This window comes from Schistocerca gregaria, chromosome 5 (genome assembly GCF_023897955.1).
Source record: "Schistocerca gregaria isolate iqSchGreg1 chromosome 5, iqSchGreg1.2, whole genome shotgun sequence".
NCBI lineage: Eukaryota > Metazoa > Arthropoda > Insecta > Orthoptera > Acrididae > Schistocerca > Schistocerca gregaria.
The window spans coordinates 200,840,077-200,912,165 of NC_064924.1; the positions used below are offsets into that span (position 1 = coordinate 200,840,077).

General features: G+C 41.7%; 1 protein-coding gene across 1 annotated transcript; it reads right to left on the reverse strand.

Moving 5' to 3' along the window:
- Nucleotides 1-28,798: 28,798 nt before the first annotated feature.
- On the reverse strand, nt 28,799-48,139 carry LOC126272725 (ejaculatory bulb-specific protein 3-like). Its single transcript, XM_049975781.1, has 2 exons — nt 47,875-48,139; nt 28,799-29,160 (listed from the first exon to the last, which is right to left on the reverse strand). The coding sequence occupies exons 1-2, from the start codon at nt 48,062-48,064 to the stop codon at nt 28,964-28,966; spliced, it is 387 nt and encodes a 128-aa protein (XP_049831738.1). The 5' UTR covers nt 48,065-48,139; the 3' UTR covers nt 28,799-28,963.
- Between the last annotated feature and the right edge of the window lie 23,950 nt (nt 48,140-72,089).

A 72,089-nucleotide genomic window follows, 5' to 3' on the forward strand; every position in this document is an offset into this window, starting at 1 on the left:
ATGTCTCCTTGTAGGCACTCCACGCTACTGTTTCTGGTCAAGTTCCACGCAAGAAAGGTTGTAGAAAATCCAGAGATATACGATCTTAAGCAGGGGTGAGCCGTGGCGGGGCGGCTGGTGTCGCCTTTCGAATTCCTGGCGCCACTAGCTCGCTCTGTCGTCTGATGACCCTCTGGTGGGCCACTAAGATCTTTGCTCGACGTTATTGATATGGACAGGGTGTGTTGTGGTGTCGCGAGTTTGAAGTGACTGTTGCCTTTTCATTAAAATAACAGCTGCTTCGTAACTTGCGACAGCTAAAACTTTAATTGGAAAAGGCCTGCCTGTTTTCTGTTTTAGTAATTTTACTTAACAGAAGCATAGAAGGAACGCGTTATCACTCCAGCTCAGTAAACACCATCGGCTCACACCGTTTAAGATATCCTGTTAACAGACAAACAAGAGCAATATTGACTCAGATAAAGCAAGCAACAGCCATAATTCAAGGAACCAACTGACGGTGAAACAGATCAGCTAGGAAATCGCAATGACGCAAAGGACCTGTAGGTATTAATAAGAACATAACAGTTAAGGCTTCAAAATCCAAAACTTATGGCCGAGTAGTTCTAGGCGCTATAGTGTGGAACCGCGCGACCGCTACGGTCGCAGGTTCGAATCTTGCCTTGGGAATGGATGTGTGTGATGTTCTTAGGTTAGTTCGGTTTAAGTAGTTCTACGTTCTAGGGGACTGGTGACCTCAGAAGTTAAGTCCCACAGTGCTCAGAGCCATCTGAACCATCATCCAAAACTTAATCGAAGTTCACATATCGACGCTGAAGCTTGCAGTATACAAAGGGGGCCCAGAATGCAGCACAGCGAAACAGTCTTTAACTGTCTCTTCGGTGTGCCACGTCACAGAGCTGGCTGGCCAAACTACACACAAATACAGCACTCTAAGTCGGCCACGGAATCAAATCGGCCCACCAATACGCCCAGCACCACTCACTTGACTCCTTGGCTAAGAGGCTTGCGCAAGTGCTCGCCTCACTCGCCGAGTGACCTCTCACACCCTTCCTCCTCGCTCCGTTACCGCTCCCCAACTCTCCACGTCACAGCATGCCCCGTGCCCATCAACAACCTGGACCAAAGATCTTAGTGGCCTCAAACCAGAGCGACATCACACGACAGACCGACTAGTGGCGCCAGGAATTTGGAAACCGACGCGAGCAACCTCACCACCGCTCAAGGAGCATCTTAGAAATACTTGAATGTGAGACGATGTTGGGATGAGCCGATATCACACAGGGATGTTTTACGAATACCAAAGGAACTCTTACCAATCTCGACTAGAGAGAAATTAGTTCAAGTGCCCCATACAGATTTGGAAAACTATCTTTCTATAATCGATTCTTTAGACCTCATATAGGAAGACACAAAGAATTCGAGTGAAAATAATAGGAAACCACAGTAATGGACAGAGTGGCTGAAACTAATAACCACAACAGCTGTCGAGGTGATGGTAATCAAAGGAAAGTGGTTTCAGACCGAGTAACAATACTAGTTCAAATAACGTCTACCGTAACCAGGATTCAAATATCAGTACAAAAAGTATCACGGCAGGCTACAGTTTGGCAGTCCCAACAACGGCAGATCCGAGAATAGCTACAACAATTCTAATCGCAAAAGGCGAAATCACAACTGGTTTAATCTGAACAGAAATAAAAATTTGAGAACTTCTAGAGGGTAATGGCAGAACAGCGGACCCAGAGGCTGGAACCCTAATTCAGGGCAACAATCACAACAGTCTCAGAATGTACCAACATGTCATGTTACTCCGATTCGTAAGCCTGATTCAGGACATCAGTCGCACTGGAAGCCTACGCAGCAAAATACTCAAAATAAAACAACGCAACATAGTGTGCACATTGTGTAGGTGACTGATAGAGTGAACCTTGAAAACTTCAAAGTATGCGTGACCCATGAAAGCCCTCGGCAGGCGATTACAGTACAAAGTGAAGGCACGCAGTACGCTGTTCTAAGCATGCTAATGTATAATGACGGACAAGACCTCATACGGGAACTGTACCAGGAAACCTGTAATGGCAGAAAGAAAATATCGAGGAAATCCAAGCTGCAGTAAACAACAGCTCCAGTGACATTCAAATATAAGTGGCAATCGATGACGGATCATCGGTCTAGGTTATGGATAGGAATTTCATTACACGCGTGAATCAGAGTAAAAGGCTACCCATGTTTCCAGTGAAAAACCGTAAAGTAATTCGATACATCGGTGGAAAAGGTCAAATAATTATCGAAAAAGCCTACAGTTTTCGCATTTGTAGGATGTAGTTATCAATTTGAAGTGCTACTTTTTGTTCTCAGAGTTAAGTGTAGGTGTATTTATTGCTGCGTTTGACACCGTGTTGGAGCTGGAACTTTAGATCAGGACACTGTTTTGTAGATGACTGGTTTATTGCCACATCTACTTGGCAAGAACATGCGGAACTTGTTGAGAGAGCACTAATTCAGTTTGCGAATGCCGGCGTCATAGTTGACTTGAACTAGCCCAAACTTGGACGTGCATAGATAAAGTTCCTCGAGTATACAATCTCACCGAATGGAACTATACCTGAGCCAGGAAAGATGGATGCAGTTAAAAATTTTCTGTACCCCAAGACTTAGAAAAACAAGTATTTTTACCACTCACCTAATTTTTTAGTCGCTTCGTTCCAGCGCAGCTACTAAATAACCATGCACTATTATTCCGATTGAGGAAAAATGCTCATTAGCATTGAAACGATAAATCAAGACAGCATTAGATTGTATTAAGCAGGCCCTAGTTAATTCAGAGATGCTGCAACACGCAGACAAGAGTAAGAATCTCGGTCTGACAACAGATGCTTCAAACTGTGGCTTGGGGGCATGCCTCTTCCAGACAGATGAAAGATATAGGAAAACTGAAGTCAGAATCAATGGTTTCGCCAATAGAGTCCTGTAAGGATGCGTACGAGCATATTCAGAGACGGAACTCGAAGCCCTCGCTATAGTGTGGGCGTTTAAATAAAATATCATTCTTATGTTTATGGAAAACAAGGTATTCTGCGACCTTCAGGTCGCGATGGATATTGTCCTTCGATATATGACATGTAAGTGGACAGTATAACATAGCGGACCTAGATTACCCCGAGGTCTATTGGAATTCACCGACATGGTAGAAAAATATTCCGAGTGCACGGTACCTCTGATCAAAGATGCTTCATACAAACCACGGTACCTGAATATAAGCAGGAACACAGCACAACTGCAGGACGGAGATCATATGTGGAGAAACATAAAATAAACATTAAGAACCGGTTCTGTACATGAACTTAGTCAACATTATCATTTGCATGAAGAGGTATTATACCACAGGCACAACACTAAGCCCAGTAAATGGTGTCGGTGTGCCTATCAGTTGTTATCTAGGGGATATTGTCTGGTGTATGCGCCTATCAGTTATGTAGAGGATATTGTCTGGTGTACTTATAATACCTGGGGCCATTTGGGCATAAAGAAATGCACAGGCAAGGTAACCGCGTACTGTCATTACCTCAACCTGAAGAAGCAGGTACACAGGTTACTAAGAACTTGTGCCATTTGCCAAAAGGAACCCATAAATGTGTGTAAGAAAACCGAATTGCATCCAATATTGGCGGTAAAATCCTTTCAAATCAGTTCTCTGGATATAATAAGACTCCTTACAACTGCCAGTGGAAGTGTTAAGTACTTAGCTGCTATGTACGACATCTTTAACAAATATGTAAAGATGTAACCAATAAAATCTAATGTTATAAACAGGAAGCCAATGAATGGTTAAATTATCTTCCTAAGATAGAAACAAAAGAAACAATCCAGCAAGATAAAATAAAGTAAGCTCTAGTCATTCCTGCAGAGAAGATCAGGCTCCAGAAAAAATTGTTTAATGAAAGGTTAACAAAACCAGAGTCATATAATGTTGGAAATTTAGTGTAGCTTAGGCATCACTAGTTAAAAAGAGAAATAAGAATTTCATACGGCTAATAATGCAATAAATGTTATTTCTTATTTTTCTTTTTAACTAGTGATGCCTAAGCTACACTAAATTTCCAACATTGTATGACTCTGGTTTTGTTAACCTTTCATTAAACAATTTCTTCTGGAGCCTGATCTTCTCTGCAGGAGTGACTAGAGCTTACTTTATTTTATCTTGCTGGGTTGTTTCATTTGTTTCTATCTTAGGAAGATAATTTAACTCGCGACACCACAACACACCCTGTCCATATCAATAACGTCGAGCAAAGATCTTAGTGGCCCACCAGAGGGTCATCAGACGACAGAGCGAGCTAGTGGCGCCAGGAATTCGAAAGGCGACACCAGCCGCCCCGCCACGGCTCACCCCTGCTTAAGATCGTATATCTCTGGATTTTCTACAACCTTTCTTGCGTGGAACTTGACCAGAAACAGTAGCGTGGAGTGCCTACAAGGAGACATCTCCCATTATGTACGAAATTGCAAATTGTATCTTTTGCTGCTCGATCTACGATCGAGGCGAAACACTACAAAAGTTCTTAAATATTAATAAATAATAAAAACGGAACGAATTGTTTTTTATCCTCGATAAATTTCTGAAACTGTAGGTGCTTTATTAAGATTTCTTCCTGCATTAGGCTGGTCAATGTTGACATTGCTGATTCTACGCCAGTCATACTCCTGTTCCCTTCTGGCAAGTGTGTGCTAACTTGATCCACATCTCCGTGAAACATGGATTCATATCCCGATTGTGGCAAAGGTGTGTTCCCATACTGTAATACAGGATGCGATAAGTTCCTTTGCTAAAAACTTTTTATTACTTCTTACACCCTCTTCAGGTTCTAAATCGTGACTTCCAGCCTGTTTGGCCACGTTGAAAACGTTGGCTGAGCTACACTCGTCATACTCTCTAATTCTTTTTGCAACGCATAGTAGGTCTTCTCCTTGCCACCGGGTGCTTCGACAGCTGCATTCTGCACTTCTATTTTAACCTCCTTCTTAATAATATCTCTGATATCCTTATTAATCTCTTCCACAGATGTAGCTAACTACTTAACATTTTCCTCTCAATCGTTCTGAGTTAAATGCATGTTTGCCACATCCGCGCGCAGCTGATCCACAGTCTGTGGTAAATATTTGCAACTAGTTTGCACAGCGCTAATCTCGCTACGAATTACAGCTAAATTATCCTTAATAATTTCAGCACGAATTTTGTTGCTAGTAACAAGTACATGATTTATCCTTGTGACTATTTCTTCGTCACGACTAGCTAAAGATTCACGGTAACGTCACACGACCTCTTTCTCCCTAAGAATTTGTTTTTGCTCTCGTACCTCCTCTAAAACTCATTGTGCTATCTTCTCGCTGATTTTAAAAATCAGCGGAAAGGTACCTTTCAGTAACTGCCTCTCTTCTCTCTTCTTCCTTGTCTAAAACTGATTCATCTCGTTCCTCGTCTCGCAATTCCAACTTTTGTAACGGCATGGCGATTAAATCATTTCCTGCTTTTATTATTGGCAAGGCATCAGTTGCTGCTGCTCCCTGACCCATAAAATTGCTGCAACCTATCAGATTAATAAATACCGACTTCGATCAGAAATCGGTATCTAAGGTAGAATATTCAAAAATTCTAGGTATATGCACTGATGACGGTTTGAACTGGAAAAAACACACTGAAGATCTGCTGAAACGTTTTAATTCAACTACTTATGCAATTAGGGTCACTCTAAATTTTGGTGATATACAGCTCAGTAAATTAGCTTACGACGCCTGTCTTCATTCTCTGCTTTCCTATGGCATCATATTCTTGGTTAACTCTTCACTGAGTAAAAGAGTGTTCGTTGCACAAAAGCGTATAATCAGAATAATTGCTATGCCGGTAGTCTTCGGCCGCCAATGCTGATTATTTATCAAAATTTAGGCAGTGGCGTGGATGGAACCCGGACCCGAAGAAGTTTCGATTATGAATCAAAGACGCTACCCCTCTTTTTCTACTCATTAAATGAATTTTTGGATATAGTAAGTGGGTAATTTCCACCCCCCTCCCACCCCTCAAAAAAAAATTAAGGATCATGTAATATTTTGAGTAATGTAATATCTTGGATAGACACCTTTTATGAACCTCACACGTTCCACATCATTACGAAGTGTCGTATGCATGATGTATGGAACAAGTACTAATCTAATCTAATATATTACGATCCGCGCAGCGATAAGAAGATCACAAAGCAGATCACAGTCTCTAAATTGCAAAAGAAACAATTTCCTTTGAGTAGTCTTTTGTTTGGTTGCACCAGAGATGCGACTTGTGTATCCATTTGTAAACTCATATGAAATTCGTATGCCCTATGTTCCGTTTTTTACGTCATTTTGACGCAATTCACTTATATTTGGCCCTAAATTTTTCCAGGAGGTGTTACAACGGTCATAGAAGCAGCATGGCTCATTATTTCTGCGTGGGACTTCCAACGACTTGTTGTGTCCATGCTACATCTGCGCCAGGCAGAAAGCACTCCGACGCGATGTTAGGAAGTACTCCATGACTGTGGTGCCCCCCAGTGCAAGACTATACAAATGCAGCCGCTTCTGTGGAGCTTGTCGTACCTTCAGACGATACTCTTCTAAGCATCAGTACCTTTCGTACGCTTGCTTTAGTAAGAATAACAGCATTCTGGGTCTTCAACAGCAGTAAGGTTTACTAAATGTGGTGGCAGGTGGATCTCATTAAATATGACGATAAGCTTCACAGATTTCATCTGAAGAACTTTATTTTGTGCAGTTAGGCAGGCCTAGACACCCAAGACATTGCGTGCTATAAAATTTATTTACAAAACGTCATTTCATTGCAGTCTTGATCCTCAGTAAAGCGACGGGAATTACTAAGGAAGATGAACTATTTACAGTTGTCTTGTCGTAGATAACCAAGTATCGTAGCAACCATACAATGATAGTAGTTACGGGATAGGCCCTTTTACACGATGACGACACCCTTTCACATGTTTTAGCAACACAGTCAGAATCACTGCAGTATTGTTCAGTGAGATGTGAGCGCAGTTTACGGTGTAAGCTTAGCCATAATGAGGAAAATGTTGGAGTAGGTGTTCGGTTGTTCCGTATGGTTCAAATGGTTCAAATGGCTGTGAGCACTATTGGACTTAACATCTATGGTCATCAGTCCCCTAGAACTTAGAACTACTTAAACCTAACTAACCTAAGGACAACACACAACACCCAGCCATCACGAGGAAGAGAAAATCCCTGATCACGCAGAGAATCGAACCCGGGAACCCGGGCGTCGGAAGCGAGAACGCTACCGCGCGACCACGAGATACACGCGATCTAGTGTTACCTCCAGCCTGTTACTAGATGTCAAATGTGTACCTGTTGCATGTAAATTATTATTGTTAGGTGCTTGTGCAGTGCAAAGTTGTCCCTGTGGATCATTATAGTCTGGAAGAAAGGGAAAGGTGAAACTCGATACAAGCAGGTAGCCTGTTATTCCGTAACAGCATCAAAATTTGCCCTGAGTTTGACATCTAGTAACGAGAACAGAGTGATCAAGTTACTAAATTCTCCATGGTGCTACGAGAAACGAAGCGGGCTCTAGCAAGGTTACACTTATCCCACCAAATGGTAGTTCATGATTCCTCCCTCGAGGAACTGCTGCTGAACATGTTCACTTAATGTTCGAGAAAGAACGGTAGGCAAAAAGTCCTTCTTCGGCTTATCTACAAATACCTACAGAAACCGAATCAATACAGTTACATGAGTGGGCTAAGCGTGGTGGTATAGTGGTTAAGAAAATCTTCTTCTGTTTGCATTAATTGAGCTGGTCACGTGATTTAGGTTTTCTGTCGTTGGTTAAATCACTTCGGATGGCTTGTTGTATTAAATCGTATGTCATGACTGCTTTAAGACTACATATTAATTGTGTAGTTCTCCTGCTTCAACGTGCTGTACAGTGCAGAGGTGTTATGCAACTGCATTATGTTAAAAAAAGACCACTAAGCCCCGATCGGAGAAGCTTGAAGCAGCCCGACGTCCCTATAGCCGCCACAGCCAGCTACACAAAGTAGGGCCAGGAAGCGCGAGAAACTCGAGACGTAGCACCAGCCGACGGTCAGCGGAGCGAGCTGTCAGCAGTCGGAGGCCGTCAGCTCTGGGGAGATGTCGTCATATTCTCCGTGCCACCCAACAAAGAAGTCATGGCAACCTTCATCAGGCCTTCTCCAGTTGCCCAACATCCTCCTTCAGCACAGAATCTCAGACCACACTAAACTAACAGAAACGTCGGGTTATACTTGGTGTCAGAACGACTGCTGAGGATGAATATAATTAAAATGGCAGCCAAAATAAAGCAGCCAAAACCATGGATCTTCTGCTGCAGAGACGTCCTACGCAATAATATGAGTAAATGTGGGATTCACAGTTTTGTTTCAGACTGTATGGTTCTTCTGCTACCCTTTCTTCATCCTTTAATTTTTTTGGTATAAACTTGGTAATATACTTGGAGAACCAAGGACGCTATTCAGCAGTTAATAAATCGAGTAAATCAGTTACAGGCAGAAATTGGACAATTAAGGGGGGAGCGGAGCCAATGGCCGCTTCCTAGCACACCTGTCCTGGATGCAGACACCGCTGCAGTTGTTACCCTATTTTCTGGTATATCCAGACAGGATTTCTTTCATTTTTTAATATAATTTGGACCCAGCAACTGCGTTGGAAACTGGAAGTAATGATATACTTTTGAGTGTAGCGACGCTAAAACTAGCAGGGGACGCCAGGACGTATCTGACATGCCATGAAACGTTAAGGGAAGCACAGTCTTTTCGATGTCTACAGTTGAGGGTTGGTAGAGAGACGTAGGATGAAGAATATACTATCGAGAGTAATTTAACAATATGTTTAAAAAACAGAGGGAATCAGTAGAGAGTTCTGTAGACTGTATTCGCAAAATTAATGTCGGTACATATAATAATGGAGCCATCTTACAGGAAACTGAGCTGATCATTTGGACAGGGGTTAGAACCAGAAACGTTGAGAGAATTTCGGATGAAATTCACAAAGAAGCTAAATAAAGCAGTGATAAATCGTTAGTGATAGCCGAAATAGACGTGGTCACCAAGCTACGGGTAAAGAATGTCGCAATTGATACAGATGATAAATATTTTAGATGTGGACTTACGGTGCATATGAAGCGGCAGAGAAAGGTGGTGCCGGATATGAGAACAGTTTGGACATTCTGAAATTCGCAGAGCCATTCAACATTGTCACAGAGCGGCTCTCGCAGTTAACTGGGCTGGGCTGATGTTTCCACTGCATGTACAGCGCTTCCAGATGGGCCCATGTGAGAATCCAGTAGCAGGCTATTTTCTGAAGTAGTTTTGACATATAGATCCTTTGCTAAGTTGGAAGAGAGAACCATAGCCGATAGGAATATTTCAATTTTCAAAAATAACTTTCTCTGGAATTTCATTATCAGTATTATGCAGACGGTTTCGACGATACACTTCATCATCGTCATACCCTCTACAAATGTAGTGGCTGAACTTTCACGAAAGCCATCAATCAGGAAGTCCCATGTGAAAATAACCGGTGTCTGCATGAGCTCATGTAGTAAGCAACGACACACAGTGAGACTGTAGTCACTGTTTTGGGACAAATTCCATGCAGAATCAGGAAAACATTTGGCGAGGATCGGCAGCAAGCCGACTAAGCAAAAGACCAGTTGAAGAACCAGAGCTTTAATCCGACACTTGAATCTTTCTTCAATGTTTGGACTGACAAGAGGACTACATTCCTGATTACTCATTTTTAATTCGAGCACTTCTTTCTTGGTCTTGCATTCTTGTGTTTACCTCTTGCTTCTGCACATCGAACACTTTTCCATGCCGCCAAATTCGGTCTTGACTTCCTTAACTGCTCCTTCCATTATGAAGAGCATCGTCAGAACTGTCCCTGTGGTACATTGACCTATCGGAACGACAAACCGATAATCATCTAATAGCTCATCGATATCGATTATGTGTGTATGTGTGTGTGTGTGTGTGTGTGTGTGTGTGTGTGTGTGTGTGCGTGTGTGTGTGTGTCAGCAACTCGGATGCGTGAGACCATAAGCTCATCGTTCGATAATTCTCTCACTTACTTGACCTTGCCTCAGGATTGATTATTCAGGAGGTTTGACGGTATCTGTCCAATATCATACATTCTAAACACCAGTATGAATAGTAACTTAGTTCTACTTTCCCAATGATTAAAAATCGCGAAGGTATGTTATCTATCCTTTCTACCTTATTTCATCGCAAGTGTTCCACACTCTTGACTGTAGTAGGAAATTTCCTATATCTTCCATCTCGATTACCATTTCTCCTTCTATCACTTCATCAAATCATCCCCCCTCCCCCCAGGCACAGATCTTTAGTATAATCATTCCATCTATTGGCCCTCTTCTCCTCTGCAAGCTGCATATGTCGCTGGGTGCGATGTGATCTTTTGTGATAAATAAGAATTTTTGGCAGCCAAGATAGCGTGTTGCAATATTTTTATTTCCTATCTGCCTGGTTTCGATAGGTTTAGTTGTCGTCTTCTTATCTCCCGGAAATATTACCGTGCATGAGGCGTACAACCATAACGAAAGTAAATTCCACTTAAGAAACACAGGCGCCACATTCGCTTGTCAGATACATAGAACGGAGAAGTTAAAAGCAACATAATATCCGTTGTAGCTTTCGCCGGGCCTTCGTGGCATACTGTTGGTGCTACGTACTTTTTTGTGTATTTTATAATCCACTGGGGCGCTTGTGCTTTGTAATTGGAGTGTGCTCTCATTGTGGTTGTAAGACTCAAGCGAAGTAAAATTAGTTCCGTAATAAAGATCCAAAGATAATAGGTAGACCTGCTGAAGCTGGTCATTGAGGAAATAAAAATATCTCGGCACTTGATATTGGCTGCAAAAATTCTTATTTTTCTCTGCGCTGGAGCTACAGTAGAATTCCCATTCACTCTCATTTTTGGCACTCCTAATTTCAGCGTACTGAATCATGTCTCCCGGTGACCATTTCTTTTTTCTAGTCCTTGACATTTTTCTTGAGGTCATTTCTCCTTTACTTCCCTACAGTTCTCATTTATTTTATTCCTCACTGTCTTATATATAATACTTCTAAGTTTTCACGTTAAGACCCGCAGAAGTTTGCCATCACCTTGGTTGTTCAATGTTTTTCTTAGTGACCTGCGCATAACCGTCCTCTCCCAGAGATCCGAATGGGGTCTAATCTGGAACTGGCGGGCCCACATGTTGTCAAGGTTGTGCCGACTACGCTGCAGAAGCGTCGCTGAGAAGCCCTTACACATCCTTCGTACTGTCCAAATTCCTCCCCAAGCGATTTCTATATTTTAGTGGTCGTTAACGAAAAGGTACAAGCCTGGAGAGAATCATGGCTCTATAGGCAACTGTAAACATTTTTCCGTGAAGGTTGAAATGGCTCTGAGCACTATGGGACTTAAGTGCTCAGGTCATCAGTCCCCTAGAACTACTTAAACCTAACTAATCTAAGGACAACATACACATCCATGCCCGAGGCAGGGTTCGAAACTGCGACCGTAGCGGTCGCGCGGTTCCAGACTGTAGCGCCTAGAACAGCTCGGCTTTTTCCGTGAAGGCATTGACCGTCTTGTCTCACAGTGTGATAAAGGTTTTAACAGTTAGGGCGATTACTTTTGAAGTACTAGTTTTTCCATATGATGCGTTCTCGTTTGGTTGTCCCTTATAATTATAAAATTTTAGCGCCGTCCTTGAAACTGTGCCATTACACATCGCTGAAGACTATGACGCAAGAAAATATTTAGGTGACGCATTCTTCCGTCAATATCTAGCAAATAAAATAATTTCCTCGTGCTCCTAGCCTCGGCAGGTGAGTAAATCCTACGAGCCTTCGACCGTGCTCTCCAAGGATATTGTCAAGTGGCACATGCGCATGACTGCCGTGTAGCCACGGCCTCGACGTTATATCTCTGCGCTGCTAGCTGTGACGTCGTTATTGCTTTCTGCCTCGCCAAATATGGTGATGATCTCGTTCCGCGTCCATCGCGCCGGCTTCAGCCTCACCGGATCCCAGGCTGTGCTGAGCTGAAAACCGCCGTCGTTATTGATGGTGTTTTCAGATATTTTACTTGTACAGCTTTTTTTTATAACGCCATCATAATGTCGATTAGTTCTCATAAAAACTGATGTTACGTCGAACAAAATCCGGTATCGATTTTGTAAGGTGCGTTCCGTCACGGCTGATTTTCCAGGGTAGCGTAGGCGTCAGCACTTCAGGTGTTCCGTCCGGCGTTGCTCCACTGGCGCGCTATCTCGCACTTTCCATGTGTTCTGGGCCGTAGATCGTCCTTCACAGGCTTCATTAACTGTCATATTTTTGTTGGACACCTGACAATTTATGAAATGTTGTCTCTCTTCAAGAGGCGGCAACAGAAAGATAAAAGTGCCCGTTGTTTTTTCGGCGAACGAGGACGTCAAGGAAGGGCAATGCTCCATCTATCCTACCTCAACCGTGAACCTGGCGTGGTTGTGAATGCCGTTGAGGTGATCTAAGAAATTTCCCACTGCCATGTCCGTAAGGCCAGTGTCGTCGCTGTAGCAATAAAAGTTACTTGGCTTAGCTGGGGCCCTGTCCAAAGCGATGTCTTCAAACTTCTCCATAAAGAGGGTTGGCTTAAGATGGAGCTAGCAGGCTTCCCATCACTACGCCGACCAACTGATTGAAATATTCTTCTTAATCTAGAAAATGCGAGGATGCCATTCTGTGTTTAAACAAAACCACAATTGTACTATCAAATAACTGGGAGAGGACATCTGTACAGGCACACGGGAAAATGTTTTTTATTAATTTACTGGCTTCCAGAACGCACTCGTAAATAGGGAAACGACATCAAAATTTACCATTAAATCACCTTGTACAAGACCCAGATGCTTAATTCGGTTGATAAAATCATTGGAGTCCTTAATGTGCTGCATAAAGTGACACACAGGCTGTGGAAAGTGGTTGGCCAGATGTTCTGCCAGTTGGTGACTCAATGGTGTTCATAGTGGAGTGAAGAGGAGACTCGGTTCTGCTATCTCAAACGCCTAAGTGGTCTCGGCGCCTGATAGAGACTTAATGAGCGCTCCCAATATTTTATAATGATGATGAAGTTGAACAAGAAGAATAACAAGACAGTGGCTGAATCACTGAAATCAGTATCAATACTTTGTTTCCATTCTCAGCAGATGCTACTAAATAAAGCTGTTTACTTGAATGTCTGCGTGATGTATTCTGTGCTAGACGTTAATTATTTACTGCATACAAAGTGTCCTGGTTCATGTAAAGACAGTTTTCGCGTGCCTCGATTCTGAGACACCTAGAAAAACACGTTCTCTTCTCTTTCGTCATCAGTCTTCTTCCATCGTCAGTAACTACACTTACGTAATGTAACTGAAATCTACAGTATTTTATTACAGGCTAGTTTTTCAGTTTCCACGTAGTTTCTGCTAGATACCTACCTGAATAATTGCTTATGGAGGTCGTAAACAGCAGGATTTCATTTATCACATGAAGTGATATATTTACCTCTCATAAGAGCAATGTATCACTTTTCAGAAACAGTCACTAAATATACAAATCGTAAGGAGCTGCCATCTACTACCTTGTGGAGACCTTCCTGAGTCGGACCTGTTGCTAACAACAGATGACAACCGAGAAATTTTGTCAGCTATTGATTCACTCAGCTTCGGCCTGTATGTGAAAAAAAGGACTCACTGACGAATGCGAAGTTCTCATTTGTTTATCCTGTTCATCTGATTATTAAATAAGTTCTCGTGGTCACATCAAATGGTGCAGGAAGTACAAACGATGAATTTTTAATAAATGATTTTCGTATAATTTGAACACTTTACACGTTGTTGAGAGTGAGTGTTGTTAACACTGCAATGCTGTAGCCAGCAAGGAGCTGGGAGTGGTAAGATTCCAAAAAATAACATGTAAGAGAAAAAGACATTTTATTTCTAAAATCAGTGCCGCAAATATACAGAAGGTTTTTGATAATTCTGAGAAAGTTTGATAAAAGCAAAAATGTGAAGAGCATTTTTTTAAAATTTAGCAATTGATCAGTTTAACTGAAGGTAGTAGTTACTAATATTCACCAAATGCAAAAAAATAAACAATACAGTTTGGAAATTAGAAGCTGGACAATTTACTGAAGACAGAAAACTATTAAACTTCACCTCCTTCAAGTTGTTTTGTTTCAGCATACATTAACAAACACAGTCGTGACAGGAACAGAGAGATAAGATTTTCCATTAGTTGATGTTATAGAAGAAATGGGTAAGGATGAAAGATGGACAAATAAACAATACAGATTGGAAATTAGGAGCTGGACAATTTAACTGAAGACAGAAAACTATTAAACTTCACCTCATTCAAGTTGTTCTGTTTCAGCATACATTAACAAACACAGCCGTAACTGGAACAGAGAGATAAGCTTTTCCATTAGTTGATGTTACAGAAGACATGGGTAAGGATGAAAGATGCTCAAATAAATTTAAGAAAAAAAAAACGTCTAGCTGGTATGAACTAACAGTAACGCCAACAAACAGGAGTAGAGATCAAAATACCACTCCAGTTGCAAGATTTTTTAATTTTTCATTGCTTAGATCACGACTGGTTTCGGACTATTACATATCCATCATCAGTCACCGGCTCCCAGTTAGGTGTTTTAATACGGTTCCGTACTGCTCCTGTTTCGATGTGTTCCTTTACCACTCACTTCTTTCTAATATATTTTCTTTTTTCATGTAAATTACTAACTCAAATTGTGGACGACCCGGCTTGGTGGTCCCACGTTATTCCTCCCATAAACAGACGGCACTACTTTTCCCAATCTATTTTACCAGTTTGCTTCCTCCTTAGCGTATGCTACTCCGTCCTCAGCCCTAGCTGGTTGTACATTGCGTCCTATAGTCTCCGTCCCGGCGCTAGGGGTCGCAGCACAAAATGTACGTTGTGGTGATAAAAGTCATGGGATAGCAATAGGCACATATATGGATGGCGGTAGTATTGTGTATAAAGAGGTGGTGTATTGGTGCGCGTGTCATTTATAGTCAGGTGATTCACGTGGAAAAGTTTCCGATGGGAATTAACGGACTTTGAACATGGAATGGTAGTAGGAGCTAGACGCATGGAATGTTCCATTTCGGAAATCGTTAGAGATTTAAATATTCTGAGATTTATTTGTCATTAATTTATTTCATTAACAGATTAGAGTAACCCACCACCTTGAAATATAAAGTGGATCGAATGCTCCTAAATCTAATAGCATAGACACCTTGTTATTAGAATCTTAATGGTATAGAATTGTTAATGCTTTCTTTAAATAATGTAAAGGACATGATATATAGACATTTCTCTAAGGTCACAGAGAATTTAATGGTTAACAATTGTTTAAGTGGTTCTATATAATTTGTTTAGAAATGCACGGCCACCACGACCGGCTGCATGACATCAATCGCACGAAATCTCTAGAACGTTCATGAAAGCAAATGCGAACAAATGCGGCCCAGTGACATGACGCACTGATATCCACAAAAACTCCATCGTTGTATTGTAACAGGAAGTCCATGAATAGCTGCAAATTGTCTCCAAGTAGCCGAACATAACGATCTCCAGTCAACAGACCGGAGGACGCAATCCATTTCATGGAAATCACCAGCTTGCACACGGCTTGGTTACATCTTCAGTGCTTGGCTTCGTGACAGGTCTGCGACACACTCGATACCTAACATCAGCTCTTACCGTATGAAATAAGTACTCATCTGACCAGGCCACGGCTTTCCTGTGGTATAGGATCCAACGTAATCACGAGTCAAGGAGAGAAGTTTCATATGATGTCACGATGTTAGTCTGCTGCCGTAGTCCATTAACACCAAATTTGGCCACATTCTGCAAACGGGTAATTTCGTCGTACGTCCGACGTTGATTTCTATGGTTATTTCAAGCAGCGTTGCTTGTCTGTTAGCACTGAAAACACTACAAAAACGCCGCTGCACTTAGTCGTTAAGTGAAGGCCGGCGGCAGCTGCGTTGTCCGTGGTGAGCGGTAATGCCTGAAATTTGGTATTCTCAGCGCACTTGTGACACTGTGGATCTGTGAATATTGAATTCCCAAACGATTTGCGAAATGGAGTGCCCCATGCGTTCAAAGTCTCTCATTTACTGTAGTGTGACCATAAACAAGTCGGAAACATTTCTCATGAATCAACAGAGACCAAATGACAGCACAACCAAATCACTGCCTTTTTAACCTTGTGTTCGCGGTAGTATCGCATTCTGTATATGTGAATATCGCTATCCTATGACTTTAGTCACGACAGTGTATCTATTCTGCAATTTCACTGTGAAGTGTCGCCTTGACTTGCTCTCTCTTCCTGTGTGTAGTTTGTCAAATGGTTCAAGTAGTTGTGAGCACCATGGGACTTAACAGCTGTGGTCAGCAGTCCCCTAGAACTTAGAACTACTTAAACCTAAATAACCTAAGGACATCACACAACACCCAGTCATTACGAGGCAGAGAAAATTCCTGACACAGCCGGGAATCGAACCCGGGCGTGGGAAGCGAGAACGCTACCGCACGACCACAAGCTGCGGACTGGCTTGTCAATACGATTGATCAGTTCAAGTTCTTCATGGTTCCAATGAAAATATGTTACAGTTATCATTGCAGGTCTGCTATAATATCTACGATGAAATTATCATACATATGCGCCAAAAAAGTTTTTACTCGAAGCTGTTCTTTCATGTGACTATCTGCGCATTCTCCAATACTTCCAAAGAATCCTGTAGGCCTCCCCCTCCGTCATTTTTGTTCCGACAGCTCCTTCGCTTTTACTGATGTGTGCTGTCACTGCAGCCTAAAAAGGCATTGTCCCTACGACCAGTTTGTCCATGACTGGACATGGAATAGAATCTTTCTCGTTCTCTGGCTCCAAGCATCTGCTATCTTAGAGGGCTGACGTCTCTTCATATCCCACTGAATGGTCTTCTTGCGGCTACTTGTTGATGTTTTGATACGCAGACCTCTTATTGTTTCAGACTCTCTTCGGCATGTCCTGTGTCCGTGTATTACTGTAGGTTATTGTGTAATTCATTGCTGTACGATTTGTCTGATTACGTCTAATTTGTATCGCGTTCTACCGACTGCATCGCGCTCTAAGCAACTGTCTTCCAAAGAATCTTATCATCTGCTAATGCAATAAAAGTTTTATGAAAATGCTGTAATATGATGAAAAGTAAGTAGGAATTATTTTGAGAACGCAATTAAAAATTGTTTTTGTAAACGCAATTTTTTGTATAACACATACTCTTGGTACCTGCAGTTCGTATTATTCGTGGTTTCATTAGGTGGCAGTTTTCGTACGGAGTGGAACAGTGTGTGTGTGTGTTTGTGTGTGTGTGTGTGTGTGTGTGTGTGTGTGTGTGTGTGTTTCGTTACTGACTGTTCAGGATCCAACAGCCTCACGGAAACTTGAACATGTTATTATGTAATTAATGTAGGCCAATGAAGCCGCAGCTTCGCAACATTCTTGTAATCTTACACTGAAGCGCCAAAGAAACTGGTATATGCATGCGTATTGAAATAAAAAGGTTGGCAGTATATCGTGCTGCGGTCGGCCACGCCTGTATAAGATAAATGTCTGGCGCAGTTGTTTGATCGGTTACTGCTGCTAAAATAGCAGGTTTTCAAGATTTATATGAGTTTGAACGTGGTGTTATAGTCGGCGCACGAGCGATGGGACACAGCATCTCCCTGGTAGCGATGAAGGGACGATTTTCCCGTACGACCGTTTCACTAGTGTACCGTCAATATCAGGAATCAGGAAAAACGTCAAATCTGCGACATTGCTGTAACCGGAAAAGGAACCTGCAGGATCGTGAGTAACGACTACTGAAGAGGATCATACACTGTGACAGAAGTGCAACCCTTCCGCAAATTGCTGCAGATTTCAATGCTGGGCCATTAACAAGTGCCAGCATACGAACCATTTAACGAAACATCATCGATATGCGCTTTGTCAACTGAAGGCCTGTTGCACGACTCGAACCCTTACGCCTCGCCTGGCCCCGTCAACTGTTAGTGAGTGGAAACATGTTGCCTGGTGAGACGAGTCTCGTTTACAATTGTATCCAGCGGATGGACGTGTAGGGCCATGAATCCATGGGCCCTGCACGTGAGCAGTTGGAGTGATGTAGGACCCCTGACACGTCTAGGTACAGAACCAGTTGACTCGTACGTAAGCATCCTGTCTGATCACCTGCATCCATTCATGTCCATTGTGCATTCCGACGGACTTGGTCAACTGCAGCAGGACGACGCGGCACTTCACGTCCAGAATTGCTGCAGAGTGACTCCAGGAACACTCTTCTGAATTTAAACATTTCCTCCAGAGCATATCCAGGATGCCTTGCAACGCGTTGTTTAGAAGAGATCTCTACCCCTTAGTTCTCTTACGGATTTATGGACAGCCCTACAGGCTCCATGGTTTCAATTCCCTCATGCATTTCTTCAGACATTAGTCGAGTCCATGACACGTTGTGTTGCCGTACTTCTGCCTGCTCGCGGGGGCCCTACACGTTGTTACCCCAGGTGTATCAGTTTCTTAGGCTCTTTATTGTATAAACTTGTTGGTCTGAAGGAAAAACGTCCGCTGAATACGTTATATACGTTTTAGAATTCTAGCATACTAGTAAAACAGAAACCACAAAAAGCAAAAAGTTATAATTACAAGTCTCCAAGAGTTTAACACCAGAGTTTTCCTACGACAACACGATTAGTTACAGAAGAACAGAAGGGGAAAAATCGACCTTACCGTTACCGAATCAATTGCCCATTCATTAGACTGAAGTGATTTAGAGCAGCTACTGAAAACTAAATTCAGGATTTTGACATAGGGAACCATGAGGGTTCAGAGCCGTAGCCACTACAAAACGCTTTCGAAACTTCCAGTGTCACTGCGAAGACTGTTCGTGAGAAACAGTTTCAAGTTCTATGAAGTAAACGTTCTCTCTCTCTCTCTCTCTCTCTCTCTCTCTCTCTCTTATTTTTGGCCATCAAGTAGAAGCACATAGAAATTTCCAACGTAATATGAACGCCAGAAATAAGGAATGTACTTCATTTGACTACTGTCATTACTCAGACAATCACAATGGAACTACTGTTTCATTTACCCGCGTAAAATACAATCAAGGAACACGAACACATCCAGCAGTACGACACTGCAATGCTTGTGTTATTAACATTACGATGCGAAGTTCCTTTGGACATACATGCACGTCCAAAGGAACAGGTACGCCAGAGACTACAGGCGTTATGAAATAGATGAATTCGCAATTGAGAATAAGGACAGCAATCCACTGTAGAATGGTATGACGACAGAAACAATTTATGTCGGACCAGAACTTGAAGGCGATTTTACGCTTAAGCCGTTGGCACACGGACCGTGCTGTCGAACGTTAACGTTGAGCGTGCCAAGGTCAACGTGCTGCTGAATTCTCAGGAACGCTGTTACTTGTGCATACGGTACGTGGACCCCAACGTGGTATACGCGATCGCAACGCTATCCAGCGGCAGTTGAGGGATGTTTCTACTTCGTAAATCACACTGTTTACTCAATGGGCGTGCGCAAAAATCCCACGTTAGCTTTATTAAAACGCACATTTCCTCCATTGCTCACGAAAAGGAAAGTAACATGCAAATCAATATGGACACAGGCTTATTAAAGTTCCATTACAAACATAGCGGTAAAAAATTTGGAATACTTCTCCGCATAAGATAAATATTATTTCATGATTCCCACATTTTAATAAAACCCCAAGGTCAGTCTTACTTGATCGCTGTTCATACCCAGTAGCAGAATCTTTGGAACATGTGTCAATTACGGAGCGTAAAGGAAAACGGAGCAAATTATCTTTATACAAGTAGCGCAAGCTGTCCTGTAGATTAAGCCAAACGAACAGTCACTCCTCAAAGAAGGTGAACTTATATTTACATAACATCAAATATTATATACTTATATTAAATTAACAATAAAGTATCAGAACCTAATAGAAACGCGAATCTTTGGAAAAATATTTGGACGCGTCAAGACGCGAATCACCACCCCAACAAACAAATCTACGAGTATACAGGACAGTGGAACTACTCATTATGTTTTTTTTTTATCTCATTTTGTTCTATATTGTTCGTTGGATTTGTTCGTGGCGGACGTACGATGACACCCATTGAGGCTCTTTGTTGATCCGTTCATTTATTTTTTTTATTTTTTATTTATTTTTTCATCATTGAGGGTAGCTAACACTCTGACCGAGCACGCTGAGCTATCGTGCCGGCTTTGCTAAATCAACACACCAATTGCATCTAATCATATTATGTTACCCCCATGCTGAAAACCTTAATCTTAGTTATGTTACTTATTGAAATTTAATTATAACAACTTGTGCCAAGAACAATGCGTTTTGTGTGGATCTTCAGCGTGTCACTGCCTTCAAATACCCTACTTTCATAATACGCAAGTTACAATGAAACGTCCCCTTAGAAAAATAATACATGACTGTGCTTAAACTGACACACAATATTTTTAGCGGAACGGAATCTGACTTTCGAAAATCCCTACAAAAGAATGGCCCTGACTGACATTAACCTATACGTTTCACAAATCTCTTATCTCACAAAAATCTTCGTTACTCCAACTACTGCAATACAGCGAGCGCCACTACTGCCAGCTAAATAAAAAATTCAAACTACTAAAGGCACTAACTGCTGATAGGCATAGTTAGCAAATGAAAGATTTTGATAGAGAACAAGCTATGTATTTACCTTAATAGTGTTCAAAAGTCATAATATATATAGCAGTTCATGATATCCATTCTTACAAACGCACTGTTTCTGATGGACACACGTCCAGATCATCCGCTCTCAAAAATCCGCCATCTCACTTCCCCACATCCACCACTGCTGGCGACTCACCTCCAACTGCGCAACGCTACGTGCTGTTAACATCCAGCTGCCCAACACTAGAATGGCCGACAACAATGCAAACTAGCCACAGACTACACACAGCACAGCCAGTGATTTTCATGCAGTGCGCTACGTGGCGTTACCAATATAAAAACATAAACAGTCTACTTACATAGCCCCCATGCACTCCCCAAAAATTTTACAAATTGTTTTGGGCCACGGCCAATACAGATTTGAAAAAAAATTTTCATAATTGCAATATCAAAGATATCAAATGCACACACGTATTGATACAATGTTGGTCAAAACCTAAAATTATCTCACAGTCCACAAAGACAGTCCTGATCATCCATCACACTAAAATTGCAGTTTTTTTTCTCAAAGTCTGAGCAGTAAAAGAAAATGCATTTAATACTTCTGTCATTGTGACGGATATGACCTGTAATTGTTGTGCATTCTGCGATTGTCAGTGTCAATTTCCAATTCTTCTAACAGTCCCTGAAAAGCTTCAATGTCGTCTTTGCAACGTCCTGCCAAAATAATATGTCGTAAATGTTCAGGCAATTTGACTAAGCAAATGCGGATGAGTTCTGAGGGGTTATATGGGTTTGACAGGTACTGATTCTTGTGCGACATGGTTCAAATGACTCTGAGCACTATGAGACTCAACTCTTGTGGTCATTAGTCCCCTAGAACGTAGAACTACTTAAACCTAACTAACCTAAGGCCATCACACACATCCATGCCCGAGGCAGGATTCGAACCTGCGACGGTAGCAGTCGCACAGTTCCGGACTGCGCGCCTAGAACCGTGGGACCACCGCGGCCGGCTGTGCGACATGCCTTCAAAATATTTCACAATACTGGAAAATTCAGATTGTTCGACGTGTTTCATCATTATGATGCTATGTTTTACTCGGTCTTGTGTAGCTTGAGACCAATATGCTGAGAGGAAGGCATCATAAAATTCTCCTTCACTCTGGCAGTCGTGAATGACTGATCGCATTCTTACAGCTGGTTCATTCTCTAAATAGCCACACATAAATTCTAATCTGTGCTCTAATGACCAGTTGGGAGGAAAACAATGATAGAATTGATGAAGCCACGCTTGTGGATGAATGTCGTTGCCGGAATTCTTAAATGTTTTGAATTTACGTGTAGTAATGAACAGCTTATAGTAAAAATCATCATGTCGGCGAGTCGCATATCGGTCATTGTTACTTCGTTTTGGCGGTTCCATCTCAAAATTCGGTGTACCTTGCCAATTTCTTTCATAATTTCCGAAGTACCCCGTGTTATTATTTTGTGGCTGTTCCGTATTTCTATGTCCCTCTTCCCGTATTGGAGCTGATCTTGTACTTCCCGGATTTCTCTTTGGTGTTGCGTATTAATTTGATTCTGATTTTGTTTGAATTTCCTGATTTGTTCGCACTCTTCTGTCTAAATAAAGACTACCGGTTTTGTGTCATTCAGATTATCATCTACCTAAGTAGATAAATTATTTAGCTGATCCGAAAGTTCAACCACTTTCTCTGATAAAGAACTAATTTCCTCCATTTGTCTTTCTGAACCAATTTTCAGAGTATGTACTGTGTCCTTTAACTTTTCCTGAGTTTTTGCAAGTTGCGTAACCGAATCGGTAGATGCAACTGACTCAATTTTAGCTTGCAAGGTCTCTGATTTTCATGAAGAATAGTTTGCAGCTCTATTATGGCTGCTTCGTGGTTCTGTAATGTATTTTCATACTGCGAAAAAATAGGTTGAAAATGGCCACAAATTTGTGTTTTAACGTCATTACAGACTTTTTGACATTTTGATTCAATGTTATGTAACTCAGTAGTTAATTCTTCACGTGTTTGTTCGAGCGTGGTGTCTAACTTCCGAAGATTTTGTTACAATGTGCCTAACTTTTGAAGCTTTTGCTGTGTTTGTCTCTGATTTTGTTCCATTGTGTCTAACTTTTGAAGATTTTGTTCCATTGTGTCTAACCTTTGAAGCTTTTGTCCCATTTGTTGCATTAATTGTAGTAACCATGCACTGGTGTCTGAAACATGTTCCTCAGTACTTTTCGGCAGTGAATTTGCACCAGCAGCATTCGCATTTTGAAAAGCTGAAAATGTGTCTTGAATTGTTTGAGAAAACTGCGAGGACGCAAAACCTGAATCTACAGTATTTGCAAGATTGTGTCCTGTCATTTCGGATTCCTGAGGCGAGCTGTTGCCGACCGATCGATCGATAATGCTTCCCTGTTCACTATTTCTTTCACTGTCTACACCATTATTTACCGCCCACTCCATTTCCCTATGCACAATTACCAAATTACTACTACGAATGTCTGTTAAGTCAGTACACAGTGGTGCTGATAAGCTACGCTCGTCGTCACTATTATTTCTCAGTTTACTTTGGAGCCTAGTGTTACGTTTTTCACACGCCATTATTGTCACAATCTTTCACACGATAACACAGAAAATCACAATTTGAAGAGCAAAATAGGAAAACACATTAACATAGCACTGAAAATAATATCTAGTTAATTGCAAGGCAGCTGCGAAATACTTCATGCAAAACTACATGCATGCCACAACTGTTTTACTGTACAACAATGAAAGACTGCTACTACAAAGGAAATTCTCTCTATGATTACGCGCTAGCAATAAACAACAGCTACACTAATTACACAAACTACAAAAAAAATCAAAAGATTCCAGTGAGATATCCTCGGCTAAGAGTCGACATATGAAGCGTCCCCTTAGAAAAATTATACATGACTGTGCTTAAACTGACACGCAATATTTTTAGGGCAACGCTATCTGACTTTCAAAAATCCCTACAAAAGAATGACTAACATTAACCTATACATTTCACAAATCACTTTACTCACAAAAATCAATATGGCGCGTCACATCTCTGTACTGATGGGAGACGGCGTGCGTGTGACGTAGGTGGATTTGTGCTATCTCATTGGTCAATGGTCAGACGCACGGTCAGAATATCTGACATTCCAGATACTTCTGTGCACGTTCGGAAAGATTCTGGAACGTGCTACTCCACGCTATGACGTCAGAAACTCGGCACGCTCAACGCTCAACTTTCAGATGCACCGTCCGCGTGCCGACGGCTTTATCGCGAATTGTCGCCTGACAATTAGGCCGCCCGTGCACGATGCGCGGCAGACCCAAACTTCCATATGTCGTCAGCGATGCGTGATGCAGTAGCGCATTTATTTTCCGATATTGGGCAAGCCAAATGGTAGGGATCGCGCTAGCGATAAGCGAGACATCCGGGTTAGAGTTCGATGCAGCCCAAGTTGTCATTGTCGTCACTTCATTCTACAGCTGATGGTTGTCTTTATTCGCAAAGCAGTAGTCGGCAGTAGGCTTGTATATCATGTACAAATTAGTAGCTAGCACCATATTCATATACACTTTTCGAGGATAATGATGATCTGTTCACATGTTGCCTATAAAAGTACAAAACCCCTTTCTTGCTTGACATTTGATAAACCTTCACACAGACATTACACACAGGTTTTAATAGTTTCGTGTGATCAGGCAGTAAACGTCATATGATGGATCACATCAGTTTTATGGCGAGCCCGTCCCACAAGATTTTTGGTTATTTAGAAATTTTAAATTAGATCCAGGTTAGACTGCAGGTACGGTTTGTTCGGTAATTCCATCATCATACAGTTTGGCCAAATGCGTAGGTCACAGCACTGTTGCCTCACTTTAAGATAGGTGCAGTGAAAATAAGGCCCGTCAGTGCTGTTTGATTAAAACTCATGAAATACCCCTGGATATCAGAACAAAGACATTAACTTGTCAGGTTACAGAGAGACTAGCGTACACAGTTCTTGCAATTCGCAAACGGTTAAATGAATTCAGTACAGACTGAAATAACAGGATCCATGACAGTAACGTTCATCTTATCCCCGTGTGAAGAAATAGCAGGCAGTTCAACAGTGTACAGGAGTCTTTACTCATGCTAATACTCAGATTCTGACTGTCGATATTCTAGTACAGTGTGATGATTTTTAGTGTGAGTATGTGGCATGACTAGTTATCTCAGACTATTTAGAGTTACGATGGACGAATTCATTTCAGATCTACATAGGTGGATCCCTAATTTGAAAATCTGAGAGGTGTACTGAGTGTGTGTTATAAGTAAAGCAAGATCATTGTGTTCCTTTAGGTAAAACAAATACTGTAGTATCTAAGGGAATGAAGATCTGAAAGCCTCGCTAGTGAAAAACGATTATTAAAGTCCCATTAGCAGAATTTAAAAACGTTATTAGGGAAAGAGCACTGTTTGTATGGTCTGAAGATTAGAATTTCGCATATTGTTCCCAGAAAAGGTACGCTGAGGCGCAAAACCTGAGGAAGAAACGAACTTCTGTGTAATGTGTCTCTATCAAGTAATATATTACGATGAAACTTGTACTGTACATAAAAGGAATAGCTATACCGTAGCACAGAAGGTAATTGTAGTATAGAAGGTAACTGAAAGACATACGCAATGATACGAACTGAACTGACACATTTATTCAATGGCAATAATTACACGAATTACTATGATCCTCTGTAGATTACAAAGGCGGGACACGGTTCTTAGAAGAGTGTGTGGTCACCGGCCACGCCAGTGCGTTCTCTGTATCGTGATCCGTTGCGGCCACGAGATTGATAAGGAGTTCTTGTGATAATGCGTGGCGCGGTTGACAGCTGCTAGTTGGTCTTCGCGCATTTGGACGTGTTACGGTACATCTCCCCAACGCTTCCCACATGTGTGATCATCCCCAACGCTTCCCACATGTGTGATCAATCAGATTTAAGTCGTGGCGACGGGCAGTCCATGCCAGACGCCGAACCACTTCTGGTTCCGAAAATTCCTTCATATGTCCTGTTCCATGTCAGGGTCATATGAGCCTCTGAAAACCGTGCACGGGAGAGGACTGCATTGCGATTGTACCGTGTCCATACGTCTGGGGGTCGGTACACAATTTAAGACCTTCAAAACCAAAACGATCATTTTCGACAATGCTGGACGTACCGTCGCATGGTGAGGGATGGGAACACGTAATTCAACGAGGAAAATTGTCGAACATCATGTTTTGGCGGTTATTGGGCTGCGGACTGGCGAGACATAATGTTGCACGGTCGTACTGCGTTCCAAAGCTTTGAACAAGATACGCTCACCAGTCAACGTTCTTGAAACACTGTGGTCCTCCACTTCATTGTATCTTTTCAATGGTGGTCTAGACCTTTTAATTTTTGTGAATGAAAATACACCATCGCATCGAACAGCATAGGTGGAGAAGCAGTTGGAGCGACAGGGTATTCGTTTAGTGGACTGGCTTGTCCGTGCCCCCCGACTTAAATCCTAAGCAGTTCGCTTGTGATACGTTGGGGGGACGTATTGCAGGACATCCACATGAACCAAAGGCCATCCAGTAGTTGTAAGCTGCATTGATCTAGTAATGGAGCACCCTGCCACAAGAAGTAGAGGTTACCAACGCCGTATCCAGATGGGATGATGTCTAACATGTACACCGTCCGTGGGGACCCCACACCGTACAAATAACCATGTCCAGTCTTTTGTGATGTGGTGACTTTAGTGTACACTACTGGCCATTACAATTGCTACACCTAGGAGAAATGCAGATGATAAACGGTACCCATTGGACAAATATATTATACTAGAACTTACATCTGATTACAGTTTCACGCAATTTGAGTGCATAGATCATGAGGAATCAGTACCCAGAACAACCAGCTCTGGCCGTAATAACGGCCTTGATACGCCTGGGAATTTAGTCAAACAGAGTTTGGGTAGCGTGTACAGGTACAGCTGCCCTTGCGGCTTCAACACGATACCACAGTTCATCAAGAGTAGTGACTAGCGTATTGTGACGAGCCAGTTGCTCGCCCACCATTGACCGGACGTTTTCAATTGGTTTGAGATCCGAAGAAGATGCTGGCCAGGACAGTAGACGAACATTTTCTGTATCCAGAAAGGCCCGTACAGGACCAGCAACATGCGGTCGTGAATTATCCTGATGAAATGTAGGGTTTCACAGGGATCGAATGAAAGGTAGAGCCACTGGTCGTAACACATCGGAAATGTAGTGTCCACTGTCCAAAGTGCAGTCAATGTGAACAAGAGGTGACCGAGACGTGTAATCAATGGCACCCCATACCATCATGCCGGGTGATACACAGTATGGCGATGACAAATACACGCTTCCAATGTGCGTTCACCGCGACGTCGCCAATCACGGATGCGACCATCATGATGCTGTAAACGGGCCCTGGATTCATCCGAAAAAATGACGTTTTGCCATTCATGCACCCAGGTTCGTCGTTCAGTACACCATCGCGGCGCTCCTGTCGGTGACGCAGCGTCAAGGGTAATCGCAGCCATGGTCTCCGAGCTGATAGTCCATGCTGCTGCAGACGTCGTCGAACTGTTCGTGCAGATGGTTGTTGTCTTGCAAACGTCCGGATTTGTTGACTCAGGGACAGAGACGTGGCTGCACGATCCGTTACTGCCATGCGGATAAGATGCCTGTCATCGCGACTGCTAGTGATACGAGGCCGTTGGGATCCAGCACTGCCTTCCGTATTACCCTCCTGAATCCACCGATTCCATATTCTGCTAACAGTCATTGGATCTCGACCAACGCGAGCAGTAATGTCGTGATAGGATAAACCGCAGTGGCGATGTGCTACAATCCGACCTTTATCAAAGTCGGAAACGTGATGGTACGCATTTGTCCTCCTTACACGAAACATCACAACAACGTTTCACCAGGCAACGCCGGTCAACTGCTGTTTGTGTATGAAAAATCGGTTGGAAACTTTCCTCATGTCAGCACGTTGTAGGTGTCGCCACCGGTACCAATGTTGTGTGAATGCTCTGAAAAGCTAATCATTTGCATATCACAGCATCTTCATCCTGTCGGTTAATTTCTGTAACACGTCATCTCGTGGTGTAACAATTTTAATGGCCAGTAGTGTAATTACTGCATTTTAATAAAACCGTAATGTCCGTTCGTATCATTGCGTTTTTAAATTTTTTTTTTAGTTACTTCTGTACTATAGTGTAGCTGTTTATTCTCTGTGTGGTCAATGTTTCAGCGAGTTATGTTACCTGATTGTGACAAAAAACTGAAAGTTTCGTTGCTATGTTTCGAACGCCATTATACTGCACAGATATCCAGCCTACAGTCTTGTCACAGCCATGATTTGTTACTTTAACTGCCATAAATATATATATCCGCTATTGATACGGCTATATGAGTCACTCACGTTGATTTCTCAACCAGTCGGCACAAAATATGTTTGCTTTCCCGTGTGGCAGGTTACAACAGTTTTCCGAGTGATGATAAGCCATGTTAGTTTTGCTTGCAAGAAATACATTACACATAGAGACACGTTCTCACATGAGTTAATGCAGACTAAAGTGCCTTAACTTCATTCCATGGGGTCTGTACTGTATAGCAGTGTTCTACAAAGTATGGTGGTGTTTTCAAATTTATCTTTGCTCCGAACATTTCACATGGAACATATCACGTCAATGTGGTTTATTTTCTTTTATTTCTAAAGGCCTCAATATGTAACTGGGTTTATCTGTAAGTTCTAAGTTTTACTGTAGCTCAGCGTTATGTTATTTGCAAATGGTTAAATCCGTTATTCCACAAGACACCCCTTGTGCACACAGTCTGAGGCTTAATGAGAATGAAAAGAATTTATTGAAAGCAAAAAATTACAAATATTTTCTACGTTAGAATATTCAAAATTTTATCAACGTTTACATAGAGAGACACATTATATGTACAATTCCAAACATAGTATGAATCTTGATGGCATAATTGGTGTCTAGTTTCTTCTACGAATTTTAAAACTTGACACCCTTAGCCCTGTATTCGTCTCCGTGCTTGGCGCGGAATTCTCCTGTAGGGTCGTACTTGGAACTCAGCTTCGGCACGTACTCTGGTTTCTCGTTGCTGACGTACACCATGAACTTCAAAATATCCTCTTTCTGAGGTTCGGTACAGCCGGCACAGTTATTTTTTGCTGTCTCCTCAGCCAAGTCTACGTTAAAAGAAAAAGTTCACATCACCATTTTAATAATATCATAGTACTACTATACACATGTGTAGATGAAACTACAGTCTGAAGAGCTGATAAACTCTTTGCACAATACATATTTCTTTTCATGTTTTCCTTCATGGGAAATACATCAAAAACATGCTACCTTTTACATATTCAACAAACAGTGAAATTCATATAAAATGTTAGACAAGAAATCAGTGTAAAGTCAGGTACTGTAATTTAAATTTGCATTCATTGCCCTCCGAACTTTCTGCCTCAATGAGAAAGCGTTAGTTACATTTGTGTTATCGATAACTGCCACAATTCTAAATCTCTCATTACGTTACATAACAATGAACAGGGAGTTTTGTATCAAAAAATATAAAGTATCCTGTTAGTTTATTTCGTTCCACACATTGAAACGACGAGGAGTAACCATGTCACTGCAATATACTGATTTTGTCCATGAATTGCCGACAGCAGTTGACAATTACATATTATAACGGCAGAACGTTAATAATTAATTTATCAAAATAAACGGTAGACAGCTTGCTTCCCTTCCAGTGGCCACTGCAGCAACTTATCTGGATTCAACAAGAAAACGACGATCACATATTTATAGCTTTCCGAAATTTCTTCGCTACTGTCATGAGAAGTTGTGAATAACGTTTGACGGAGAACCAGTGTAGGTGAGTACATGTTGAAGCTCATAAAGGAGTTCTAGAAATTACACATGCAAAACTTAGTATCGTATTTCGAATTGTCTCTATACATGGTGTAGCAGTTTCAAATGGATGTGAGTTGTAATAGCTATTCGGATATGAAAAATCTTGCACAGATTAAATAAGAGTGGAGAGTTTCCTCAAACCAGTCACTGGACTGAATACCTCAACAACAACAATAACAACATGATATTTATCAAGGACTCCTCATAGCAGACTACGAACTTTTTTATTTTTGTTATTCGTGATTTAAGTGCGTCAATATTGACATTAAGACGTATATGTAAATATAAGAAACGTAAAAAGTAGCATAACGCTCTTCAGTATAAGGCTTGCTGTATATATAATATTCGAAGTAGTAATTGGGAACAATACTTCAAGACAGTTATTCACTACAGTCCTTAATTTGGCATCTCTTAACAGTCTACAGTATTTCATTTCAATAAACCGTCAGGAAAGTTTCCGTAGTGGTACAAATAAATAACTGGTATTCTATCTTTACAGAACTTGATTTTTAGTTTTTTTGTATTGCTAAGTATTTTCGAGCACCTCGCATAGGAATGTTACCTGTACCTACTTTTAAATGTCGCTTACATTAACGACTTTGTGCTTTTGATACGTTACTTGCACGAAGCTAAAAATTTAGAATGGACGTCTGCAATTGTTTCAGGAATAACAGCAACCATATGAATAAAAAAACGAGTGGATGAAAGGCACTGCACAATCCTCAGGTTTAAGATTATATTTTAATCGCGTACCTGTATAATTAAAATCTTTTAAGCACGAAGAAATAGGATGAAGGTGAGTTACACTCCACATGCCCTTGCCTGAAAATTTGTGGTAAGTTCATATGGGACCAAACTTCTGAGGTCCTCGGTCGCTAGGCTTACACACTACTTAATATAACTTAAACTAACTCACGCTAAGGACAACACACACACCCATTCCCAAGGGAGGATTCGAACCTCCGACGAGGGGAGCCGCGAAAACCATGGCAAGGCGCCTAAGACTTCACGGCTATAACGCGCGGCTGTCCTTGCGTAAAGAATAACACGTGACTGTAGAACGAAGGAGGTTCTTTCCAGAAAAAAGCTGTCTTCTCATGTAGTTCCAGTCAGAAAGGAATGCACTGAAGCGAGAACTTCTATTCTGGAAGTTGTAAAGGAGGACAATACTCAGTTCTTTCTTAGGAAGGGGGTCGGCTTGTACATTACCTCCTAAAGCACCTCTCACATATGTTGTCACGTGGCTATCAAGCATATGAGTCAGAGATTGATGTTTGCCCGACTATTTACGTGCAACAGAAAGGATTCTCCAGTTTTTTAATTACTTCTAAGCGTGGTGGTAGAAAGCTTAACGAAGTAGATGTCTTGAACATTACGATAAGTCTAGCGCCATGTACTTAGGCTTTCCCTTGTTCAGTAGTCCTTCCAACAACCTGTTAAGGAACAACATTTCCTTTTCTTATGCTTCGTATTTTGAAACAATTGTACTCGTCTGTGACTACTTAAGCATGATTTGGTTTTCGAGACGGCGCAACGGGTCGTAATAGAGTTCTACCTGGAAATTAGTAAATACGGCATCGGTTCGGTTCCCATTGCCTTCTGAGGTTCTGGAAGGAAATTAGTGTTCCCAGATTGACAGCATCGATGTTGGTGGATTCGCTGATGATTCATACAAAGGAATTCCTCGCTCACCCAAAAAAAGAAGTGATTTGTAAGCACAACACAATTTCCATAACTCCAAGAAAAACTGTTGGAATGTATGTTGACCGGTTGTGTGTTCTCTATTCGCCAACTATTCACAAAACAAAATCATGAGTTGTCTATATCTTCAATCATATATGACGATTCGTTGCTTCCGATAAACTCTTGCTATAACCGACCGTTTCATCAGATCCGTATAAACTCTAACAGAGAAGTTGCCTTAGCTTCAGTGAACATCATTTGTTGCCTTTCGCTTACGCTGTCAACTACATGTGACAGAGTTAAGCAGAAGTTGGCAAGCTAGTTTATACACGCCGTGAAGATCGTCGACTTTCCTCTGCATACACAAAAATAAATACATTGCAGGTGCACTAGATTTACATATATTTTGTCTGTGACATATGTAGAACATTTTCAGGCGGTTTTACTAAGTTACAGTGCAAATCTTGGAACCGGAAATTCCAGATTGGGACTCCCTATGTCACAATACTAGTTCACCTGATATTTGACTGAAAATCCCATTGTAATGAAGGAAAGTTGAAAAATCTTTGTCTGATCTATGAGGTTATATGCTTTCCATTAAATGCATTGTAAAGCATTATTGACGAATTATAAGTAAAAAGGATAGCAAAAAATATCTGCCGATCAGGCCACTTACGTAAATCACGGAAATACTAAATCAGAATGGCCAGACGGGATTCTTAATTCTGCTAATCCCGAATGTGAGTCCATTTCCTTAAACGACCCACAGAGTGTATCCCCTAACACTGTTGCATACGACACTCGAGCATAATGCTTCAGAACCACTTTTTAAAATCATCCATTTGATAAATATATCCAATCAGCACCTGGTTGAGTATTATGAATTAAAACGCCGTGTGGCTAGGGCCTCCCGTCGGGTAGACCGTTCGCGTGGTGCAAGTCTTTCGAGTTGGCGTCATTTCGGTGGCTCCCGTGTCGATGGGGATGAAATGATGCTGACAAGGGCAACACAAGACCCAGTCTTTGAGCGGAGAAAATCTCCGACCCAGCCGAGAATTCACAATGTTAAGGCCGGAATAAAACCCTGACGGGCTGTAGTCTGTGTGATATTGAAAAATACCAACGAGTACCCTGTACAGTCTAACGGACCGGAGTGGCCGTGCGGCTCCAGGCGCTACAGTCTGGAACCGAGCGACCGCTACGATCGCAGTTTCGAATCCTGCCTCGGGCATGGATGTGTGCGATGTCCTTAGGTTAGTTAGGTTAATTAGTTCTAAGTTCTAGGCGACTGATGACCTCCGAAGTTATGTCGCATAATGCTCAGGGCCACTTCACCCATTTGTACAGTCTACAAGAACTTTATTGAACGTGATTCCGGCCGCGAAAGCCCACGAAAATGTTGGAAACGTTTTCGGCAGCCTGAGGCGAATTAATTTCAAATAAAAAGATGGACGAGAATACTGCATACTTACAAAATCAAAATGGAAGGCTAAGAAAGATGCATTACTACTCTCATCCTATCTCTAACGATGCTTATGTTTTATGTTGGTGAAACAATTAAACGCATTGTAGCTAATTTCAGTAAAGGAATGAAACCTGGGAACAAATACAAAAGCAAAGAGTTGGAGAAGACATAGCCATCCCGACAGAAATAAACGGAAACGGAAAAGGACTTACGTGGAATGTATAGAATAAGAGTTAACTTTAAAAGAAATTACGGTTAAGGTAGGAGAGTAGTCGGTCGGAAAACAAGAAGTGCTTAGCGCTGAATGGTGCATGGCCGTTCTTAGTTGGTGGAGAGATTTGTCTGGTTAATTCCGATAACGATCGAGACTCTAGCCTGCTAACATGTCGCGTGAGATCATTCGTGCTGTCAGCGATTCCTTTTCTTCTTAGAAGGGCAGGCGACTTCTAGCATCACGAGATTGAGCAATAGCAGGTCTGTGATGCCCTCATATGTTCTGGGCCGCACGCGCGCTACACTGAAGGAATCAGCGTGTCTTCCTAGGCCGAAAGGTCGGGGTAACCCGCTGAACCTCCTTCGTGCTAGGGATTGGGGCTTGCAATTGTTCCCCATGAGCGAGGAGTTCCCAGTAAGGGCGAGTCATAAGATCGCGTTGATTACGTCCCTCCCCTTTGTAAAAGAGTGTCTGAATCAGAGGCTGAGACATTTCTGCGACCGTGTGGGCTGCAGATTCCTCGACTTGCGCCATAGGGTGGAGGGGTTTCGGGTTCCGCTGGATAGGTCAGGAGACCACTACACTCAGCAAGCGGCTACACGGGTAGCAGGAGTTGTGTGGCGTGGGCTGGGCGGTTTTTTAGGTTAGATGGCTTCGGGCAAGTACAGAAAGGGCAACAGCCTCAAAGGGTGCGGGGCAAAGTCAGGACATGCGGGGACCAAGCAGCAATCGGTATTGTAATTGTAAACTGTCGAAGCTGCATTGGTAAAATACCGGAACTTCAAGCTCTGGTAGAAAGCACCGAAGCTGAAATTGTTATAGGTACAGAAATCCGGATGAAGCCAGAGATAATTTCTGCCGAAATTTTTACAAAGACACAGACGGTGTTTAGAAAGGATAGATTGCATGCAACCGGTGGTGGAGTGTTCGTCGCTGTTAGTAGTAGTTTATCCTGTAGTGAAGTAGAAGTGGATAGTTCCTGTGAATTATTATGGGTGGAGGTTACACTCAACAACCGAGGTAGGTTAACAATTGGCTCCTTTTACCGACCTCCCGACTCAGCAGCATTAGTGGCAGAACAACTGAGAGAAAATTTGGAATACATTTCACATAAATTTTCTCAGCATGTTATAGTCTTAGGTGGAGATTTCAATTTACCAGATATAGACTGGGACACTCAGCTGTTTAGGATGGGTGGTAGGGACAGAACATCGAGTGACATTATACTAAGTGCACTATCCGAAAATAACCTCGACCAATTAAACAGAGAACTGACTCGTGGAAATAACATCTTGGATCTACTGATAACAAACAGACCCGAACTTTTCGATTCTGTATGTGCAGAACAGGGAATCAGTGATCATAAGGCCGTTGCAGCATCCCTGAATATGGAAGTTAATAGGAATATAAAAAAAGGGAGGCAGGTTTATCTGTTTAGCAAGAGTAATAAAAAGCAGATTTCAGACTACCTAACAGATCCAAACGAAAATTTCTGTTCCGACACTGACAATGTTGAGTGTTTATGGAAAAAGTTCAAGGCAATCGTAAAATGCGTTTTAGACGGTACGTGCCGAGTAAAACTGTGAGGGACGGGAAAACCCGCCGTGGTACAAGAACAAAGTTAGGAAACTACTGCAAAAGCAAACAGAGCTTCACTCCAAGTTTAAACGCAGCCAAAACCTCTCAGACAAACGGAAGCTAAACGATGTCAAAGCGTGAGGAGAGCTATGCGTGAAGCGTTCAGTGAATTCGAAAGTAAAATTATATGTACCGACTTGACAGAAAATCCTACGAAGTTCTGGTCTTACGTTAAATCAGTAAGTGGCTCGAAACAGCATATCCAGGCACTCCGGGATGATGATGGCATTGATACAGAGGATGACACGCGCAGAGCTGAAATATTAAACACCTTTTTTCCAAAGCTGTTTCACAGAGGAAGAACGCACTGCAATTCCTTCTCTAAATCCTCGCACAAACGAAAAAATGGCTGACATCGAAATAAGTGTCTAAGGAATAGGAAAACAACTGGAATCACTCAACAGAGGAAAGTCCACTGGACCTGACGGGAGACCGATTCGATTCTACACAGAGTACGCGAAAGAACTTGCCCAACAGCCGTGTACCGCAAGTCTCTAGAGGAACGAAAGGTTCCAAATGATTGTAAAAGAGCACAGGTAGTCCCAGTCTTGAAGAAGGGTCGTCGAGCAGATGTGCAAAACTATAGACCTATATCTCTGACTTAGATCTGTTGTAAAACCATAGAACATGTTTTTTGCTCGAGTATCATGTCGTTTTTGGAAACCCGGAATCTACTCTGTAGGAATCAGCATGGATTCTGGAAACAGTGATCGTGTGAGACCCAAATCGCTTTAATTGTTCATGAGACCCAGAAAATATTAGATACAGGCTCCCAGGTAGATGCTATTTTCCTTGACTTCCGGAAGGCGTTCGATACAGTTCCGCACTATCTCCTGATAAACAAAGTAAGAGCCTACGGAATATCAGACCAACTGTGTGGCTGGATTCAAGAGTTTTTAGCAAACAGAACACAGCATGTTGTTATCAATGAAGAGACGTCTACAGATGTTAAAGTAACCTCTGGCATGCCACAGGGGAGTGTTATGGGACCATTGCTTTTCACAATGTATGTAATTGACATAGTAGATAGTGTCGGAAGTTCCATGCGGCCTCTTGCGCGTGATGCTGTAGTATACAGAGAAGTTGCAGCATTAGAAAATTGTAGGGAAATGCAGGAATATCTGCAGCGGATAGGCACTTGGTGCAGGGAGTGGCAACTGACCCTTAACAGGGACAAATGTAATGTATTGCGAATACATAGAAAGAAGGATCCTTTATTGTATGATTATATGATAGCGGAACAAACACTTGTAGCAGTTACTTCTGTAAAATATCTGGGAGTATGCGTGCGGAACGATTTGAAGTGGAATGATCATATAAAATTAATTGTTGGTAAGGCGGGTACCAGGTTGAGATTCATTGGGAGAATCCTTAGAAAATGTAGTCCATCAACAAAGGAGGTGGCTAACAAAACACTCGTTTGACCTATACTTGAGTATTGCTCATCAGTGTGGGATCCGTACCAGGTCGGGTTGACAGAGAAGATAGAGAAGATCCAAAGAAACCGGCGCGTTTCGTCACAGGGTTATTTGGCAACCGTGATAGCGTTACGGAGATGTTTAGCAAACTCAAGTGGCAGACTCTGCAAGAGAGGCGCTCTGCATCGCGGTGTAGCTTGCTCGCCGGGTTTCGAGAGGGTGCGTTTCTGGATGAGGTATCGCATATATTGCTTCCCCCTACTTATACCTCCCGACGAGATCGCGAATGTAAAATTAGAGAGATTGGGGCGCGCACGGAGGCTTTCAGATAGTCGTTCTTCCCGCGAACCATACGCGACTGGAACAGGAAAGAGAGGTAATGACAGTGGCACGTAAAGTGCCCTCCGCCACACACGGTTGGGTGGCTTGCGGAGTATACATGTAGATTTAGATTTGAGGAATAAATTGTAGGAGAACGGTGTGTAATAATTCTCTCTAAACAGTATAAACAAAACAAAGAGTAATCAAAACTCATTTGCTTCAGCGATGAATGGCTTCATCATACAAGAACGCTACTAACGTCAGGTATTGGTCTGTGTTTCACGAAAACGATCGCGAAAGCCTACGGCAATAGCATAGCATTGTATAACAGTTACCATTAGGATAATGAGAATAAAGGACAAAAAGAAACTGATGAACTTTTAACATGACGTTATAAAATGATTTGCAAGTTAAAATTATGAAGTGAATCTACCGCAAATCGTTGTCGTAGGTAGACAGGTTACTGACAGATACAGGACGGGTTATTTGGGCGCCCAAGTGATGACACTTGTAGGGGGAGTAGAGTACCCTGGAACCATTCTCAGACTTTCTCCTCTAAACAGTTCAGTATATTTTGTTATTCTATTCTGAAATGATTGCATTCACTATATGTGAAGAACTCACGGAAAAAACGGGGCAAATCAGTTTAATTTGAAAACGAGTATATGGCCGGCAGTCGAAACTACAAGGAAGTTGAAATGACTTTCAAAAAAAAAAAGTGCTAAGTTATCGATATGTAAAATGTTTTAGTTCTACTGGTGACGGAAAGAACTTTCTAAGCTGGTCTTTCTACGGAAAGAATGGAGCAAGTCCAAGGTTTGCTTCCACTGTTTGCAGTAAGCATGTTACGCTACTTGGATTGCTACTGCAAATGCAACGGGTTGTGTTTCTTAGTCTTTGTTGTTGCACTTTACTGGCATTGGGTTTAGTTTGAAATGTGATCGTAGTGTGGTTCCTTTCGGATATTTAAAATGTGTGGATCGTCTCAAGATAAAGCTGAGGACCCATCTGTTAATCAATCTTCTTAGGGACCTTAGAGAAACATCTCTTTTACTAGGCAGAGACTACAAACGATGATTTCAAACAAATAAAACCCCACGAAGGGATAGCTTATCAATAATTTAAATTTGTTAGGTAACTGCAATTATCGATCTTTCTATTGAATCCAGCTCCGTACCTGTGACATTAACTGTTCGTCGAAGGCCTAGTTATGACTATTCCAGTGCAAGAGACTGCTCTTTCCGATACATTGAATGAAACGAACGAAATGATACCATGAAAGGAAATCTTATTTGCTAATTGATCTTCATTGCATTTTTTTGAATTTACCGTTTCGGAGTTTCAAACTTCATGAAATGTCCAGCCGTGATGCAGTATTTCCTACTTATGCTGAAGGAGAGGAAAATAAAGTGTCAATGAATTTGGCAGTTTTTTGCACAGTTATGTGAGTAAAATCCTTGACCCAAGGGTATGAGTTGTTGTAACATTCTGATTTTTGCTCAGGACATAATTAAGACCTATACGGTATTTAAACCTTCATTACCTTGTTCGTGCCGTTAAGAGGTTAGACAGTGTCAAAACAATATTTCAACAAGAGTGAGGTCTTACGTGGCACTTTGATTTGATAAAAAAGGAAGTTATTGCAACATTACCAAAAGACTGATTTAATGCTTTTCAAACCATCAGAGTAAATACAAGGCGTTAAAAAGTCATTCCAGTTCAAGAAGAAATTTTATGAGATTTGAATACCTTCTTACAAACTGAAGTATCGTTTGAAGACACGACCGCTCTTAGATTCTCTGGTTTTGAAGGAAGGTAAGCTGTTTAAATAAGTGATTCCTTACAGTGTATCCTGGACATCAGTAGATTTGGTGCATTCTCTTGGTCTACAATCAGACGGGCAACCTGAGTATCAATCGCAGCACACTTATATTTTCCTGTGTCTTCGTAGAGTATGTAATGGGGAGTGTTTCACACTATGAAACTTTTTTCTAAGGTAAACACAAGAGTTCTACAAATTACTAATTCTCGGAGTATATTTTCAGAGTTCCTGCCAATACCATATGGCAAAAAACGCAGCATTCAAGAACTTAAACAGTTGTGTGGTAAAGATGTAAGAAATTTCTATCCCAATCTACAACATAAGAAGCCAAAATCCAGGACTAAAAACATAAAATAACTTCCAATGTTAAAAAAAGGGTCGAAAGGCAACCCATAAGTGATAGACTTACCACGTTCCTTTCGTGGTATACATGTACTTGCTTCAGGTGGAGTGTCTCTTTTATCATATAGTTGAAGTTGTTATATATGTTCCAAGATACAACGTGGTCATGTAACTAGTACAAAATATTCTATTCAAACTTAAAACTGTTTATCTATTGTATTTAATTTTTTATCTGTAACATTATTACTCTACTGTGCAATAATGTGTTAGTGAAACAGAATGAATCAGAAAAAACTCAGTTACATCTTAAAAACATTTTGAAACTTCCGGCAGTTAGCACACGCTTCCATTTTCAAGCAGGGAAAATTGTTAAGACTGTAGATATGTCGTGTTCCATGGTAGAAGAGCTTATTCAGTTTTGAGGTATAGGATAATGTACGACCGACAAAGTGTGGCTTAACCATCCACGTGTTATGTAACTACTTTTAAAATACAAAATTGTTAAGACTTTCGTGGCCACTTGTTGACAAACTGCTTATTTGCTTCTGTCTCGGGTTCTTCGGCCGACGTTCGTGTGATGATTTTGCTGACGTTTCGCCAGCACGAGTGGCTGGCATTGTCAAAGCTTCACCCTCCATTGCCGGAGGTGAACTGGAGCCGGGCTCGCGGCCGCAGACTATATGTACCTTGCGCGCCAACGTCCGAGGGCTTCTCCGCGGTCATTTCCGCGGTCATTTCCGGTGCGTTTCTCCTCTTGCTACCTGCTACGGTCGTTCTCTGCAGTACGGGAAGCCAGGAGCCGTTTACCTTAAGGCTTTCTTCTTTCTTGTTGAAGCTGTTCAAAAATCATTTGCTTCAGCGATGAATGGCTTCATCATACAAGAACGCTACTAACGTCAGCTATTGGTCTGTGTTTCACGAAAACGATCACGAAAGCCTACGGCAATAGCATAGCAGTGTATGATAGTTACCATTAGGATAATGGGAATAAAGGACAAAAAGAAACTGATGAACTTTTAACATGACGTTATAAAATGATTTGCAAGTTAAAATTATGAAGTGAATCTACCGCAAATCGTTGTCGTAGGTAGACAGGTTACTGACAGATACAGGACGGGTTATTTGGGCGCCCAGGTGATGACACGTGTGGGGGGAGTAGAGTACCCTGGAACCATTCTCAGACTTTCTCCTCTAACAAGTTCAGTATATTTTGTTATTCTATTCTGAAATGATTGCATTCACTATATGTGAAGAACTCACGGACAAAACGGGTAAATCAGTTTAATTTGAAAATGAGTATATGGCCGGCAGTCGAAACTACAAGGCAGTTGAAAAGATTTTCAAAAAAAAAAGTGCTAAGTTATCGATATGTAAAATGTTTTAGTTCTACTGGTGACAGAAAGAACGTTCTATGCTGGTCTTTCCACGGAAAGAATGGAGCAAGTCCAACGTTTGCTTCCACTGTTTGCAGTAAGCACGCTACGTTAGTTGGGTTGCTACTGCAAATGCAACCGGTTGTGTTTCTTAGTCTTTGTTGTTGCCCTTTACTAGCATTGGGTTTAGTTTGAAATGTGATCGTAGTGTGGTTCTTTTCGGATATTTAAAATGTGTGGATCGTCTCAAGATAAAGCTGAGGACCCATCTGTTAATCAATCTTCTTAGGGACCTTAGAGAAACATCTCTTTTACTAGGCAGAGACTACAAACGGTGATTTCAAACAAATAAAACCCCACGAAGGGATAGCTTATCAATAATTTAAATTTGTTAGGTAACTGCAATTATCGATCTTTCTATTGAATCCAGCTCCGTATCTGTGACATTAATTGTTCGTCGAAGGCCTATGCTAATAGACCTTCATTGCATTTCCTGAATTTACCGTTTTGCAGTTTCAAACTTCATGAAATGTCCAGCCGTGATGCAGTATTTCATACTTATGCTGAAGGAGACGAAAATAATGTGTCAATGAATTTGGCAGTTTTTTGCACAGTTATGCGAGTAAAATCCTTGACCCAAGGGTAGGGGTTGTTGTAACATTCTGATTTTTGCTCAGGACATAATTAAGACCTATACGGTATTTAAACCTTCATTACCTTGTTCGTGCCGTTAAGAGGTTAGACAGTGTCAAAACAATATTTCAACAAGCGGGAGCTCTTACGTGGCACTTTGATTTGATAAAAAAGGAAGTTATTGCAACATTACCAAAAGACTGATTTAATGCTTTTCAAACCATCAGAGTAAATACAAGGTGTTAAAAAGTCATTCCAGTTCAAGAAGAAATTTTATGAGATTTGAATACATTCTTACAAACTGAAGTATCGTTTGAAGACACGACCGCTCTTAGATTCTCTGGTTTTGAAGGAAGGTAAGCTGTTTAAATAAGTGATTCCTTACAGTGTATCCTGGACATCAGTAGATTTGGTGCATTCTCTTGGTCTACAATCAGACGGGCAACCTGAGTATCAATCGCAACACACTTATATTTTCCTGTGTCCTCGTAGAGCATGTAATGGGGAGTGTTTTACACTATGAAACTTTTTTCTAAGGTAAACACAAGAGTTCTACAAATTACTAATCCTAGGAGTATATTTTCAGAGTTCCTGCCAATACCATATGGCAAAATACGCAGCATTCAAGAACTTAAACAGTTGTGTGGTAAAGATGTAAGAAATTTCTATCCCAATCTACAACATAAGAAGCCAAAATCCAGGACTAAAAACATAAAATAACTTCCAATGTTAAAAAAAAGGGACGAAAGCCAACCCATAAGTGATAGACTTACCACGTTCCTTTCGTGGTTAACATGTACTTGCTTCGCGTGTAGTGTCTCTTTTATCATATAGTTGAGGTTGTTATTTCTTCTAACGTTCATCCTGCACAGTCGCCAAATTTGGCATCTTGATTATGTTGGTTACGCTCGATTGGAGGGTTTTATGAATTTTTTGTAATATTGAAAGATTAAATTGACTCCCCTGAGAAATGTGCACATCGTGACTTCTCCAGTTCTTCCATGGGCTCTCCATTTGTGATGCAGTCTTTTCCTGAAGTTACAAAAATCACTCCGGAATTGTAAGGTTTTCGAAAAATAAAAAAATATGTTCCAAGATACAACGTGGTCATGTAACTAGTACAAAATATTCTATTCAAACTTAAAACTGTTTCTCTATTGTATTTAATTGTTTATCTGTAACATTATTACTCTACTGTGCAATAATGTGTTAGTGAAACAGAATGAATCAGAAAAAAACTTAGTTACATGTTAAAAACATTTTGAAACTTCCGGCAGTTAGCACACGCTTTCATTTTCAAGCAGGGAAAATTGTTAAGGCTGTAGATATGTCGTGTACCATGGTAGAAGAGCTTATTCAGTTTTGAGGTATAGGATAATGTACGACCGACAAAGTGTGGCTTAACCATCCACGTGTTATGCAACTACTTTTAAAAGAGATACAATATTTCACTCCCAATGAAACACTGAAACTAAATATTGGACCATAGCCACCAAATAGCTTCAATACATTACGCAACATGTAAAGATGTAGAACGCGTAGTATTTACAAACGCTGCAGAAAGCACAACCTGATTTCCCACAACAACAAAAAGACTAGAAAACGCTGTAATTTTCTTAGTCCACGAAAGGAACAAGTCGAAGACGGTGACAAATCTTTTGAAAGAAGACGCAACAATAGATGCAAAAACTGGGTGCGAACCTTCTCCGTGTATACAGGACCAATACATGTGGCGCTAGACAAAGGAAACTGTGAAATCAGAGATTAGACAATGGCAGAGAATGGTGCCTGTAGTGAATAACACCGTACAGATTATGCCGGCAGAGTACCATCACGATACACAATATCTGTGAAAAATTTTCCATAGAAACACCGACTACTGCGTAATATGTGCAAATCAGCAAATCGTGATGTCTTCAATGACTACTACAGATGAATGTTGCTGAATATCTCAAACCCAAAAGAAAGACTGGTCTTATACGTAGACTGGCAGTGGCTAGGCACTTAGTGCCCATACAGATAAACCGAAACTGAAGTTAATAGAGCACAAGCAGGGAGATGAATATCGTTTTCAAATGATTGTGTACAAATGAAGACACATGACTACAATGCCAGTTTAATTCTTGAACCACTGCACACACGACATAGAAAACAGTGTCAGTGGCATTGCGTACCAGCTGAGAACAGTAAACGAAACAAGAAACCAGGGCTGGATGGAATATCTGCCACACTGTATACACAATCTGCAGCTGAGTAAGCTCCAACATTAAGTATAATTGAATTGTAGATCCCTCGCACCAAAAACTGTGCCTACTGGTTGGATGAAAGCACAGTTCACAAGTGTTTACAAGATGGGTATCCAAAGTGATCAACGTAATTATTGTCCAGTCGAACTGGCTCGCATCCGTTGTACAATCCTACAACTTACTCTGAATTCAAACCTTATGAGGTATCTAGAAAAGAACGATGTTCTCCATGGATTACAGAAATGTCAGTCGTACTAAATCCTACTCGAGCATTTTTCACGACATCCTGAAAGTGATAGGTGTGGTGGCAATCAAGTGGATGCAGTAATTCTGTCTTCCGAAAGCATTTGATTCAGTACGTTTATTAAGAATACGATAAGAAGAAGTAACAAAGAAACTGTTACTGAATTCAGGATATCATTGTGTGCAAGATCCAGTGTGTTATCTTGGATAGAGAGTTAACGACAGAGGTAGAAGCTGCCCCAGGAGATTGTACTGAGACCAATGTAGATCACGTTGCATATTAATAACTTGACGGAAGAAATAAATAACTAACGTCAGACTTATTGGAAATTATTCAACTATCTCAGTGAAGTATTGTCTGCACAAATGTTCAGTCGGTCTTGGTAAGATGTCAGAGTGGTTCTTAGATTGACACTTGCTTTAAATGTACAGAAGTGTATAATTGCACGCTTTACAGGACTCAGTGAAATAGTATCCTTTGACTGTAATACAAAATGAGCCACAGTTGGGATCAGCCAACACATATATATGGTTGTAGCTATGTGTGGATATGAAATGGAACGATCATATAAGCTAACTCGTACCTAAGGGAATTGGCAGATTTCTGGTCACTGGAAGGATACTAGAAAAATGCAGTCACTGTACAGAGATGACTACTTATAGACACTTATGCGTCCCAGTTAGGAGTACTGCTGAAGTGCATGGAACCCTTAGAAAATAGAAGTACTAGGGGTATAGAACTTACTCAAAAAGGAAAGCACGAAAGGTTACAAGTATGTTTGGTTAGCGGAAAAGCTGCACCGAAAATACTGAAAGGACTTTGTTTGGCAGATGGTTCAAGGTAGACTTCAGTTATCCTCCAGAAGTTTAAACGAGGCTGAATTTGATCAAGCAATAATATATGGTATCATGAAGAGCAGCCTTAGCATTTTACGAATGTAAATGTATATACATATGTATATGTAGATGTAGTATATAAGGTGGCAGTCATTCAAGGAATATTTTAGGGAACGTTTAAAAATTTTATTTCAAAGGCCAAGTCAAATCTCTACAAGTATTCTCCCAGAACACCGAGGCAGTTCTGTCCCGTTGAAACTGCTGACAAGATTCGCCTTCAAGCCCTGTGCTGAAAATACAAGCAAGTTCAAGTAATCGGTTTTAACCATTAGCGTCTATGGGAGGCAGGTCATGTGTTTGGACGCTAGAGGGTTCTGCAGAGCAGATCGCACTTGTTTCTCTCTCTTGTGATCCACACATCGACTAGAACACGTGTATTTCTGGGCAGGCAGTGCCTGTGGCTCTGCGTCACATGATCGACCACCAACAGTCCTTAACATGAAGCGCCTCCCTTTCGCCCCCGTTGCCCGCTTGATTTAGTTCTTGCCCTCCTAGCCTGGCCATCATCTTCTTGCTTCGGCACTAGGCGCTCCTCTTGTATCTCGTACATTGAAATACATATTCTCTTTATTTGACTTAATTTCGTGTACTGTCGTTTAACGTTAAATTGACACCTATCTGTTGCACACTCCTAGAACATATTCTGACCTAAAACATAATGAGGTCGCTCGAACGGAACAATCTTCTCCATGTCAGCAACGATAGATTACGAAAATGTCAGTCGTACGAGATCCAACTCGTGGTTTTTGTACGTGACACCCTGAAAGCCATGAATAAAACGAATCAAGTGGATGCAGTGAATTTGACTTCTGAGAAGCTTTTGATTCGGTACATTTATTAAGAAAAATACGATAGTAAGGAGTAACAAGTAAAACTGTGACTGAATTAGTGTTTTAATGGAAAGCAGGACATAGCATGTTATCTTGGATGGACATTAGTCGACAAAAGTAGAAATGTGCCCGAGGGAAGTGTAATGAGACGCTTTTGATCAGGTTGTATATTAATAACGTGTGAGACGATAAGGAAACCTACCTCAGTATTTTTGGATATGATACAGTTATCTACAGTGAAATTCTGTCTCCACAAATGTACAGTCAGATCTTGGTAAGATCTCGAAGGCGGTGCGTAGACTGACTCTTGCTTCAACCATAGAGAAATGTGAAATTTCACACTTCAGAAAACTTGGTAAAGTTGTATCCTATGAGTACAATATGAATGAGTTACAGGTGAGATCAGCCAACACTTTGTTTGGCCAGATATGGAAAGCTCCCTCCCATGGACCTCTTCGTCGATGGGGTTGCTTGCGTGCCTCAGCGATACAGATAGCCGTACAATATGTGCAACCACAATCGAGGGGTATCTGTTGAGAGCCCAGATAAACGAGTTGTTCCTGAAGAGGGGCAGCAGCCTTTTCAGTAGTTACAGGGGCAACATTCTGGAAGACTGACTGATTTGGCCTTGAAACATCATCCGAAACGGTCTTGCTGTGCTGGTACTTCGAACGGATGAAAACAAGGGGAAACAACAGCCGAAACCTTTCCCGAGAAGAGCTACTGTATGGTTAAATGATGATGGCGTTCTCATGGGTCAAATATCCCAGAAGAAAAATGTCTCCTGCTCGGATATCCGGGCGGGGACTGTTGAGGATTACGTCGTCATCAGGAGAAACAAAACTGGCACTCTAGAGATCGGTGAGTGGAGTGTTAGGTCCCTTAACTGGTCAAGTAAGTTAGAAAATTTATAAAGGAAAATTGATCAGTTGACGTTAGTTATAGTGGGAATTAGTGATGTTCGGTGACAGGCTGTTCAGGTGAATACAGGGCTATAAATTCAAAATTAAATAGGGCTTATGCAGGAGTAGGATTAATAATTCATAGAAAATAGGAATGCTGGTAAGCTACTATGATCAGAGTAGGGAACGCGTTATAGTAGCCAAGATAGACACGAAGGTCATACCCACCACAGTACTACAAGTTTATAAGCCAACTAGCTTCGCAGATGATGAAGGGATTTAAGAAATGTAAAAACCAATTATTCATATAGTTAAGGAAGACGAAAATTTAACAGTGTTAGGGAACAGGAATCCGATAGTAGGAAGAGGAAGAGAAGGAAAAATATCAGATGAATATGGACTGGTAAAAAGGAATGACAGAGGCAGGTACTTGGCAGAGAATCGTGAAAGAAGCCTGCATACGTGGAGGAGATCTAGAGACACTGGAAAGTTTCAGAGTTATTATATAATGGTAAGACAGAGATGAAGGAGCCAGATTTTACATTCTAAGACATTTCCAGAGGCAGACGTGTACTTTGACCACAATGTATTGGTTATGAACTGAGGATTAAAACTGAAGAAACTGGACAAGGATAGGAAATTAAGAAGATGCATAATTTGAAGGCCATGGATAAGTTGAAAAAACCAGAGGTTGCTGTGAGTTTCAGAGTGAGCTTTAGGCAACTGTTGACTAGAAAAGGGGAAAGGAATATAGTGGAAGACGAATGGGTAATATTAGAGGGTAAAATAGTGTAGGCAGCAGAGGATCAAGTAGGTAAGAAGACAAGGTTTAGAATAAATCCTTGGATAACACAAGAGATACTAAATTTAATTGATGGAAGAAGAAAATTCAAAAACGCAGCAAATGAAGCAGGCGAAAGGGAATATGAACTTGTAAGAAATCAAACAGACAGGAAGTTCAAAATTACTAAGCCGGTTAGAAGCATATTTCACTAGGATAAAGATAGATACTGCCTACTGGAAAATTATAGAGGCCTTTGGGGAAAAGAGAAGCAACTGTATAAATATCAAGAGAGAACACAGAAAACGAGTGTTAAGCAAAGAAGTGAAAGCTGAAAGGTGGAAGCAGCATGTAGAGTGTCTATACCACATGAATCTGAGAGAGCTCTGAAGCCCTGGAAGTATTCAGTATTCCGCCAGACTACTGATAGCGTTGAAAGAGCCAGCCATGATAAAACTCTTCCATCTGGTGCGCGAGATGTACAGATGACCAGTTTACTATTGGGGGTAAGTGTGGGGTTCATAGGCGGTTGGAGGGGGGGGGGGGAGGGGGCGGGAATCGTAGAGGGAGACCAAGAGACGAATACAGTAAGCAGATTCGGAAGGATGTGGGTTGCCGCAGTTTTTTGAGGATGAAAAGGCTCGTAAGGGATAGCGTAGGATGGAGAGCTCGATCAAACTAGTCTTCGGATTGAAGAGCACAACAACAAGAAGTGGAATCATCACAAAAGTTAAATTGTATATAAGGCAATTGGCAGATTTCTTATCATTAGTGGGTAATTCGGAAAAATTTTAAAAGCACTTGTGGGTCCCATCTTGCAGTATTGCTCAAGTGCGCTGATCCCATACCAGACAGAAGTAGCAGAGGGTTGACAATGTAATCAAAGAACGACGGCACGAATGGTCACAGGTATATTTGATTTACTGGAGCGACTTCAACTACCGCGCGAAAGTTTACTCAGACAGATTAAATGCGAATGGATCGACATAAAGCGGCTACATACTGCATCATGATGACCACCCTTTGCTACGCTCTTCACAGCGGGTTCCAGAGTACATATGTAAGCATAGATGTACATCCGATTGAGAATATGCTCGATCCCACAGTATTACTTGGCCTAGTTTTAGCACGAGATCTATGAGATATTGATGGGTATAGAATACACTGCTTTGCACTTACGTCTCACGATTTTGAAGTCGGCTGTGCAGGAGTCCTCCGAGTCGTCGAGAAGGCACTTGATAAGCTCCTCCAGCTTGGCGGAATCGTGCAGCGCCGCGTCTATGTCGATGCTGCCCAGCTGCGACACCGGCGTCTGGGCGGCCACCAGCCCTACGCAGGCGAGCACGACAACGAGCGTCAGGCGGGACATGTCTGCTCCGTAGGTTGAGTAGCCTACTCTGGCACGGCTGGCGACTGCTCTTATACTCGCACCCACTCCACTGCCATGTTTACTAATTGTGACGAAGCAGTCATTAATGCACTTGCAGCAGGCTGTTCCTAGTCTTTTTTTATTTATCTATTTTTTTCGAGTTCACATTAATGAGGCTGTAGATTGCTCCCAGATAACGAACAACAAATGTTGGTTGTGACACCAAACAATAAAAAACGATGCGTCAACTCTGCAGCCTTCCTCTGTGACGCCAGTAGTTAGTCATCTGCTTTCGTTATACTGAATCCCGAGGCGGATGACAACTTCAGAGAACTGTTCAACTTCTACATCGCGCCGGCCGCAGTAGTCTCGCGGTTCTAGGCGTTCAGTCCGGAACCGCGCGATCGCTACGATCGCAGGTTCGAATCCTGCCTCGGGCATGGGTATGTGTGATGTCCTTAGGTTAGTCAGGTTTAAGTAGTTCTAAGTTCTATGTGACTGATGACATTAGTAGTTAAGTCCCATAGTGCTCAGAGCCATTAGAACAATTTTTTGCAATTATTTCTTGGATGTGTTCCACACTTCCCCTACACTTTTTACCTGTACAGGCCCCCTACTACCATGTAGTATATTCCCTGATGTCTTAACACATGCCCTATCATCCTGTCCTTCTTCTTGTGTTTCCATAAACTCCTTGCTTCACCGATTCCAAGGAGAACTCTCCACATTTCTTGTCAGTTCACCTCTATAGCACTACAGCTCAAACGCTTCAGTTGTCTTATCTTCTGGTTATGTGATTATTCACTACCATATAATTCTGTGCTTCATATGCACATTCACTGAAATTTGTTCCTCAAATTAAAGTCTTGGTTAAATGCGAGTTGATTTCTGTTGGTCATGAATATTCTCTTTGCCTATGTTGGTTTGCTTTTTATGTCCTCTTTGCTTCATCCGCATGGTTTATTTTCTTCCAAGGTAGAGAGCACCATTCCTTAGGTTCGTCTTCACCATCATACCGCTTTTGACGTTAACGTTCTCGCTATTCTCATTAATGCTCTTTGTCACTACTTTTACATTTCCTTGTTTCACTGTCAATCCACCTTCTATACTCATTAATGTATTAATTCATTCAACAAATTCTGTAATTCCGATTCACCTTCACTTACGATATCAATGTCATCAGCGAATCTCATCACTGATGTCTTTTCACGACGAATTTTAATTCCCCCCCGACCTTTCAACCTTTATTTTTCTTCCAGTTTTACTGTTCTCTCTTTTTTTTATGTGTATTTTACGTTCCTCGTGTTTCCTTATAGTTTACTACTCTTTCTCAGAATTTCTAACATCTTCATGATTGAGACTCAAAACACAAAAGCTATAATTTCTAACACTGTCGCCTTGTAAACGATTTCATATACAAATGCGTCGCTCTTTCCTATAACTATTCTAAGAAATCAGAGTCTTACATTCGCCTTCCCTAATACTGATTTGAATTGGTAACCACATTTCATATCGCTTCTTTGTAGTGTTACACTTAAATACCTGTACAATTTATATAGGTCAAAATGTTCACCAGTAATCTTGTAATTATATACAATCGGGTCTTTCGTTTCGCTACAGACATTTTATTACAGTTATCCACATTTTAAGAGAGCTGTCATACATCAAAAAATGTGAAAATTTTGTAAATGTCTTTCTGCATTATCGTACGATCGTGGAATGACAGATCTATAGTACCTTGTGGGCAGCAGCAACGTCAACGAACAATGGAGCTGTTCATCCTCTCTGGTATTTATATTTATATTAAGTACATTCTAGGTTCTATTACTTTTCACTGTGGTACGCACAACTCTGCTTTCGTTTCGGTGTTACATTATTCAACTAAACATATCTGACACTGTCAGATTAGCAGAAAGTAATCGTAAGCAGATAACGAAATATAAAACCGTAAAAATTTTAAGCTACTTCCTATTAAACTTTTTAAGATTTCCAAAATTTTTCTATATAATATCTCACTACTATGTAACATTTTATTTATTTATACAAAGCGATTATCAGTTTTGGTAGGTTAACTACGTCCTTCAGGTCTGAGAACAAACAAACCAAAAGAAAGATTGACTTGCGAAGTTATAGAAAAATTTCTGTTCGCTTACTTTTAAAAAATTTTGAGGGACCTCACACACCAAATGCAGTATACAATGTGATCAAAAGTATCTTGACACCCGAAAGAAAATGACTTACAAGTTCATGGCGACCTACATCGGTAATACTGGAATTCAATATGGTATTGGCCCACCCTTAGCATTGATGACAGTTTCCGCTCTCAGAGACATACGTTGAGTCACGTGCTGGAAGGTTTCTTGGGGTATGGCAGCCCATTATTAACTGAGTGCTGCATTGAGGAGAGGTATCGATGTTGGTCGCTGAGGCCTGGCACGAAGTCGGCGCTCCAAAAGATCCCAAAGGTGTTCTGTAGGAGTCAGGTTGGGACTCTGTGAAGGCGAGTCCGTTACAGGGATGTTATTCTTGTGTAACCACTCCGCCACAGGCCGTGCATTATGAACAGATGCTCGATCGTGTTGAAAGATGCAATCGCCATCCCCGAATTGCTCTTCAACGGAGGGAAGCAAGAAGATGCTTAAAACATCAATGTAGGCGTATACTGTGATAGTGCCACCCAAAACAACAAGGGGTGCAAGCACCCTCCAAGAAAAATTCGACCACACCATAACACCACCTATTCCGAATTTTACTGTTGGCAATACGCACGCCAGCAGATGACGTTCAATGGGCTTTCGCCATACCTATACCCTCCCATCGGATCGCCACATTGTGTACCGTGATTCGCCACTCCACACAACGTTTTTCTACTGTTCAGTCGTCCGACGCTTACGCTGCTTACACCAAGCGAGGCGTCGTTTGTCATTTACCGGCATGATGTGTGGCTTGTGAACAGCCACTCGACAATGAAATCCAATTTTTCTCTCCTCGCGCCTAACTGTCATAATACTTGCAGTGGATCCTCATGCAGTTTGGAATTACTGTATGATGGCCTGGATAGATGTCTGCCTATTACACATTACGACCCTCGTCAAATGTCGGCAGTCTCCGTCAGTCAACAGACGAGGTCGCCCTGTACGCTTTTGTGCTGTACGTGTCCCTTCATGTTTCCATTTCACTATCACATCGGAAACAGTGGACCTAGGGATGTTTAGGAGTGTGGAAATCTCGCGTACGTGAGTATGACACAAGTGACACCCAATCACGTGACCACGTTCGAAGTCCTTGAGTTCTGCGGAGCGGCCCATTCTGCTCTCTCACGATGTCTAAAGACAACTGAGGTCGCTGATATGGAGTACCTGTCAGTGGGTGGCAAAACAATGCACCTAATATGAAAAATGTATGCTTTTGGTGGTGTCCAGATACTTTTGATTACGTAGTGTATCTACCACAAATGCAGCTAGCCGTGTACTACACCGTTGCATCGTCCATAACATAGTTATTTTAAATCGTCAGGAAAAATCAGATATTTTCCACCTAAACAGAACGCAAAACTTCATTGAATACTGACAAACGAATAAGAAAATTACTATTCCGATGAAACGCTAATTCGTTCAACATACCACTCTGTCTGTGACAGACATTGATACAGAGACTGTATACCTTTATAATGTTTTTCTTTTAATACGGTGAAACATCTACGTAATTATTTTCGTTACCGTCAATAACTGCAAAGAGAGATTTGTCTAGGAGAAAGGCAACAAATAAGAAATGTCGGCCTTCAGATAACACTGCGTAAAAGTAATGAGATTATTCAAAACAGTAATAAGTAAAAATTGCTATTGGCTCACTATTAAAAGAGCAAGAGTGAAAATTCCACATTTTGTATTCCTAGCGAAGCCGACAATGCCTCGCCGTTGATAATTTGTATGGGGACTGGATATACATCCTATACTCCATATGGCGAGAGAAGAGCTCTGACTGTTGACGCAGCCTTGGCGCATGTGCTTCTCGCATCAACGACGGCCAATCAGATAGGGAGCTTTTGTTTAACTTACCGTGGCAAAGCCCCAGTGTTACTGTAGTGCTGGGCGACCACTGCTTTCAGTCAGTTGGGCCACGTGCTACATTCAGGTTTGTGTATACATCTGCATCCACTACTTCTGTGAGTTTCTTGCTTGTGAATAAATGGAAAAGTGTGTATAAGCGGAAAATGTGTTACTGTAGCGCTAGGCGACCGCTGCTTTCAGTCAGTTGCGCCACGTGCTACATTCAGGTTTGTGTGTATACATGTGCATTCCACTACTTCTGTTTCTTGCCTTGTGAATAAATGAAAAAGTGTGTATAAGAGGAAAATGGGTTCCTGTAGTGCACAGAAGCGGCCTTTTGCGAAAGGAGCTACGCCGATATCCCAAGCACGCGAATATATATATATATACAGATTGCGTGTTTACTTTGAAAGGGAAAGGGACAATAGTGGTCCTTTGATATCAGTGAGTAAAGTGGTTGACAGAGTGGCAGAAGCATTGAACATCCCTACAGCGACAGTGAAGAGAGTCACAAATGATAAAGAGGCTGCCAATTCAGCTGCGAGCCCTGTTATTGTGACGCCTGGAACGTCAGGGAAGAGAGCGTGTCATGTGACTGTAACAGACAACTTTGACGCAAGTGCTAGCAGCCAACAAATGTATGTATACTACAGCAGGAAGTAGTATCCGACACTTAAAAAGTTGATGGCATCACTGTCGGACAGTGGTTTGTTGACTGGCACAATGACATGTCTCTCCACTGTTTTGAAAAAAAATTGTTTCCTTTGGAAAAATATCTCGGGACGAAATGTATTATTGGAATGCGGAGACATTGTAGCATGGAGATATCGTTTCCTGCGCGAATTGCCAACAGTGGATCCGGATAATGTAATATGGATTGACGAAACATGGGTCATGCACGTTCCGTCGCATAGACAGACGACACGAGCCACGGAACTATGAGTGTACCAACTGGTAAGGAAGGGCGACTAATTATAGTTCATGCTGGCTCAATGAACGCTAATTATAGTTCATGCTGGCTCTATGAACGGCTTTGTGCCTGGTGCTATGAAGATGTTCCAGTCAAAAAAAAGAAAAGAAAACTCTCTACTACCATCAGGAGATGAAAGACTGGTTCGTTACTCGTCTGTTACCAGACGTCAGTTCTAGTAGTGGTTTTGCAATGGAAAATGCGCAGTACCATTCTGTGCAAATAAGGCAACAACGGCTGCTCCAATGAGAGACGAAATAGTCAGCAGGTTGAAAAATAATAAGATAGGCTTTGAACAGAAAATGCGGAAAGTGGAATTTATGGAATTAGTAAAACGATACAAGCCACAGAAGACGCATTATGTGACTGATACTTTAGCAGAGAACCACAGTCGGCATTGTTGTAATACTCGCCATTGTAGTGTTGGGCAGCTGGATCTTACTGCCAGCAGTGGTGGATGTGGGGAGAGAAATGGCGGAGTTTAGAAATTTGTAAGACTGGATGTCATGAACTGCTGTATATATTATGACATTTGATGATATTGAGGTAAATACATTGTTTGTTCTCTATCAAAATCTTTCATTTGCTAACTATGCCTATCAGTAGTTAGTGCCTTCCGTAGTTTGCATCTTTTATTTAGCTGGCAGTACTGGCGCTCACTGTATTGCAGTAGTTCGAGTAACGAAGATTTTTGTGAGGTAAGTGATTTGTGAAAGGTATAGGTTAATGTTCGTCAGGGCCATTCTTTTGTACGGATTATTGAAAGTCAGATTGCGTTGCGCTAAAAAATATTGTGTGTCAGCTTAAGCACAGTCTTGTACAATTTTTCTAAGGGGACGTTTCAGTCTTCCACCATACCACTGTCATTACAACGCAATTGAACTCATCTGGGCTCAAATAAAAGCAGATGTTGCGGAGCGAAACAAAACCTTTACACTGTGAGACAAAGAGAGGCTGGTAAATGAGATTGTCACGCGAATAACGCCAGAAAATTGGAAGAACGTCGTGAGTCACGTGTGGAAGGAGATAAAAAGGTCAAACATAGAAGAAATTGTAAGAGAAAAATCCGTTCATAATATTGTAATTTCAGACGATGAGAACAGCAGCAGTGAAGATACCGAATACTACGTAGTCTTGACGAGAGGTGACCAATAAGGTGACGATGATCTGTGGGTTCCGTTCTCCTGCACGAAAGACAGAGGTAACGTCGTTATTAAATATTTTACATGTAACATTTGTGCAATTTGCTTTACCTTGTTGCTGTTGAAAATCAGATTGGGTGTAATTTTATTTTGGCTGGAGCCATAGTAATGTTGATTTTTTTTAGTGATGTTATCGCCGTTTGACGGTAATAATACACTCCTGGAAATTGAAATAAGAACACCGTGAATTCATTGTCCCAGGAAGGGGAAACTTTATTGACACATTCCTGGGGTCAGATACATCACATGATCACACTGACAGAACCACAGGCACATAGACACAGGCAACAGAGCATGCAAAATGTCGGCACTAGTACAGTGTATATCCACCTTCCGCAGCAATGCAGGCTGCTATTCTCCCATGGAGACGATCGTAGAGATGCTGGATGTAGTCCTGTGGAACGGCTTGCCATGCCATTTCCATCTGGCGCCTCAGTTGGACCAGCGTTCGTGCTGGACGTGCAGACCGCGTGAGACGACGCTTCATCCAGTCCCAAACATGCTCAATGGGGGACAGATCCGGAGATCTTGCTGGCCAGGGTAGTTGACTTACACCTTCTAGAGCACGTTGGGTGGCACAAGATACATGCGGACGTGCATTGTCCTGTTGGAACAGCAAGTTCCCTTGCTGGTCTAGGAATGGTGGAACGATGGGTTCGATGACGGTTTGGATGTACCGTGCACTATTCAGTGTCCCCTCGACGATCACCAGAGGTGTACGGCTAGTGTATGAGATCGCTCCCCACACCATGATTCCGGGTGTTGGCCCTGTGTGCCTCCGTCGTATGCAGTCCTGATTGTGGCGCTCACCTGCACGGCGCCAAACACGCATACGACCATCATTGGCACCAAGGCAGAAGCGACTCTCATCGCTGAAGACGACACGTCTCCATTCGTCCCTCCATTCACGCCTGTCGCGACACCACTGGAGGCGGGCTGCACGATGTTGGGGCGTGAGCGGAAGACGGCCTAACGGTGTGCGGGACCGTAGCCCAGCTTCATGGAGACGGTTGCGAATGGTCCTCGCCGATACCCCAGGAGCAACAGTGACCCTAATTTGCTGGGAAGTGGCGGTGCGGTCCCCTACGGCACTGCGTAGGATCCTACGGTCTTGGCGTGCATCCGTGCGTCGCTGCGGTCCGATCCCAGGTCGACGGGCACGTGCACCTTCCGCCGACCACTGCCGACAACATCGATGTACTGTGGTGAACTCACGCCCCACGTGTTGAGCAATTCGGCGGTACGTCCACCCGGCCTCCCGCATGCCCACTATACGCCCTCGCTCAAAGTCCGTCAACTGCACATACGGTTCACGTCCACGATGTCGCGGCATGCTACCAGTGTTAAAGACTGCGATGGAGCTCCGTATGCCACGGCAAACTGGCTGACACTGACGGCGGCGGTGCACAAATGCTGCGCAGCTAGCGCCATTCGACGGCCAACACCGCGGTTCCTGGTGTGTCCGCTGTGCCGTGCGTGTGATCATTGCTTGTACAACCCTCTCGCAGTGTCCAGAGCAAGTATGGTGGGTCTGACATACCGGTATCAATGTGTTCTTTTTTCCATTTCCAGGAGTGTATTTATTTTTTATATCGTATAGGCCAAATTTCAAGTACAGTAACTTATTTATATGTCAAAAGATATCAGACTGGTATGAAATCCGAAACATATAACGATAAAAATTGTGGTTCTCAAATGGCTTGAACATCATTAAAGAAAGTATTTATGAGAGTGTTTGTGTAAGGTGACAAATACTGGTAGCGCATGTACAAAAATATTCCATCAAGCAACACATCGGCCAGCAGAATGCTGCCCCTGCAGCAATGCCGCAATGAAAGACGCGGCATTTTCAGGTTGTGAAGGAGCCGAGTGTTGCCGCTGGCCGGAGGGTTGGGGTGGGAAGTCGTGTCAGCCCACTCCCCGCCACTGGCTCGCAGCCCGTCCGTGTCGAATACTGTCAACGGCGCTGCCAGCTGTCAGAGCTCTTCTCTCGACGTAAGGAGTATGAACTCCTTCCACCCTCTCACTGCCCATCTCCTCCCCACACCTCCCTTTGTCAATCTCGTCTACCTCTTCCAATTCACCTTTCTGTTCACCGACTACTCACTTCCTCTCTCTGTTCAGCTCATACTGCCCCTTCTCTCAGAGTCAATACCCTCCTTCCCCGTCTATTTCCATTTACATCCCGCCCCCTCCCCTGTCCATCACCTCCTCTGCCCTCACTGACATTAAGCCTTGTTAATTCTTGTTGTGAGTGCAACCTTGATTGCAAATGGAAGTCGTATAAAATGAATGTTAAATCTATTGGGATCAAGAGATACTTTCAACTGATGGACATCTTAGGATAGTACACTACTGGCCATTAAAATTGCTACACCATGAAGATGACGTGCTACAGACGCGAAATTTAACCGACAGGAAGAAAATGCTGTGATATGCAAATGATAAGCTTTTCAGAGCATTCACACAAGAGCCGGCTGGTGTGGCCGTGCGGTTCTAGGCGTTTCAGTCTGGAACCGCGTGACCACTACGGACGCAGGTTCGAATCCTGCCTCGGGCATGGATGTGTGTGATGACCTTAGGTTAGTTAGGTTTAAGTGGTTCTACGTTCTAGGGGACTGATGATCATAGATGTTAAGTCCAATAGTGCTCAGAGCTATTTGAACATTTATTTATTTATTTTTTCATACAAGGTTGCCGCCAGTAGCGACACATACAACGTGCTGATATGTGGAAACCTTCCAACCGATTTCTCAAACACAAACAGCAGTTGACCGGCGTTGGCTGGCGAAACGTTGTTGTGATGTCTCGTGTAAGGAGGAAAAATGCGTACCATCACGTTTCCGACTTTGATAAAGGTCAGATTATAGCCTATCGCGATTGCGGTTTATCTTATCGCGACATTGCTGCTCGCGTTGGTCGATATCCAATGACTGTTAGCAGAATATGGAATCGGTGGGTTCAGGAGGGTAATAGGGAACGCCGTGCTGGATCCCAACGGCCTCGTAGCACTAGCAAGTCGAGATGACCGTCTTCTTTTCTTCATGGCTGTAACGGATCGTGCAGCCACGTCTCGATCCCTGAGTCAAAAGATGGGGACGTTTGCAAGACAGCAACCATCTGCATGAACAGTTCGACGACGTTTGCAGCAGCATGTACTATCAGCTCGGAGACCATGGCTGCGGTTACCCTTGACGCTGCATCACAGACAGGAGCTCCTACGATGATGTACTCAACGGTGAACCTGGGTGCATGAATTGCGAAACGTCATTTTTTCGGATGAATCCAGGTTCTGTTTACAGCATCATGGTCGCATCCATGTTTGGCGACATCGCGGTGAACGCATATTGAAAGCGTGTATTCGTCATTGCCATACTGGCGTATCACCCGGCATGATGGTATGGGTGCCATTGGTTACACGTCTCGGTCACCTCTTGTTCGCATTGACGGCAGGGGAACATAAAGTCTGGTAACACTTTCAGTTATTTATTGCACAAGAACTAAACATTGTACAGATGTCACACATATTGCATTTTGAGGAGAAACTTTGGAAGATTTTCTTACAAACTTTCGATATGCGAACCATGAGTGAACTCACCATGTTTGCGCCTAGCGCTTACTATCGCCAAATTACGAGACTACGCTGTGGTGGTATACATGAAAAAAAAAAAGCTTTCAGGCTTTCTCATCAAAACGATTTATTTATGATATCTGCACAATGTTTAGTTCTTGTGGAATATATAATTGAAAGTGTTCCCGGACTTTATAGACACCCTGTAAATGACTGTAAGAAAGAAATCAAAACCTAATACGGGGCAGTACAGAATAAGAGAAAAACACGCGCGCGATGTTTATAGGAGCATGGTGCCAAAATTTGAATATCGTGACAAAGTGTGTGTAGAAGCATCGTGTCAAAATTTGAAACTAATCGGTCAATAACTTTGAGAGATTTGGTAGCATCGTTTCCTTTTATACATTAAATATCGGTATAAATTTAGAGCAAATCGATCAAGAACTCTTGAGGCCTTTACTAATAACATTTCCCTCTTATACAGTATGTACATACTTAGAAACCACATACACTGGTGTCCAAAATTAAAGCAAAAAAACGAAAATCTTCAAGAGTGCGTTTATTTTGCCACAAAAGAGTATAAACAATATGAAGAATACAGAACGCGAACAACGGCAAAAAGCGGAAATTTTGGCAGATTGCTTCTATTTGCTACGAAACATTATAAACAGGTGATGGTAAAGCAGAAACATTATGAAGAGTACAGAACATAAACAACTGCAACATGTATAATGGTAGACACAAATGCTCTTTGTTTTCACCAGCTTACCGCATTTACACACACATTCTGACAATGCGCTCAGTATTTGGTGTGACTACCTGTGGCAGCAATACACACCTGACAAACGACGGGGCATGATGTGAATGATGATATCAATTTCGTGTTGAAGTAATAACTCCCTTTCTTCCTGCTGAGCTGCTCGTAACATTTGGAGAGTTGTTGGTGGATGCTGACGCGACGCAACCGGTGCCACTAACGCGTCCCAGACATGTTCTATGGGATTCAAATTGAGAGAGCTAGCAGGCCACGCCATGCGTGCAATATCGTCCGTTTCAAGGAAACCAACAACTACCCGTGTTCTGGTCGAGCATTGCCTTCCAGCAATAGGAAGTCTACGGCCCACAGCACCTTGCAACAACCGCACATGAGGTCCCAAAATCTCGTCACAATACCCGACAGCAGATATACCTTGCCGTTTCAATCGTACAGTTTCATGAAGAGGTGTTCGAGTGGTCAACAAAATCCCTGCCCACACTGTTAAGAATCTACCTCGATATCAGTCTCTTTCCACAAGTTTTGGGTATCGAAATCGTACAGCACGCCCCCTCCAGATGGGAATCCGTCGAGAATCACTGTCCAGACCAAAGCGAGACTCATCTGGGAAAAGAAAATAGTCCTACTGTTCGACTGTCCATGAGGCATGTTGACGGCTCCAGTCTAGACGTTTCATTCTGTGAAGACGCGTCAGAAATACACACACAGCAGGTCTGAGACAATAAAGGCCACTTAGCCGAAGCCTTATGTACACCGTAACCTCTATGCAACACGGCCAGTGGATGCTGCAGCGAGGTCAGATGCCACTTGTTGTGCAGTACTAAGTTAATACCATCGCATCGTTCCCTTACAGCAAAATAACGGTCCTCACCTTCTAATGTTAAAAGTGGTCATCCCCCCCTCTGATCTTCGGGATACAGTTACAAAACAATTCACAGTAAGCTATCAGGCCACATCAGTCTGCGACTGTCCTGCTTTCATGTCCCTCCACCGCAGAGAGCGGGGCAGACGTCTTCTTCTCTTTGCCGTACTGCACTGTACATGAATGTGTACACTGCGACTGGGGGATGTGGGACAACACTATTCCGTCTGATAGGTGCCCTGACGTCATTGTTGGCATGGTTGGCGTTGACTAGAATGCCATCGTCTTTGCAAATTACGACCGTACGGACATCTGAAGACAGTTTGTATGATAATATCGTAAATTAGAAACAGGATGGGGAATAGTGGTTTGTTGCTTCAATTTTGGGCACCAGCGAGTATTAAAAACAAGGTAATCTATGACCGTCCGAACGTTTATTACAGTATCGTTAAAACTTGGAAATAAACTGGTCAAATTCTTTTCAATATTCTTGGTAACAACGTTAAACAACGACTTGTGTTTACATACTAGCGTAGGTAAGTGGAACTGGCGCTGTACAACACTGTGCATCGACCAGAACACTCTTATTTTAAAATCTTCTGATAAAATCGATTATGAACAGCGCACAACGAACGTAAGAGGAAATATATTACGTACTTTCGAAAAAAATAGGGATAAGATAAATGGCAACTGTAGTAGCAAATACCACACTAGAAAAAGCACTTTCCATTCTTTTCCGCCTAGTACATTATACCAACAAACCATCGTATGGGCTGAAAAATCTCTGAAGGAGATATGTAATAGGTATCACAATAAGGTTGGGACACTCTTGCTTCCCTGCACACCTCTACAGGACTGGTGTGATAGACTCACACAAAATGCAGGTAACATCCAGAGACGGCGGATAACTTGATATATTTTTTGCAATATTCCAAATATGCTTCACATCAAAATAATCTGTGGGAAAACCTTGCTAAAATGAAAATTCCGTTGTCAACAAGTATTAAAACAGTGAGTGAGAATGACTCAGAATTAACGCTTTAATAGTAGGTTAACCGCAAGAAGGGGATTTAAAGCTCTCACATATCAAATACTGAATTTGCTATTTAATGTTGTGTATCGAACAGCTGTGTATATGAAATTTCTTTGTAGTCACTAACGTAAGCAGTTATAATTCCTGTATTGTTTTCTACAATGGGACATCTGAAACTGTACCTACGTATGCAGAACAAATTTACCTTATAAGCAGCGATATTAAATGGCATAAGAAGTGATGATGAGGAAACACTTTTGAATTCTTAAGTTGACGTTCAGAGTAGGTAATAAATATTCTGCACTGTCTATGGGAAAGTTCCCTTACAAGAAGTTCTGACAAATACAAAAATTTCAGTATTATTGTCTGACAATGTAGTGTTATTACACTGCATGACATAGCAACAAGTGATTAAAATGAAGTAGCGTGGTTTTGTATAGGAACAGAAAAGGAAGAAGTCTATGGCACACTTTGACTAGGGATTGACTGATGTGTATTGCTCTGTCACTATCTGTGATAATATTAGAAAAGGCTAAGAAGGTAGGAACCGATGCAGTAAATTAACAGCTATGGTTTAGTGTCTCACTGTGTCCTCTGACATTGATTTTCTTATGGTTAATGAATGAGCTGAGATTAGATTACGGTCGAGAGACACTAAAACTGTTTCATTAGGTAGCTTGTTTAGTACTGTGTTGACATGAGGGACTGACTGCATGTTTGTCATTAACAGCTCTTGTGAATTCATTTTAAAATCTTATCAGGCAACGGTATAAATAAAAAATGAAACCACTAAAACTAAATGACAAATAATTGCACAGTGTCAACGATAGTGTCAATAATTCTTCTGTAAGAATTTGACTTCAATGAACGGGTACAGCCCGTTATCACTTCCTTAACGATTGTGCAGAAAGGTCTGCACTAATCTTCAAGTTTTATTTTCAGTACACTATCGATAAAAATTGGATAAAGTCCAAGCTTTCAAACCAGCAAAACTAAAAACTGAATACACGGTATGCTTTCAAATGTAAGTTAACAGGTTGTCTTATGGTACGATCGTTTAATCTGTACATTGGTTCCCCGTAGCAGTTTATAGTGCAGCGCTGTAACGTATTATTTATTGTTGATACCACTATAATTTATCCGCATTTTATATTAATAATTTTGATATTATTATTATTATTAGTTTCTCGTTTTTCTTCCACCTTTCTGTGAGTTATGTAATGAGTCATTCTAATACTAATTAACTTTGTATTACATCATCTGATAGCACCTAAAGAACAAGAATTAAAATTACAAATTTTCATTATCATTGTTAACTGTTTTCTTTGTGGTTTAGACTGGGCTATTACCATTAGAAGTCCCAAAAAAATTAAAGAAAACAAGTTACGTGAGTTACCATTCTACATTGCTTTAGTCACATATATGAACCAACTAAATTTTAGACTGCCACAATCAGCGTTCTTAAGAACATATGCATTCTGTACTGCTACAGCGTCACGTAACTCAATTTCGAGACACTCACAAGCGTGACTAGTGATCGCACAGAAAGCCACATGAATATACCAAGTCACGTCATCAGCAATTTTGTAATTACAGACGTCCATTTGTCAGGACACGTGGCTTGTCACGATTACAACTGCGTTTTCTAATACTCCCCTCTTTTGAATTGAGATAGTGAAGGTCACTACGGTTACATCATAGTTAATTTACATTTTTAGTAACCGGAATGCAAAACAGGTTTTTGTACACGTTGATCGTACGTAACTAATTGCAGTGTGGAAATATTTCAGGTGAGACTCGTCTTATTAAACAGAAGAGAACCAATATTCTCCAAGGTACGTTAATGGCATCTTAAAGAATTTATTTTGTCACAAGCGTAATTAAAAATTGTGAAAATAATGGACATTTTAAAGCAAGTATGATATACTGTACAGTGTATATTCGCCATATGTCATTAACATTATTCACATCTTTGTCATATAAGAGAAGGCAGTACTTTATACCTGACCTTTCCCATATTTTAAAAAAATGGTTCAAATGGCCCTGAGCACTATGGGACTTGACTTCTGAGGTCATCAGTCCCCTATAACTTAGAACTACTTAAACCTAACTAACCTAAGGACATCACACACATCCATGCCCGGGGCAGGATTCGAACCCATATTTTAGATTATTCATTTACATCGTAGAATTACCAGGATATTACCTAGCTTCAGGCTGTCTTCTGATTCTCCGGTAACGTACTCGTACCTTTCGTTATTCCCAGTTTATGGCAGTATGTGTTGTTCTTATCGTCTTCAGACGGATTCGAAGCAACTCTCCAAGATTATCCAACGTGGGCTACCCTCACTATATCAGCATCACTGTGTCAGCTCACATCCACTTGTACTTGCTTACAGTGGTCATTCCTTGGTGTCCTTCTACATAGGTTACCCCTCCCCCCACAAACACAAACACACGCAGTGCCCTACATTAACGACCTGACTATTTCTTGATGCGTCATAGTAGCGTTCATAGTAGGATATTAAAAACACACCATCAGGCAGTAACTGTAATTTACTTATTACCTCTTGTGTCTATTAATAGTTAAAGGTATGCCATTTACTAACGTGTAAGTCATTGTCCATTGTGTGGATTACTTTTTGAATATGACTTCTGTTAAATGATACCCCCTCTACACAACACAACCTAACCTAACCTTACCTAGGCGGCGTTGGAAGCTTTTCATAACACGGCGTAATGTATTCCCTGCAACATTTCCAACGGCAGTTATCATGCGATGCGTCAACTCAGGAATAATGGCACAATGTGTTCGGAATACTTCTTGCTTCAGGTAGCCCCAAAGGAAAAAGTCCGCACATGAAAGGTCAGGTGAGCGAGGCGGCCACAATATGTCACCCAAACGGGAAATCACTCTACCGGTTAATGTCTGTCGCAAGAAATCCATGGAAATTTTGGCCACCATTCCTGAGTTGGAGGATCGCATCATAACTGCCGTCCGAAATGACCCTGGGAATACGTTACGCCGAGTTATGGAAAGCTTCCAACGCCGCCTAGATGAATATGTTGTGATGAGGGGGCGTCATTTAGCAGGAATCTTATTCAAAAAGTAATCCACGCAATGGACAATGACTTACACATTAGTCCTAAGAGATTTGTTAGCTTCAAAATGATATGGATACTTCAACTGAAAAATTTAGTATGTTTGAAACTAGATGGTGTCTTTAGCATGAAACCTGAGAAAGCGAAAACACTTCATTTACTTGAAGAGTTCAAGTTGTATGCACAGGAATATTTTCCTTTTGAACAAACTTTCAGGAAAAGATAAATCATTAGCTACCAAAGTTAAAGCTGTTTGCACGACACCACATCTTTTTAAAGGGAATTTGATAAAACAAAGGTACTCGTATTTCAGTAACTAGTACTACATATCTGTGATATGTATTGGAAGTAATTCCTTGTACTTCATAGAATTTGTGTAAGACATTTAAATAATGCGCAGCCGAAATTCCTTGAATTTACAGTCAGTGTTGATAGAACAAAGAAAGCTATCTCCATTACAAAGCAAGCTATGCTTCTTAGCACGAAGCAGCACTAGTTATTTGACATTTCTACTCAATGAACTTTGACATACACTAAAGCAAACGTATAAGAATTAAGACACAGGGTAGTTTATAGTCAGTGAGAGACGTCGATCTTTTAACTTGGAGTATGTTTTTCAGTTTTAGAAGAAAAAGAACACTCATCTTGATCCCGTTACAAATAAAACAATCATCTCTTGCCTGTGGTGGTAAATACGCTCAGTTTCAATGTGTTCCGAAATGTTGCCTCATATTGTACAGCTCACGTACCATTTGCCTATTCTTCTTTCTTGCATACCTTTTTACGCGGAGTTTTTATTTCAGATCTCTGCGCTACAACGTGATTTACATGGACCGAAGACTTGGAGGATATTGTAGAACCGAGAGACCGTGTCACATAAACAAAAATAATAAATTTCTCTGCTTTGACCAGATGGGCAGTGGAGCGAGGACTGGGTATCAAAACTTTCACACACTTTCAAATATTATTAAAATGAAACTTTAATTACACTTCTCCGAATTTTTACATCCAAGCAGACGAATTAGGAAACATAAAACTCATAGGAACCATTACCTCCAGTCGGTCAGACTTAGAAACGTAAAATCAGTTAAACATTCACACATTATTAGTGAGGCAGCATATATGTAACCAGCTGCATTAAAACAACCTCACAGGTGATTGCAGCAATCCTTTACAAATTTCTTCCCTTATGTCAACATATTTTCCGGCATCATAATATCTTTTCCCACATACCGATAGCGTATGATGTATCAGACCAACAAATGTAGGCAAGAGTGTGAAATTCAGAAAGATTATGGTGATGTGAAAAACACTATTTTGAGACACAGAATGACATCGCCTGCTCTGTCGCTCGATAGCACCACCCCCATCAATGTTAGGATTCATGGAGTGAATAATTTTTTGCACTTTTAGTAAAGAAACTCAGTGAAGAACTTTTATCAACACACCAGAAGTATTGACTTTCATTGGCTACGAATTTGGTGTCATATTACTCCGGTAAGGAACCTCAATAATCTTCAAGCTTCTCCGTCTCTATTGAACTATAACACATTTCCACGTGCAGATTAAGCCACCGACCCAGGTAAGTAGCAAACATTGTCCGAAACTATTCGCCAGACAACTACTCCAATATGCCAGCACTAGTCGCATACCGGAAAATCACTGTGTCGCAGCACGTGCCTCCACAGCTCGACTCCTCGCTGCCTTCACATTCCTCCACTTAACGACTTCGGACGGCGCCAACGCCGTCGTTCAAGAAGGGGATAATTCGCAGTTGCGCCACTCATATCCCCATCGTGTAGTGAAACAAATTGAAAGCGTCTCTCTTCACTTTCAACTAATCTCATCAAACCTTAGATGATACAGAATAATCAGTAACAGCACAATAAACAATAACAGTGTCAGTAATTGGGATGTGGATGATAGGTAACTGCTTATTTTTAAATTTCACAACAGTTTATTTTATTTAACTCTTATTCTGTTACTTGCAAGGGTGTTAGCGTGAGGTAGCTCGAATTGGAATATTAGTTAACACATTTGATAGTACATATATGCCGTAGATACCAGCTATTCCCAGTTTTCGTGGTAGAAGTGACATGAGGTGAAGAGCAGGCGTTACTCGTAGGGGCTTAAAAAATATTATTCGATTCCGAGCGGAAAAATCGTAATTTTTAAATAGGTTTTCATTGCAGTTAACAATAATTTGTTCTTCTTTAACGATGGTTTTTTTTTAAGTAACACTGATAGCTGTGAATTGCATTGTAGCTTATTCAGGGACACTTTTTTTTCCTCTCTTATATCCCTGCATTCGTTGTTACTGGCATTCTCCAGGTCGTAATACATTTCACCGAGAGGCTTTTCAACAAATTTGTGTTTACGGAATTACGTTCTATCTTTTGTTCTGTCTTCATTCGCCTCTTCATGAATGGTCGCTAATTATAAGACATCATTTATTGATGCTAGCCAACAGTTCGATAACTCATCAAAAAATGGTTTAGAATATTTTTTTTTGAGTTTGTTCCAATCAAGCGCTGATAAAATTTTTGTTGCGTCTGTTAACTTAATATGAGATTTGTCTTTAAGAAGAAAATGATTTGTTCATTACATTTGGATACACTCAATTCAGACTGTTTTAAAGTGTCTGATCATATGAAAATCTGTGGATCTGGATGCACCTCCAACTCGGTAATTATTAGCTGACGAAATGAAGTCTGAATATATTAATATTTTGCTATCACTATGTATGATACATCTAGCACAGGCAGAAGTCATCCATTTGGTACAATTCAATAATTTTTCAATAATTCGGAGACTCAGAATAACTGTTTTACTCATCCAAGGGAGCATCAATAGTAGACTTACTTCTATCTGACCACGTGACTTGGTCCAATACACTGACTTCAAGCTATACCAAACGTCCTACTCGCACTTTCGTGAGTTTGTCAACTTCTTCTGCACATTGTACTTCGACCCTAGACTGTTTGTGTCGGTCTGTTAGTGTGTCTTTTGACTCCTGGGTGATGGCTGTTACATACTGGTGAGAAAATTAATGTTATATTCTTAAAGTTATAAAGCTATATCAAAGCTCATGTACCGTGCACTTTCAACCGCAAATATCATGTAATACTTTATAGGTAAAAGTATTTTGATTTAACATGGAAACTTAATAACAAGGAATTCATCACCTCCTGCACTCTGCTTCTGTCGCTACTCGTGCAGCCGCGGTGCTTGTTGACGGAGCTAGGGTAACAACGCCCGACTGCGAAATACGGTCCCCAGTCTCCGTGCTAAAGCCATCGCGTGCGGAACACACTGTACAGGAATGTTTTGCTTTCTATCAGTTTAGTGCAGTGCTTCACGCCTGACTCAGTTGTAGGCCACCGTCTTTATTAATCAGACCATCTCGGACAGTAGTTTCTTCGACTTTATTCACCATGAACTTCTGGAAAGAAGAAGACTGCAAAACTATCTTGGTTTTATTACATGGCCACGGTTGATTTGGTGATCTGGTGTAATACATTGTGTGCCTATGTTCGTGGCACTCGTACTGCTCCATGCATACAGCCTTAATGTATGCCTTGCCGCACTGGCAGAGAATTTTCTAGACTCCTGGTTTGCGAAGGGCTAGTTCATCCTTTAACGTGCCTGTGGGCAGTAGTGTCAAAGTTAGTGTCTTAAGGGGCGTAGCTCCAAGAATCTGCTGACTTTTCTGGCGGTATGCCGACAAATGAAGGGCACGCTAGTGATTTGTACCATTCTTTTCTTCTTCCTGTTATCTAAGTATAGCCCGTCTAAAACGTGCGCCTTATGTGCATGTTTCCTTACCAGTTGCTTCGCAAAATTGTTTCCAGGTACTTGAGCACAGCCGTATGGATTGAGCCCTGTCAACTAGTGTACATAAAATGCCCTCACGCAGGGAGTTATGGTGACTACTCGAGGCGTATAAACACAGATTAGTGTGTATATGCTTTCTGTAGACGTTGTGTACCGGCTTACAATCTGGTTTCTGTTCAACTGGATTTCAAGACATGGGAGGACGGTATTCCACCTCTATGACAAACTTTACGCTGGGGTCAAGCGAGTTGAGGTTATTGAGAAATTCACCTACGCTGTCCCGTCTGTGTGACCAAATGAAGAACGTGTCATCTGCGTAACGGGAGGAACAGGTTGGTTGCAGCTGGACTTTCTCCAATGCCTTCTTCTCGAAATCTTCCATGCACAAATTCGCTAGACTGCGCTAGAATTTATCAATTCCATGCATTCCTTCCGTGTTACTTTTGTGAATAAGGACACTGTTTCAAACGCACCAATAGCTCAGTGTTACCGACGCGAATTTCTTGCAGATTCTGTGCAAAATGAATGTAACTACGGATGTGTTGTTACCTTCTACCAAGAAGGACTATGGTAAACCGTCAGATGTTTGCCAAGCCGCCTGTTGCTGGCCCTATATTCCTGATCATGGGCTGCAGTGGGACACCTTCTTTCGGGCTTTCCGCAGCCCATACAGTCATACAGTTTCTGCATCGAAGTTAATGCGATGAGACGTATTTCGCAGCACTTTCGATGCGGAAAGCGTCAAGATGGCTGAAATGGCTCTGAGCAATTTGGGACTTGACATCTGAGTCATCAGTCCCCTAGAACTTAGAACTATTTAATTCTAACTAATCTAAGTACATCACACACATCCATGCCTGAGGCAGGATTCAAACCTGCGACCGTACCGGTCGCGCGTTTCCCCACTGAAGCGCGTAAATCCACTCGGCCACTCCGGTCGTCCAAAACGTCAACGATCTTCCACCACGAGGTGATGGTTTTCGTCTGGAACTGACTTATCGGATTTCCTTCTGTTTACTTGTACTACTACAACTTCAACACAACACCTTTCCTATACTGTAACGCTTCTATGCCCAACGTATGAGCCGCGTGGTCCAGGGCGCCTTGTCACGGTTCGAGCGGCTCCCCCATCGGAGGTTCGAGTCCTCCCTCAGGCATGGGTGTGTGTCTTGTCCTCGGCGTAAGTTAGTTTAAGTTAGATTAAGTGGTGTGTTAGTCTAGGGACTGATGACCTCAGCAGTTTGGTCCTATAGAAGCTTACCACAAATTTCCAACGTTTGTCAATTTTATATTCTTCGACACCAAATTCGTGATTACTTTGTGCATAAGTTCTAGGTAATTAGCAAGAATATTACCGTACGTAAAGGCGACCGTTGTTGAGGTTAGCTGTAGATAAACCAGTTGTAAATAGTTTTGATCGAAACTAACTAACCATTCTACATTTACATCAATATCTGCTTGCTTATTATAACACATATACGTCACTCTTAGTTTAATGTGGCATCGGCCAGTATTGGCCCGTAGTCATGGAGGTATGCTTGTTGTAACTGAAGGCATTTGCGTAAAATAGTTGTACTGGAGAACCAGTGGCAGGCGGCGAATTCACAGGCTCCTTTGATTGGTAGTAGAGCTAAGCTAATAAAAGTCTGGGAATGTAAGCTGCAGCGCAGCATTGAGTGATAGTGAAACAGGACGGTGGAAAAACTGGAACAGAAGAAAATCGAAGCTTTTGAGATGTGGTGATACAGAAGAATGTTGAAATTTAGTTGATTGATGAGGTAAGTAATGTGTAGGTTCAGTGGACAATGGGAATATACGGTAAACACTGACAAGAAGACTGGACAGAATGACAGGGCATCTGTTAAGACATCATGGTATAACTTCCATGACACTGGAGGGAGCAGTAGAGGATCAAAACAGTAGAGGAAGATACAGACTGAAATACATCCAGCAAAAACCGGGTGATCAAAAAGTCAGTACAAATTTGAAAACTTAATAAACCACGGAATAATGTAGATAGAGCGGTAAAAATTAACACACATGCTTGGAATGGCATGGGGTTTTATTAGAACCAACGATATTGCTAGACGTGTGAAAGATCTCTTGGGCGTCCTTTGGTGATGATTGTGTGCTCAGCCGCCACTTTCGTCATGCTTGGCCTCCCAGGTGCCTAGACCTCAGTCCGTGCGTTAATTGGCATTGGGGTTACCTGAAGTCGCAAGTATGTCGTGATCGACCGACATCTGAAGGGATGCTGAAAGACAACATCCGACGCCAATGCCTCACCATAACTCCGGACATGCTTTACAGTGCTGTTCCTCGAATACAGCTATTGTTGAGGAATGATGGTGGACCTATTGAGCATTTCCTGTAAAGAACATCACCTTTGCTTTGTCTTACTGTGTTCCGCTAATTATTGCTATTCTGATCAGATCAAGTGCCATCTGTCGAACATTTTTTGAACTTTTGTATTTTTTGGTTCTAATAAAACCCCATATCATTCCAAGCATGTGTGTCAATTTGAACCTCTCTATCTACATTTTTCCGTGATTTATTCCGTTTCAAAATTTATACTGACTTTTTGATCACCCGGTATATGAGTACTTAGGTCGCAGATGAGGCTCAGAGAAATAGTGGTGAGTCACATTAACCAGTCATAAGACAGACGAACCGTAAAAAAATTAAAACCCTAAGGGAACTGAACGAGAAGCAAGACATTAAACTTCTAAAACGTACGTTTTCTGTATCGAAAGGAGTACGTGCTTTTTTATGTGTGAGTACGTAAGTCTAGCTATGGACTGTTGACATGTGCACGAAGCAACATCAAACCGTTGCCTAGCCGTCGTATGATAGCATTCGGTGTGTGCCATCGGACAGGCGGAACACTGCTCGTCAAAATCCACAGTTGGGCAAGTTTGGATATCTGAGACCTGACATTGGCGATACTCGTGTTCCTGTAATCCTTTTAACCATATGAATGTCATTGTATATGTAAACCGCTAGTTCTCTCGTTAGTATGAAAATAACCAACTGTTGAACGTTACATACATGATTTTAAGCACACGCTAACGAATTACTGGTCAGGATGACAGGACTGAACTGTTGAAGCTTTTCTTTTCAATTGTGTCCCAGACATCACCACCAAGTTGTAGCGTAGAAGCCATAAGATAATGCTTAGGGCAATTGCGCTTACCCAGTGAAGATCAACAGTCCTCTAACGCTTATGGTGTTTGGTCAGAGCAGTGATACATTATGTCTCCATAGCAAACAACTTATTCTCAGAAGTAATTCAAGTGATTTCAGTGTCCAGCAAACATTCACATGTTCGTATTTGTACATAGAAATAATGTGATATAGGAGAGGTCTAGTTGAACAGAAAGAGTCACCTATATCAGTCACCTATATCAGTTGTTTGGATGCAAGGCAAACATTCCCATTTACATGAGTACCATCATGTCTCTTGCAGTTGTATCCTGCAAACATAGTTCTTTCACATTTACTGTATTTACAGCAAGAATTACGTAAAACAATAGATCATTTAATATGAACTAAACGTTTATGTTCTCATTGTTTTGATAGTGACGAGTGTTGCATCATAACTTGCAGTACTATGAATGCCTACTGTAAGGGATAATATGAAACACATGGAAAACAGTGAATGTCCCAACTTCATATTTGCAGAAAACACATAATCAAGGCAATATGCCAAGTTATTATATCTCGAAAGTCACGTTGATCTCTCTCTCTCTCTCTTTCTCCAAAATACTGGAGCTTGAATTTGGGATGATATAATTTGCCAACTTCCGTAAATTATGTTTTACGTTTCTATGAACCGCGAGCAAACTCTGCTGTCAATACTAACTACCGTTTCTGGTATAATAGTTTCTCCTGATTAAGATCTTTGAGCTGGAAGCTGCCTCCAGCCACTGAGGACTAAGGATGCTGTTACGGTCTTCAAGGCTTACAGATTCGAAATGGAACAAAGTTATCTTGTTCAGGCTACTTTGTTCTGCTCTGTTCTGGAGTGAAAGTGTGCTTTTGCTTATATGTGATGTGGTGTGCCAATTAGCGTGACTGTAATTGAATTAATGTCAGGCCCCGGTAGGTGAGTGGTCAGCGCGACAGAATGTCAATCCTAACGGCCCGGGTTGGATTCCCGAATGTGTCGGAGATTTTCCCCGCTCAGGGACTGAGTGTTGTGTTGTCCCTAATCATCATCATTTCATCCCCATCGACGCGCAAGTCGTCGAAGTGGAATCATATCGAGAGACTTGCACCCGGCGAACGGTCTACTCGGCCAGAGGCCATAGTCTCACGACATTTTTTTATTGAATTAATCTGAGAAAAAAGGAGAGAGATGCAAGAAAGCAGCAGTGAGTTTATATTCATGAAGATATACGATGAAATGTACGCAACACACCACCTTCTGTCTGTTCTGGAAGACAAGGAAATGTTTTGTCTATAATTACTTGCGTGGTGAGCCCTAATGAAAAATGGATACTCAAGCAGAACGAACAATGGAGTGGTATTTGTGGCTACGATTAATGTGGGCCACTCTCAGGCTCGTTTTCATGGTGCGTTTGATTCGTAATCGAGTTTAAAAAACTGACATCGCATCAACTTGCAT

What these genes read in the sequence shown, in the direction of transcription:
- LOC126272725 (XM_049975781.1), bottom strand. Translation starts at nt 48,064, where the DNA reads ATGTCCCGCCTGACGCTCGTTGTCGTGCTCGCCTGCGTAGGGCTGGTG. An exon ending in CGACTTCAAAATCGTGAGAC is followed by an intron (nt 29,161 to 47,874) that starts GTAAGTGCAAAG and finishes CTTTTAACGTAG; the next exon opens with ACTTGGCTGAGGAGACAGCA.